This window comes from Mercenaria mercenaria, chromosome 5 (genome assembly GCF_021730395.1).
Source record: "Mercenaria mercenaria strain notata chromosome 5, MADL_Memer_1, whole genome shotgun sequence".
NCBI lineage: Eukaryota > Metazoa > Mollusca > Bivalvia > Venerida > Veneridae > Mercenaria > Mercenaria mercenaria.
In genome coordinates, this window is record NC_069365.1 from 29,102,615 (window position 1) to 29,163,562 (window position 60,948).

Here is a 60,948-nt window from a genome sequence, read left to right on the forward strand (position 1 = left end):
AACTAAAAATACTAAAAATACTGCATTTGTATTTTATACTTAATGCGAAATCACGTAAGAGTGTTTCTACTGCTGCTGTCTCTTGCATTTTAGTAAACTACGTCTTAGGCAACAAGAATAAGTGTCCGTATGATTCAGTTACAAGATACCCTTCTTTAAATTGAATAGAAGAATCAATGAGAATCTGGTTCTAAAGCGACGACAGATTTTACGGACAATTGGTGTCTCTTATTACAGGCAGTTGATTGCCAATCGTTACAAACAAACTTGTCATTCTTGGAAAGTTATTTCAATGGCAGTATTTACTTTGCAATCATGAATAGTTCGTGTCCATATTTGTAGTTTCTAGTTTTGCAAAAGTATACTAGTATCACATTTCATCTTTCTGCTTGGTTTCTAAGCATACTGGCACTATGTGATATGTCACGTTCATATAATAAAACATACAAATATAAAGAACAGAACATTATAAACTAAAGTTGAATAACCCTTCGTTTCATCATCAGACATAAACTTTATGCAAAATACTTTCAATTCTGATCTTCAGAAAATTAGTGACTGGTCCCAGCAATGGCTCGTTGAATTCAATCCAAACAAAACTGAAGTAGTATTTTTTACCTTAGGATCAGAACGCAAACCTTCGTTGATATTTAACAATGTTCAACTCGATTTTGTCGAAAGTCATAGACATTTAGGACTGACATTTAGATCAGATGGAAAATGGCATGATCATATTACTAACATCATCTCATCAGCATCGAAAGTTCTTGGATCTATGCGAGCTTTAAAGTTTAAAATAAATCGTAATTCACTAAACCAGATATATATTTCGTACTTGAGACCCATATTAGAGTATGCTTCTGTTGTATGGGATGGGTGTACTGAATATGAGAAGCAGTCTCTAGAAAAATTGCAGTATGAAGCTGCAAGAGTTGTTACGGGAATAACCCGATTTGTCTCCATTGAAAAATTAATAACAGAAATAGGCTGGGTTTCATTAAAAGACAGACGTATTATTCAAAAACTAACTACTGTATACAAAGCAAGACAAGGAAAGCTTCCAGATTATCTTGCTGATTTATTTCCTGGAACTGTATCCGAATCAAACTCATACCGACTTCGTAATAGCAATGACTACGTGACATTAGCCCGCCGCACCCAGATATATAATTCATCTTTTATTCCATCTGCTACTTCTCTATGGAATAATCTTGAAATAGATATTAAAAACTCAGACTCATTGAATATTTTCAAAACCAGATTGAAAGCGAAATACAAATCAGATACAGATCCTAAATATTTTTGTATTGGTGACCGAAAATTTTCTGTATATCACGCACGCTTACACAACGGCTGTAGTAACCTGAATGCTGATCTTTTTAACAATCATTTACGCAACAATTCTTCATGTGAATGTGGTCATCAAAACGAAGACGCTAATCATTTTTTCTTTAACTGTAGAAATTATCATACTCAGAGAACCGTCTTGTTTCACGAGACACGTTAATTCATCCGCTAAACCTACAAACAATTCTGTTTGGGAATGATCGATATACGGAAGATGAAAACACGTTCTCTTTCTACAAGTTCAAAAAATATGTAAAACAGACAGGCAGATTCTAAATGACACATTCTTATATATGAAAATATCTTAACTAATGACGACACTTTAAATGCTGGACAAGCCCCAACTCTCTCTCTCTCTCTCTCTCTCTCTCTCTCTCATCTCTCTCTCTCTCTCTCATTCCATCAATAATTAACAAATTATTTCAATATTATTAACACAACTTCGCATATTTATTTTGTTTTCTCCGCCGAGTTATATTAAGTTATTTCTATTGGGAAGGGCCGTTTACTGATGTTGTGAGAACTTGTGGCCCGACCCATTTGCTTATTTTCTTGGCTGTACATGTACATTTTTAATGTTTGTTGTTATAAATGTAAATATTAATAAGCAATAAAATATGATTAAATTAATTAACCCTTCGATTAACATTAACAAAGTAGTTCAGAAGCAAGTAAGCCTACCATGCCTACCTCGAACACATCCCCGCACAAAACAATTTTTCATAGAGATATAGAACTGTTTGGCACGACCAACTGGGTGAAATAAAAAATGTTCCTCATCTTTTGAACTGTACATGTATATGATTTACTGTCCGTGGTAAACGTTCACGTTTGGAAATGACATCCATGTAGATGGTAATTCCGTCAAATCTTAGTCAATCATGGTGACAAACAGTAAAATGGTATCATAATGGAGCTTAGCCACTGGCCTTTTATTTATATATAGTATTTTTCGTTTATAAACTAATGTGCATTCACTTGCCAATCAAGACTTTTTCTGTATATCAGTATGAGTAACTGACCGTCTGTCCGTGATTTCAATTTTAACATAACAACATTTTATATGAAGTTCCAACAAACATTATTATATTTCATTCACAATATCATCCAAGTAATCATACCATGCATAACTTCAACCAACATACACCTAAACGAGATCCATCTGTTGTAAGCAATTCTACAGACAGCAATGTCTCACACATCCCTTGGAGTAGACTACATTCATTTAGAAACTTTGGACACAACACTCTTTATTAAATTTTGTTAATGCATCTTTCAAAGTTGTCATAGTAGATTGCCAACTTAAATAAAACAATTCTTTAATTAATTTTAAAATGTAATAGGTTTATATCACATTTTTAAAGACTTCTCCTATTTTCATGAATAGTAATGAGAATATTTCAAAATGGCACTAACTACAATTTTTCAAATATTTATACGAAATTATGTCATGAAAATATATAATATTTGCTGCTGAGCCTGCCATAGGCGTACGCCGGATGGTCTCAAACAGTGCCTGGAAGCCAAGCGAATGTCTATTCTGTGAAACAGCGCTAGCGTATACCGAAAATGTGAAGAGAATTGGTCAAGTAAAATGACATGAAGTAAATAAAAAATTGTTTGTATATGTACAATGGAATTATTTTTGAACACCACATCTTATGCTTTCGTCACACTATTATGCTATTCTGATGTTCAGCCGACGAAAGATATTTCATTATAACAAAGAAACACATATCTTCATTTTATCAAAGAGTTGCATTGTAAAGTGTCTTACAGAGCCGTTAAACGGCTCGTCGTTTTGCCTAATCAATCATTTAAACTGTATCTACATGACATATCTCCGTCGGTTTAAATCAGATTCCACATAGAATTGTAGATCGTTTGAACCCATACGAGGCTAAGAAATATTAGCCTCGTTTACAAACAAATACATCATGTCGAATCGATGCATACTTAAGATAGGAAAGCGTGAGTTACAGCTGACAAAGCAATTCTACTCAATGTTCTCAAACAGTGCAAAAACAAAAAATAAGAAATAGTATGTTTTATTATAGTGCTGAAATTGTTTTCCTGGGTTCTATATATCAACAAATTACATCTGCAAATGCTATAAATAATGGCATTCATCTGTTTAAAGGATCAAGTATCAAAATTAATTAAATCACGAACTACCATTTAAAGCTTTATGTCACATGCTTCGTAACAAAGAGCACAGAGTTTTAAGGTATTGCAGGCGTTATGTCTGGCTTTAATTAAAGATCGCGTTAATATTCCACAATACGACAGGGAATCTGATAGCAATAATGTTTTAAGCACACACACACACACACACACACACACAAATGTAATGCAACTTATCAATATAAAGGTAGCTAAATCACAATGCAAACTATCAAAATCAATCCGATTACTTGTTTGCAGAAATTGAAAACAGAAGAAATCATTTCCAGCAAGGAATTACAATCCAAAAGAAATTATAGAACATATTTGTGATTCTGCACCCAAATGTGGGTGTGGGTATGTAGCTGTTCTTACTTTTTAATCTGACATATTTACAATTTCTTTACGTATAACAATCATTAAGAAGAACACGAAGGCGATTTTCAATAACGTTATCTATTCTAAACAATAAATATATGGTTAATCAGCCTGTAGTTTCAGTTAACTACTGCAATCAAACATGAGGACTGGCAATGATTGTCGTATGTGACACACCTTTCCTAGAAACCTGAAAAAGTCCTTGCTTCAGACAGCGCTACAGGGCTGCGCGCGCGCGCGCGCGCGCGTGTGTGTGTGTGTTCGTGTGTTTGTGATGTGCACGTCTGCGTGCTGTGGGTTTCGTTTTGGGGAGGCTGTGTTTTTGGTATGTGGCATTCCTTGTTTGACAAATGTCTTTGTTTTTATGTTAGTTGGGTGAAATTGTGTGTTTATCTTTGATACATGAATGTCTGCGCTGTTGTGGTTTACGTTATAGTGATTAAGGAACGTAGCATGCCCTTTGTATATTCATCCTTGTTCTACTTTCCCCTTCAACTTCCTCCCCCATCCACCCCCTCTTTTTACCTCTTACCACTTCCACCCTCTCTATCTATATTAAGTATATTTGGCATAAATTTATATGTAGTTGTTAGGTTTTTGAAGCAACCCGTCTGTAATATTTTCCATTACAGCTTCTTTTTGTTGTGGGCCTACTTTGCAAATACGCGGCTCTGAGGCTGTGTTTTGGTGCTCTGTGCATCTGAGAAATCTACCCTTACCTATTATCTTCTGAAAAGAAATATGGCAGGTATTCAATGGTAAAATAGCTAACAATTAAGTCGTTAACTGTTGGACAGGAAAGTTATATGTAAAATCCCCCTATCGCCGATCTTTTGGTCAAACGGATCAACATGTAATAATTAAAAAATCTTGGTAGGAAATGACAAGTTGCATGTAAAAGATCTTATTTGTCTTGTACTTTTATACAACAATATCAACCATTCATGTATATTTATACGTAAAACGCTGTCCCCTAACATTTTGACAGTCCCTATTTGGTCCAATGAAGCTTGGTAGCCGACTCTGACCAATGTTTTGTATACAACATGTTAAGTATAAACTTAAAAAAAACCACAGGTTACATATAGGGACAGTACTTATCCAAAAAAATGTTGAAGGGGATGAACTCTGAGATCAGTGTTAAATGAAACTGACGTAAATCAAATTATCAAGAGTGGAAGAAATGAAATTTCAATTAATCCTCTTTTCTGACAACTCATCAGGAAGATAAAATTTGAACAAAACATTTTGTTTCTTGATATACTACAAGTACACTTTTCTCAATGCTTACATAACAAGCCAAAGAAAGTTTTGATGCATGGCAATAAGAGGTACTCTGAGATTTATTTTCAAATCTATGACAGTTAAATGTGTATTTTTATGAAGCATACGTGCTCACAGGTAGTACACTGGATGTTTGCAACAGATCGTGTTCTCAAGCTAAACATTTCGTTGCCGAATTAATCTTATACATTCTTAAGTACAATGTCGAAATTGGGGCGGGATTTTCGTTTTCTTATACACGGCTACTAAACGCTAGCGCCATCACCAAATTGTGGTAATAAGGAAAAGAGCTATCGACATTTCCGTGGTGCAGCTATCGCCCGTTTCTACTTGTAAACACGTGAGTAAATCTTTTATTTTATCTAATATTTTTATTGATAGAACTTTTTTCGAAAATCGGAGAATGTAGTTCCATGTAACAACACTTTTACTACAGGTTGACTGTAATTTCATTAAAATAATATGCAAATTGTGGTGTCAGGAGCGTTTCTCCCGAATCTGACAGTGGCATATTTTCATATCGGCCAGTATTCGAACACCATTCCGATGAACAGACACTCTGTAAGATCATACCTGCGCATGCAATTGGTGTAGAAATGATTAATAATTATATAAGCACACACCACGAATAATAGAATCTCGGGTTAGAAGAAATATTCAAGGATTTTTAAAAGTGGTGGCGCTGTAACTCTAGTGATGGCGCTATACAGTAGTGGTGGCGCTGTTACGGCATTCAGTAATACGAACTGCCAGGGACATAAATAGGTAGGGAATCCCTGTAGTACATCATTCCTGGAACTGCTGACGCATCCGGAATAAAACAAACACCAATATTCTCTAACTGATAAATTTCCTGCAAGGAATTATGTTACTGAAGAAAGAAAAACACGATCATGGTTTATTTACCTTTATGAAATATTCTCTATCCGATAAAAAAAGAACAAAATACTCACAGACCCTTGGTAAATATTTTTCTTTGTTTAAAATGTTAATGTAGAATTATTTCTAACCTTTAAATATTCTACTAAATACAAATGTAAAGAAAAATAGTAGCAATACATCTATTTCAAACAAAGATTTGTGTCCAGGAAATAATTTGAAGATAGTGTAGAATTTATTTTTTGAATTAAGATTCTGAAAGTTACCTCCCGTTTTTTTGTATAGGTCGATTTAATATGATTTATTAATAGCGCTTAGATGTACAATCTGAATCCATATATACATGTAGACAATTTTGCCATCATTTAGAGGTTACTACATGTATTTTGTTGAGTAACGTACTTTGGGTATAGTGTGCGATAGGTTGATAACATCGATTATTGTAGAAATTTCCGTGGCTTGCAGACAGATATTTTAATATATTAAAATTGAATATATTAGCCACTAATTATATACAACAGCGCCACCACTACTGTATATCGCCACCACTAGAGTTATAGCGCCACCACTTTTAAAAATAGTCGTGTTTTAACTTTTTATTGTGTTTTTCGTAATTCTTTGGTGTATGGGAATACGTGTAATTCATTTCTACACCATTTGCATGCGCAGGTATGTTCTTACAATGTGTCTATTCATTGGAATGGCGTTCGAATACTGGCCGATATCAAAATATGCCATTGTCAGATTCGGGAGAAAAGCTCCTGGCACCACATTTTGGATAATATTTTAATGAAGTTACAGTCAACCTGTAGTAAAAGTATTGTTACGCGGAACTACATTCTCCGATTTTCGAAAAAAAGGTTCTATCAATAAAAATATAAGATAAAATGAAAAATTTACTGACGTGTTTACAAGTAGAAACGGGCGATAGCTGCACCACGGAAATGTCGATAGCTCTTTTTCTTATCACCACAATTTGGTGGTGGCGCTAGCGTTTAGTAGCCGTGTTATAGTTTGCCTGATAAACAGAATATTAAGATCGTGTGTTCTCTGTATAAAATTAATTGCACTCAATGAATGAAGCGACGATTTGATTAAACTCATTCAGTTATTCAAATACTGAAAATACACTCATTTGCTATTCTCTTTAGCTTGACACATTACGTATAGGTGGCCTTGAGCAAAATTGTTATGCTCTAATTCAGGACGCCTGGCTACGTTTGATAGACTTCTCATTAGAAGAGACAAGAGAGAATTAAAGAATATGAAAATGAGAAAATCACTAAATGACACGCAGTATTAAATTATTGATGTTTTTTAACTAGAATATATTTCATTTTGACTTGTTACGACAAGAGCGGTAGTGTTGTTCAGCGAGTGTGATTTTAATACGTCATTTTCAGCAATTAGGTACAACTACAACAATGGAAATGAAATACATAAAACCCATTTTGTATCAAGCAATCACTCTGTCTATGTGGGTCTTGTAACAAATAGTTGCTCATATTGTATTTTACAAGCTAACAATAGAGTTGTTCTTTCTTCAAAGGTCTGCCAAAGTTTCTAACAAATGACGTAATTAAAAAAAAAATAATAAGGGCTTTCGACTTTTGTGCGGCAGACTTTATTTGAAATGTCTTAGTATGCGACATTGAAACTAAATTAATGCCAGTTTCATGCACAAGTATCGCAGCTTTGTACATCTAACATTTGCTTTGTCTGGGATTGGGTACATGTCCAACATGACAAATATTAGACTCTTCAATTCTAAATTTCAAACTATTCCTGTACTTCTTCTACAAAACATTCTATCTTAGAAGTGCAGATTTTAAGATTTCGCCAACACAAAACACTTTGATGACGCGTAAAACGTCAGCCATGTCTTCTATGTACTAATAAACTTTGATAATGTGGCAGTTGACCTCAATACAATCGACACTGTTTATTTTCCAATACAGGTAAATCCAATATTTGCTTTACAATAGATCTATGACGGATTATCTTTTGAACACCCCTGGACTTATTGGACTCAACTGCCACATTATCAAAGTTTATTAGTAACATGCTATTGTGTATTTCTCAGTTATGAGTGTAACCTTGCGATTAATTGTTTTGAACACCTTACGCACCATGTTCGTGCCAAAAGATTTTGAAAAGATTTTAGTTTAATCCACACTACTTGAACAAAACTTATTCATTACGCTTCCAATATACATGGTAGTTGACAATTTTCCAGGTTACCTATTTTTCTGTTCCTCAGAGTGTGTCACGAACATGTTGCTGTTACTCTGACACTTGTGCCACGCGAGCGCCATCTGTGACGCTACATCTGTATGTGCAATGTGTAAAATTGAGAAATGGGCTCAATGCTACGAAAAGGAGCACGTCTGTATCCTAGGGGGAGTATGCATACAAATTAGATAATCCTGTTTTCTTCACTCTATCAAACCGTCTAGATTACAGAAGTGCCTGCTAATATTTTGCTTGGTAGCAATCTGTGTTGAAACTTCCCAAAAGGTGTTTAGGGTTAGACAATAACAATCTTTAAGTTCCGTATGTCGATTGTGTGAAGTCTCCTATGTTTGGATCCAGAATTGTTATATTTTCTTGTTCTTTGGGATCATGGAGTTTATTCAATAGCTGTATAATAGTGTTCCGCTTGACCGGTATAACATTAATATTGACCCCGTTGAAAATTGACCCTATGGGTCCTTTTAAACGTTGAGAATGGACTCCGCCAACAATTCAACATTAAATTTTGATCAAAATGGCGTTGAAAACAGATCAGTCGTTAAATTTATATCAGTCATGAAGTCATTTTTGACGGTTAGTTAAATCTAAGATAAAAGTCGGAGATCGACTGTTTGTAGAAAAGAAACACGCTGGAAAGAACCAGAAACTATCGCAGGCTTGCTAGATAGCTTCTTTAGAAATATTTTCACAAGGCCGTGCCCGGGTTCAAACTGACAACTTCCCCGAGGTAGGCGAGATCATCTATATGTTGGACAGGGAACTGTTTACGGAAGTTTTCCAAAATCTTTTCGACAGGTGGGTGGGTGTGGTCGGACTTCGACAGGCACATCGAGACTTCCACACAGGAAGTTTCTTTTCCGATCATAACAAGATATTTATAAGGGATATCTCTGTAAATTATAGTGACACTTTTCTCCAATGATAACCTGATTCCCGCCGAAGCGCGAGGACGAGTCCATTTTATGATAACTGATAAAATAACAATTCATAATGCTTGCACATTACTTGACAAGTAAATATTACTTCAGTATCTGTTTCATTTTAACTATCCATAGCTTAGTCGGGTAAATTCAGTCGGGTAAAATGCAGATAACAAATCGTTGTTTGTATTTGCATATATGTATTTATATAACATAATAGTATGTTCAATATTCGCTTTAGTGCATGCATTTTATCAAGTGAGTGAGTGAGTTGGGTTTTACGGCGAACTGACACAAAATGGCCATACACCGCCGAAAGGAAGTTACATTTGTATATTGAAAACGCCAATTGTAAAGTATACTTAAATCATTTATGTAAAAATGTATATACATATGTATTAAAATACAGCTGCAAACATAATAATATTTCAAAAGATGTGAATTCTAAGCCGAAAAGGGGGCATAATTTTGTAAAAAAGCAAAACAGAGTTATGGAACATGTGCAATGTAAGTCAGTTTATCACAGTGAATAAGTGTGTGAAGTTTCAACAATACATTCCCAACAGTGGTTACTGAGATACATGTACCAGCTTACATACAAAAACTTAACCAAATATGGACGCGAACGCCGACGCATGGGCGAGTCCAAATGTATTTGTTTATTTCTGGCCTGAAATCGGTATGTGATAATTTCAAATTAGATGGGATTTCTTTGCTGCAGTATCAGAATCCTCGTTTCCATGAATACCAACATGATTATGACTCTAACAAAACATGATAGACTTTTTTAAAGATAGTTCATGAACGCTGATAAGAATAGTTTGACTGAAAGGATTTTCCATATCTCGGTTATGAATTGACTGTAAAACCGAAAGCGAGTTAGAAAAGATAATACTTTTTTCTTTACTACATTTTGATATAAAATTTAGGGCTAAATCAATATCATTTGCCTCGGCTGAAAAAAAATGCATCATTTAGCAAACGTAAGGTGGCTGACAGCAGCACAGCTAACCTCTGATTCATCTTTTGAACCGTCTGTGTAAAATGCAAAATAGTCCTTGTAAGTAAATTTGATTTCATTTTATTTGGACTTGAATAATGCAGGGTTTGCTTCCGGCTTTCTAAAGGCAGTTTCCATATCAAAAGGAACTTTAGGGGAATTAAGGGTCCACGGTGGTGTATCTGGCATTGAATTTCTTAAATACCATCGAATTCAAATCGATGATATGATGCTAAACAATTCTCATCTGACATATCAGCTTTAGAAATTTCTGTGCTGAGTTTCGAACCCATGTTTAACATGGACAGTATGCTTTTTACCTCTGAGCTAATTTGTAATTACATCTTGGAAAAATGTTGAACTCCTTATGTTCCATTTTAATCTATTTATAGTCATGTTTGTAAAAGATAACAGGTAAGGATAGATTTCTCGGAAGCACAGAGCATTAAAACACAGCCACAAAGCCACGCATTTGCATTGTAGGCCCACAGCAAAAAGAAACTGTAATGGAAAAATATTTCAGACGGGTTGCTTCAAACATCCAACAAGTACATATTAATTTATGCTAAATATAGATGGAGGGAAGGAAATGGTAAGGGGCAATATGGGGCCGTGTGAGGGGGGGGGGGGGGGGCTAAATATAGATGGAGGGAAGGAAATGGTAAGGGGCAAAATGGGGCCGTGGATGGGGGGAGGAACCCGAAGGGGAAAGTTGAACAAGGACGAATATACAAGAGATTGCCATGTTCGTTCTTTAATAACAGTCACACTACAACGTAAACCACTATAGCGCAGACGCAGACACTCATGTACCAAAGATAAATACACAACTACGATCAACTGAATAACATAGAAAAAGAACAAGCAACACATAAAACAGTAGGGCACCGTTATAGACTCACAAGCATAAAAACGCACCCACACAAGTAGGAAAAAACAATCAAGTACCGTCTTAGGATTCCGGATGCAAAAAGTAGCGTAAATGCAAGGGAAATGAGGGGCAATATGGGGAGTGAAAAGGATGAAAAACGCTTACAACGGCGTTTGGTCCCCAGATAAAGTAATTGGTTTGCCCCAAGTGGACAGAACGAAACAAATTGGAATTTAGGGGTCATGATGGTAAACAAGTATGCAAAATATGAAAGCAATATCTCGATGGACTTTGAAAATATTTGGGGTGGTACGCAAACATTAACATTACAATAAGCATATTCTAAGTCGAAAAGGGGCCATAATTCAGTCAAAATGCTTGATAGAGTTGTCTGCTCCTGTTAACAGAATGGGTCATGATGGTAAACAAGTATGCAAAATATGAAAGCAATATCTCAATGGACTTTGAAAGTATTTGGGGTGGTACGCAAACTTTAACATTTACAAGTGTGACGCTCACGCTGACGCTAACGCCGACGGCGGGGTGAGAAGGATAGCTCCCCTATTCTTCGAAAAGTCGAGCTAAAAGGGAATGTTAGTTATGAAACTGAGTTGAGCAGAACTGTTGTTGTCCAGAGGGTAAAGCAATGGAAACGATGGACATGTGTATCCCAGATCAAGCTACTGTTTAAATGACCCTTTTATTATATACCTCTACCTTTTTGTTTTTTGTTTTGTTATTGAACGAAATGTTCAATGTTTATCGATATTAAAATGAAACTAAGTGAAGTTTTTATGTGCGCTATCTATAGAACTGTGTCAGGTAATGCATATTAATGAAAGTAGTCGGGCAGCATACAATACGGAAGGTACAATACGGAATTTTAAAGGTACAATACGGAACTTTTTTCTGCCTGTTCATATTTCATTGAGAAATACAATAGGGTAATTATAACAGTAGATTGATCTGGGATGCAGTATTCGGCTCGAGTGGATTTTGCCAGATCGGATCTCACGACTCGCGCAAGCGTAGAGTGTGATCCGACCTTGCAAAATGCACGAAAGCCGAATACAAAGTCCCAGATCTAGCTACTGTTATAATGACCCTTTTATTATATACCTTTACCATTTTGATTTTTGTTTTGTTCTTAAATGAAATCTTCAATGTTTATCGATATTAAATGGAACTTAGTGAACTTTTATGTACGCTATTTATAGAAATGTGTCGGGTCATGCATATTTATGAAAATAGTCCGGCAGCATACAATACGGAATTTTTGTCTGTCTGTTCATATTTGATTGTGAAATACAAGCCGATTTTTTACAGAATTTATATAGGTATATAATAAAATCAGATATTTTTACAGAATTTATTTATGTATATAATAAAACAGCATAAGAGACAGCAAAACTGCCACTTCAACCCTTACCCTGATAAATTCCTATAATGGACTGGTTCATCATTCAATTTGGGCAATACCATTTATCATTCAAAGGGGTGTTCACTGAAAATTTTCTGACAATAGCGAAAAGTGTAGATCACTGAAAATTAAAAAAATACCATAAGGACTCTTTTTGCTTGATGTATATTGTATATGTTGTCACAAAAAGGAAGGAATGAAATATGTTTAAATCAAACAATGTTATTGACATGTACATGTCATTTACCATCTTAGCTGAGAGTCATTCCTACATGTTTATGATGATAACGAAATTAAGGGGAGTATGTTTTCAGAGGTAAGAGAGGGTAGTCTTGTATAAGATTCCGGTAATGAAAAAAGAAACAACAACAAAACATAGCTTCAGTTTTTAACGAGTTAAACTTAAGAAGCCCCCATGAGAAATTTCTATGTCGGTAGTAGATACTGCAAGGGAACTATTACACGCAAATAATCGATAATAAATGAAGAGAAATAATTCGGCAATATAATTTAAGAATTAAAAAGAATAAAAGACCAAGCACTGACCTTGGGGTACACAATCATTTACACTTTTTGTATTAGAATAGGATTGTCAGACAAAAATTCTTTGAGGACGGTCTTTTAAGTAGCTAAATATTAAACGTGGATAATACCAAAAATGCCATTTATTGTCCAAGTTTGAATGATAAACCCTTATGCCAAACCCTGTCAAATATGTTTGTGTGACCTCTACCAAGATTGTTCAAATTATTTTGATTTGTCAAAAAAACATGTCCACCAGAGGGCGTGGTCACTTTTCTCTATATGTATTAGTGGAAACTTTAAAAATCTTTTGTTTGAAACTGCAAGCCTGATTTTAATATAATTCTACACAAATTCTTGTGTGACCCTCTACCAAGATTGTCAAATTATTCCGATTCATCAAAAACAAGGCTGCCAGGGGGCGTGATCACTTTTCTTCTCTGAATCAGTAATAGCTAGAGCATTGATATTTGACAAGTGATATCAGATTTGTAATGTCTACCATAATTGTTACCACTCGTGTAGATGATGATGATGATGATGATGATGATGATGATGATAAAGATATATTTCAAGTCTTTATCTTATATTGTACTAAAGTAACATCAAGAAAGCAAAGATTGCCAGAAAATTTTAAGTATGAAAGGGGCATTATTCTGTCAAAATTTAACAAGAGGGCCAAGATGGTCCTAGGTCGCTCACCGGAGAAACACACCATAACAGTGATTTGACCTAATGATGTAACGGAAAACAAGAGCTGTCACTAATGGTGACAAATGCCCCGCAGAGCCTTGACCTTTGACCTGGTGAGCTTGACCTTTGACCTGGTGACCCCAAAGTCAGTAGGGGTCGTGTACTCAATAAGTACTATCAGCATGTGAAGTTTGAAGGTCCTGGGTGCAGTGGTTCGCGAGTAAAGTGCCTTCGTGCAAAAAGTTAACGTTGTGACGAACGAACGAACGAACTAACGGACGGACAGTTGAAAACTAATATGCCTCCCTTCGATGGCATAAAAATATTCTGACCAGTTTTCATTAAAATTGGAGCAAAAATCTTAAGTATAAACAAGTATTTTTTTATTTGAATAAAGTTTGTAGAAGTCTCCTAGGCAAGGTTACATATCAAATATCTAAGATCTAGGCCTCTGGTTTATTTTTAGCAAATTTATGAAGATTTCCCCATGTACAATCAAGTAACCCCTGGGGCTGGGTCAATTTGACCCTGGAGGGTCAAGATTTGAAAAAAAAATTGTAGAGGTCCACTAGGCAATGCTACATGTCAAATATGTAAGCTCTAGACCTTCTGGTTTATTTTTAGAAAATTTTGAAGATTTTTCTATGTACAATCAAGTAACGCCATGGGGCGGGGTCAATTTGACCCCGGGGGTCATGATTTGAACAAAATTTGTAGACGTCTTGTAGGCAATGCTACATGTCAAATATCTAAGACCTTGGCCTTCTGGTTTATTTTTAGAAAATTTTTGAAGATTTCCATATGTAAAATCAAGTGACCCCTGGGGTGGGGTCAATTTTGACCCCGGGTGTCATGATTTGAACAAATTTTGTAGAGGTCCATTAGGCAATGCTACATGTTAAATTTCCAAGATCTAGGCCTTCGTTTATTTTTAGAAAAAATTTGAAGATTTTCCTATGTAAAATCAAGTGACCCCTGGGGCGTGGTCAGTTTTGACCCCGGGTGTCATGATTTGAACAAATGTTTTAGAGGTCAACTAGGCAATGCTACATGTCAAAATCTAAGCTCTAGGCCTTCTGGTTTATTTATAGAAATCTATGTAAAATCAAGTGACCCCTGGGTCATAAATTGAACAACTTTAGTAGAGGTCCACTAGGCAATGCTACATGTCAAATATCTAAGCTCTAGGGCTTCTGGTTTTTGAGAAGAAGATTTTTTAAGATTTTCTTATGTAAAATCATATGACCCCTCAGGCAGGGTCAATTTTGACCCTGGGGACATGATTTGAACAAATTTGGTAGAGGTCTACTAGGCAATGCTTCACACGAAATATCTAAGCTCTGGGGCTTCTGGTTTTTGAGAAGAAAATTTTTAAAGTTTTTCCTTTCGGTTGCCATGGCATCCAGAGTTCTGCATGGAATTCAATTCTTTGAATAATTTTTGTAGAGCTTTACCCAAGGAACATTCCTGTGAAGTTTGGATGAAATTGGCTTAGCGGTTTATGAGGAGATGTCGTTTAAAGTAAAAGTTTACGGACGCCGGACAGTGAGTGATCACAATAGCTCACCATGAGCCTTTGGCTCAGGTGAGCTAAAAACGGGAAAAAGGGTCATGGAACCTTCACAGTGCTTATCAGCTCATAAAGTGAACAAGTGTGTGAAGTTTAAATCATTTCCCATAAGTGGATACTGAAATACCAGCTTACATACAAAGACTTAACCAAGAAAGTCTAAAAAGGGGCATAATTTAAAAAAAATGCAAAGTAGAGTTATGGGACCTACTCAGTGCATGTCAGATCATGACAATGAACAAGTGTGTGAAGTTTCAATCTATTCCCATTAGTGGTTACTGATCAGATACCAGCTTACCTACAAAACCTTAACCAAGAATTTCTAAGTCGAAAAAGGGTCATAATTTTGTAAAAAGCAAAATTGAGTTATGGAACCTGTGCAATGTAGGTCAGTTTAAAATTTATCACAGTGAAGAAGTGTGTGAAGTCTCAATCCATTCCCACAAGTGGTTACTGAGATACCAGCTTACGTACAAAACCTTTACCAAAGCGGGACGCCGACGCCGACGCATGTGTGAGTCCAATAGCTCTATTGTACTATTTAATTGACCTGTCAAAACATGTTCCCGGCTTTCATGAAAATCTTACATAGGCTCCAACAGAATATAATGAAAGCCGGGTCCAATTGTTTTGACAGGTCAAATAAATTGTACCATTACTATTCTTTGAAAAGTCAAGCTAAAAACAAAGGTTACCAAAAAACTTTAACCTTAAAAATAACTGAAGTATAATACCAATGTGATCTTGACCTTTGGTATAACTGGCCCAGTCCCTGCACATACTTTGTACACTGGACAATGTTTATGTGAACTTACAGTAAAATATAAGCAATAGCAACAAAGATATGACAAAAAAACAAAGGTTGCCGAGAAACTTTCTTTAAAATAACCGAAGTAGAACACCTTGGTGACCTTGACTTTGGGTATAATGGGTCCAGCCCCTGCATATACTTTGTATGCTGGACAATGTTTATGTGAAGTTACAGTAAGATATAAGCAATAGTAATAAAGATATGACAGAAGAACAAAGGTTGCTGAAAAACTAACCAAGAAAGCTCACGCCGATGCCGGGACGAGTAGAATAGCCTCCCCTATTCTCCAAATAGTGGAGCTAAAAAGTGAGTAGTTATTTAACCCTTAGCCTACTAAATTTCTAAAGTGGACTGGTCCATCATTCAATTTGGGCAATACCATTTATTATTACTAGGGGTGTTTACTGAAAATTTACTGACTGAATAGCGAACAGTGCAGACCATGATCAGACTGCACGGATGTGCAGGCTGATCTTGGTCTGCACTGGTCGCAAAGGCAGAATAACTTGCTGCTAGCAGGCTAAAGGTTAATATGTTCTCTATAGGACATGATATTATGTAATGTATCTTATGCATTATAATGTAGATTATAAAAGATAAACACGTAATCTATACATGTAACTTTTAATTTCAAATTAGGAAAATGTAGTTTTTATGCTTTAAAGATATGTAATGAACCTAAAGATTTTAATAAATTGTGTGTAAACCATCATATTTAGATTTTCTTAAGAAATGATATATGAATGAGATCCTGATCATGTATTCTTAAGAAATGATATATGAATGAGATCCTGATCATGTATTCTTAAAAATAGTTGGAAAAACATTACCTGCGTATTGTTTTTAAAGTAAATTCGCTGAACAAGTAATTATTTTTTCTAATTCTGAATAAATTGTTAATGTTTTTCCTTGTTTTTGTGTGTGTCAATGAAGGTGATAGATGTCTAAATATTTTAAACAAATGAGAAAAGCTGTAACCAGTAATATTTGACTTTATATAAATGGTTTTGGACTGGGTTTTTTCGTAGACATTATACAATTATTGCCTTTTAGTGAGGTCGATTTGTGGATTTATTGACCTGATAAAAGCAATATCGGCCGAGGGTGCAGCCCGAGGTCGATATCGCTTTTATCAGGTTGATAAATCCACATATCGACCGAACTTAAAAGGCAACAATTATTTTTTTCTTATTTTTTAATCCAGCCTAATTATAAGTATAAAAATTAAAAAACAAATATATGCAGCCTTTGAAATTTTTCATAGTAAATTGTGTATGATGTCGCATTGTCTTGACGTCAAAACATTGTTGTTTATATACGACGTCACATTTATTCGTACCTACGCGATATCGCACGTGATGGTTTTCGGTGCGGTCAATATGTACTTTAGGCCCCGTCCAACTGTTACAGTTAATATGATAATTTATCACAGATCATGCGACCGTGTTTAAACCAATCACAATCAACAAAAAAATCAATTTAATAATAATAATTATCTTTAAACAATTTAAGAAACATATTGCATAAAGCTTAAGATACGTTATGCTAGTGACAGTCATGTTATATAAAATTTACTTTCAAAATATGCATTGCAATAAACCGATGAACTTTTAGAAATTGAAAGCAGAAAGTTTTAAAAATTCCATCAATCAGATCTGTCGAATATGAAATATTTTACTTTTATTACAAAATTTCTGACAGAATTGGTCATTATGCCATTTCTTATAGAACTTTTTGAAAAACAGGAAAAACAAAGTTTGGACCTTGGGTAAATGTGTATCATTCAATAGAACATATCTTACACAGTACCTTCTGGGTGTTTATTTCTTATATTCTTAAGTACAAAATCTAGAGCCTGTTCTGGTCCACTAGTGACTTCAGATGTTGACTGTTGAAAACATTGTTCCATCAAATATAAACGCTCAAAAACCATTTGAAGATTGGTGTTTTTTAACGTGATTTTGAATGTGATGATATAAAAGAAAACTTAGTTCTGAATACACCACCATGGCCCCCTAATTCTCCAACAGTTCTTTTTGATATGAAAACCGCCTGAAACAAACCCTGAAATATAAGTCCAAATATAACGAAATCAAGTAGACTTACAAAGATCATTTTCCAATTTATACAGATGGTTCAAAAGATGATTCAAAGGTTGGATGTGCCGCTGTTAGCCATCTGCATCAATCAAAATTACGTTTGCCAAATAACGCTACAATTTTTTCAGCCGAGGCAAAAGCTATTTATTTGGCCCTTAATTTTATTTCAGAATATAATGAAGAAAAGTTTATCATCTTTTCCGACTCACTTTCTGTATTACAATCAATACTCAACCGTAATACTGGAAATCCTCTCATTCAAAATATTCTTCTCAGGGTTCATGAACTATCTTTTAAAAAGTCCATCATATTCAGTTGGATTTCTAGCCATGTTGGTATTTATGGAAATGAAGATGCTGATACCGCAGCAAAGAAATCACTTTCATTAAATCAATCTAAATTCAAATTACCATATACAGATTTTAGGTCAAATATCAACAAATACATTTCAACTAAATGGCAGTCTTCATGGAACAATGCTTCGTTCAATAAACTCCGTGAGATTAAACCTACTTTAGGTGAATGGCCCCAAGGAAATAGATTTGTTCGCAGGGAGGAGGTTGTTCTTTCTCGTTGCCGAATAGGTCATACTCGGTTGACTCATTCATATCTTCTTAACAATGAAGATCAGCCTGAATGTGTACCATGTCAATCACCGCTTACTGTTTAACATGTTTTAACCGACTGTGTAGACTTCACATCCACAGCGCAATTTATACTATAATGTTGAATCGTTAAAAGAATTGTTTGAGCAAATTCCTGCCGACAAAATTTTACAATTTTTGAAACAAATCGGCTTATATCATAAAATCTGAACCTTATTTGATTTTTATTCACAACTTTTACACTTTTTTATGTTTGCAAATGATTTTTACACTATATATGTATATACATTTTTACTTTTATAGTTTTATATATGCTTTACAATTAACGTTATCCATTTAACTTTTTCTCGGCGATATATGACCTTTTTGTGTCGAGTCGCCGTAAAACCCAGCTCATTCATTCATTCATTTGATTTGATTTCATGATATTTGGACTTGAATATTTTAGATGTTTCAGTCTTTCTAAATGCAGTTTTCAAATCGAAAAGAACTGTAGGGGTATGAAGGGTCCATGATGGTGTATCTGGAATTCAATTTTCTTTAATACTATCGAATTCAAAGTCAGTTTCTTTCATAGAAGATTTTATGCGAAATCCAAACGGTTTGATTTGTTTTGGTTTTTCCTCGCATGAATCCGAGTACTTTGGTTTAAAAATAATTTCATGAGAAGGATTGGATTTGTTGGCAGCCACTCTTAAAGCATATTGCAATAAAAATTTTTCTCGGTGTGTGTAAAGAGATGGTTCGTTTGCTTCAGCATATAAACTTTCAACTGGCGATGTTTGGAATGCTTTAAGAGCAATACGAAGACATTGATTATGTGTGGTATCTAACATTTGTAAGTACGATTTTCTTTAGGTGCACCATAGCACTCTGGGGAGCTGATGCATATTTGTTTTCATGTGTGTATCACCTTTTCGTGGTGTGGGTGTCAATACACATCTTTAGCCTCTAATTCGGTGTAGACGTTTTGGCGGTCGTATTGGCCCGATACGATCAATCGGCTAGTCATGCCAAGCCCTAGGAAATCTCACATATACGTTTACATATTTTCTATTGTTTATTTCAAACTGCATTTTAATGTTTTCATTTTCATATTTTCACAAACATAATTTTGAAACAAAATACGTTACAAAAAATCTAATTTTACTCTGCTCTACTGTCACATTTTACTGCATTCAGCAAACTTCATATTACGTTCACACAAAGTTATTTAACAATATATTTTCATATATACTTCAATCTATGTTTCCTAGAAGGCGGTGGCTTAGGACCAATCGGGTGGGTAGAGTAACGATCTCTTGAATCCCACGATTGCTTTTCTGCAATACAGCTGGTGATATAAACAAGATTGTAAAATACCTGGCCGATTATATCACTACAGTATCACTAACATGCATGAGCTGGATATTCGCTCTGTTTACATGTTCCCTTGTTGGACTCCGCGGCGGGTGGGGGCTGCGAGTGACGAATACCAATCATTTAACATGGATAACCAAAACAAAAATAAAAGACCGCATACCGGAACAGACTCCGACGGCACGGATAGTGAGAATTATTCTCACCGACCTTTGAATTCAAACATTCCATTTCCTCGATTCCTTCTCATTCAGTCAACAGTCGAAAACTTTAGGATGACAAGCATGTCACCTTTTGTAACAGAGAAAACTCTGGAAAGTATAGCTGGTGTACCAAAATCTGTCAAAAAGCTACGTACTGGGGATCTTCTCGTTGAAGTTGATAAAGCGGCACATGCTCAAAATCTACTTGGTACAACATTATTTTTCAATTGCATTGCACACCGTACTCTAAACTCCTCCAGACGGGTCGTTCGTTGTCCTGATCTTGCGGGGATATCGGAGACGGAAATTGTGCAAGGTCTTGCGGATCAACATGTTACTGCAGCTAGACGGGTCAAAATAAAACGAGATGGAAAAGAAATTTTTAACAAACACTATAATACTTACTTTCGGCATTCCATTTCTTTCGGTTTTGGTAAGAGTAGGCTATCTTACGGTTGTGTTACGTTTGTGTTGTTTATGGTTCAGCCAGGAAATCGTATTTACAAATGTTGGATACTATCCATAATCAAGGTTTTCTTATTGCTCTTGGCGCATTTAGAACATCGCCTGTTGAAAGTTTGTATGTTGAAGCAAACGAACCCTCTCTTTACACGTGACGTGAAAAACTGTCATTGCAATATGCTCTGAGGGTGGCTGCCAACAAATCCAATCCTGCCCATAATCATATTTAGACGAAAGTACCACGATTCGTATGACAGAAAACCAAAACAAATTCAACCTTTTTGATTTCTCATCAACAATTCTATGAAGGAAACTGATTTTAAATTTGATGATATAAAAGAAAACTTAGTTCTGAATACACCACCCTGGACTCTTAATTCTCCAACAGTCCTTTTTCATATGAAAACCGCCATGAAAAAGTCTGAAACAAACCCTGAAATATTCAAGTCAAAATATAACGAAATCAAGTCGACTTACAAAGATCATTTTCCAATTTATACAGATGGTTCTAAAGATGATTCAAAAGTTGGATGTGCCCCCGTTAGCCATCTGCATCAATCAAAATTACATTTGCCAAATAACGCTACAATTTTTTTTTCAGCCGAGGCAAAAGCTATTGATTTTGGCCCTCAATTTTATTTCAGAATATAGAGAAGAAAAAGTTTATCATCTTTTCCTCTCATTCAAAATATTCTTCTCAGGGTTCATGAGCTATCTTTTAAGAAGTCCATCATATTCTGTTGGATTCCTAGTTATGTTGGTATTTATGGAAATGGGGATGCTGATACCGCAGCAGAAAAAATCACTCTCATTAAATCAATCTAAATTGAAATTACCATATACTGATTTTAGGTCAAATATCAACAAATACAGTTTAACTAAATGGCAGTCTTCATGGAACAATGCTTCGTTTAATAAACGTCGTGAAATTAAACCTACTTTAGGTGAATGGCACCAAGGAAATAAATCTGTCCGGAGGGAGGAAGATGTTCTTTCTCGTTGTCGAATAGGCCATACTCGGTTGACTCATTCGTATCTTCTAAACAATGAAGATCAACCTGAATGTGTACCATGTCAAACACCGCTTACTATTAAACATTTTTTAATCAACAAAGTTGACTTCGATCTATAACGCAATTCATACGAGAATGTTGAATCGTTAAAGGAGTTGTTTGAACAAATTTCTGCCGACAAATTTTGCAATTTTTGAAACAAATAGGCATATGTCATAAAATCTGAAACTTATTTGATTTTTATTCACCTTTTTTTTTTACATATTTTATGTTTGCAACTGTCTTTTTACACTATATATGTATATACCTTTTTACTTATATAGTTTTATATATGCTTTACAATTAACGTAATTCATTTAGCTTTTTCTCGGCGATATATGACCTTTTTGTGTCGATTCGCCGTAAAACCCAACTCATTCATTCCCCACGATGATACATATGTCTTGCGCAGAGCCGGACCCCTAGCTCAAAGTCACAGTAGGAGGTTAAAGTTCAACAGCGTTTGTTTTTTTCTGTCCGGTCCACATCTCTGACATTCTTGAAGGGATTTTAATATTACTTGGCACAAATCTTCCCCATGACTTTTAATTGTTATATATACATGTAATTCATTTTCATCTTTCTGATTTTCAGCACATTTGTGCCTGAAGATGTGCCAGTCAGTCAAGTTGTGCCTGAAGATGTGTCAGTCAGTCAAGCCCATTCAGTTGAAAAAGATGTACTGGTTAATTCAGGTAATCTGCTTATTATCAAACTGGAGATCCCTAATTGTACAAATACGATTTTTTCAGTAACTGTTGGGCAGTTGGTTGTAATATCTCAAGGTCTTTTCATTACTTTAACTTACACCACTAGCCAAAACCGTTGGGGATGCATTCTGGTACTTTGATGTAACCTTTGTTTTGTCTGCACCTGCCCGTCCAGATGTGTGAGCACAAAATCGTGTCAGGCCTATACGATAATTTTGCAGCCAAAAGAATTCCACTATTACAAGATGCTATCTTGCACAAAAGTGCTTAAATTTCAATGTCACCCTTGTGAAGAATGTTTCATTTGGACTCAACTTTATAGAACAAATAACATTGTTTTAACTCACCCCGAGAACAAAGTACTCTTGGTTAGCAATTGTGATCGCTCATCATCCGGCGTCCATCCGTTTGGCGTCAGTCCTTCCACTTTTTCCTTTAAGCACATCTCCTCTGAAACCATTTGGTCAAAGTTGAGGAAACTTGGCCTGTTTATTCATTTGGTGGTCCTCTAGGACAAATGTCAAGGTCACAGTGACCCGGAACAGCTGAACTGTTTTCGAATGATAACTCAAGAACGCTTGAGCCTAAGAACATGAAAGTTAATAGTGAGATATTTCATGACCTGAATATGACCCCTTTTAATTTCGAGGTGAGAAGGTCAAAGGTCAATGTCAGAAAGACCTGAAACACTATAACTGTTTCCGGATTATAATTAAAGAATGCCTGGACCTAGGTTCATAAAAGTTAATAGAGAGGTTGGTCATAACCAGTGGATGACCCCTTTTGATTTTTAGATCAGTAGGTTGAAGGTCAAGGTCACAGTGACCCTGAAAAGTTGAACCGTTTCCGTACGATAACGTGAGAAGGATTGGGCCTAGGATCACGAAACTTGAAAGGAAGGTTGGTCATATCTCCAAATAATCTCTATTGATTTTCAGATTGTAGGTCAAAGGTCAAGGTCACAATGACCTGGAGCAGTTAAACCGTTTCCGGCGGTAACTTAAGAACCCTTAGGCCTGGGATCATAAAACTTGATAGGGAGATTGGTCATGATAAGCAAATGATCCCTACTTATTTTGAGGACAGTAGGTGAAAATTGAAGGTTACAGTGACCTGGAACAATTAAACATTTTCTAAATGATAATTGCTCTTGGGCCTAGGATCATGAGAGTTGACAGGGAGATTGACCATGACCAGCAGATAACCCCTATTGATTTTTAGGTCACTAGGCCAAAGGTCAAGGTCACATTAACACAGAACATTTAAACCATTTCCTGATGATATCTTGAGAACGCTTGGGCCTAGGATCATTAAACTTAATAGGGTAGGGAAGTTGATCTATGACCAGCAGATGACCCTTTTAATTTTGAGATCAGTATGTCAAAGGTCAAGATCACATTGACCCTGAACAGTAGAACTTTTGTGTATAGTGACCAAATAATTTTGTTCCTGGTGCAATTACTAAATGCATTAAGGGGGCATTTGGTGTTCTACGATCTCTTGTTTAAATGGTTTTGCTTGGTTGCACATAGGGGCTTCCAGGGCTAAAAATGAAAAATGTTTAAATGACATTTCCATATAAACTGCTGATAATGATTCATCAGAGAAAAAAACATGGCTGCCAGGGGGGAATTGTCACTTTTACCTACATGTATATAATTGAAGATGTATGAAACTGATTGCCGGATATTTTACCTACATGTATATAATTGAAGATGTATGAAACTGGTTGCCGTATGTTTAAATAATTTCACGCCCTATGTGGTTCTAAGACGATCTGTGTATGAAAGGAATTGGAATGACTGCCTTACCCTTGCATGGTCGTAAGAGGCGACTAATAAGGTCTTAACACATGGTTTTGCAGTAACTCTGTGATTCCAGCAGGTATGCTAATTTTGATTCCATACCTCATGTTTTTATTTCGATGTAAACTAGATGTGGAACCAAAATTTGTAGTCCTATTTGGCGCCATATAACCTGTACTGTGTTGGTGCGCCGTTAAACCCAAATAAAAAACATAAATGATCTTTGTGTAACTCTCCGCCAAATTGTTCAAATTATTACGGTTCGTTAAAAACATGTCCAACCGTTGGGTGTTGTCTTTCTTTCCTGGAAACTTTCAATGTTTATTGTATGGCACTCCGGGCCCAATTTGAAAATAATTTTACACTAATTCATAAATTGTGCACATCTTTATTTTTTATTTCTTTTTTTCAAGTAGATGGGTCTCCAAAAACAAGCGTGAAACCTCTGGGGTACAGCAAGAGAAAAAGAGATAAACATGAAGCAGACTTGTACAGATCGGAGAGAAGGCGGGTGGAAAAAAAAATTGAAAAACTGGATCTTGAAATTTGTCTTATCAAGCAAAAAACTCAACATGAAGATGAACTACATGTGCTTCATAAAAACCTACTTGAAAAAAACTTAACAGCCTGTTTGACTTTAATGATGAATGAGCGATGTGCTGAAATTTAATTACAAAATGTTTACATCATTTATAGGAAGCAATGTGTCATGGTGCCTCCAGTTATTAGCTAGGCTGAGCATTGCTCAGGTGAGTTTTTGTGATCGTTCGATGTCTGGCGTCCGGCGTCTGTCTGTCTGTCAACATTTAGTTTGTGTATGCAATAGAGGCTGTATTTTTCAGTTGATCTTCATGAAAGTTGGTCAGAATGATTGCCTTGATAAAGTTTAGATCCAGCTTGAATATGGACCATCTTAAGTGAAAATTTATTTTTTGTTGGGTTTAACGACGCACCGACACAATTATAGGTCATATAGCGACTTTCCAGCTTTGATGGTGGAGGAAGACCCCAGGTGCCCCTCCGTGCATTATTCCATCACGAGCGGGCACCTTGGTAGAACCACCGACCTTCCGTAAGCCAGCTGGATGGCTTCTTCACATGAAGAATTCAACGCCCCGAGTGAGGCTCGAACCCACATCGGTGATGGGTAAGTGATTTGAAGTCATCGACCTTAACCACTCGGCCACGGAGGCCCCTAGGTAAAAAAAAACTAGGTCACTAGGTCAAATCAAACAAAAACCTTTCTTATGCGATAGAGGCTGTATTTTTCAACTGATCTTCATAAAATTTTGTCAGAATGATTGCCTTGATAAAATATATGCCGAGTTTGAATATGGGGCCAAAAAACTAGGTCACATTGACAATTCAAGTTGAGTTCTTGTGATCGCTCGATTTCTGGCGTCCGGCGTCTGTCTGTCAACATTTAGTTTGTGTATGCAATAGAGGCTGTATTTTTCAGTTGATCTTCATGAATTTTGGTCCGAATGATAACCTTGATAAAATCTAGGTCAAGTTTGAACAAGGGTCATCTGAGGTGAAGAACAAGGTCACTATGTCAAATCAAAGAAAAACATTGTGTATGCGATAGAAGCTGTATTTTTCAATTGATTTTCATGAAGTTTAGTCAGAATGATTGCTTTGATAAAATCTAGGGCCAGCTTGAATACGGACTATCTCAGATGAAAAACTAGGTCACTAGATCAAATCAAACAAAAATCTTTCTTATGCGATAGAGGCTGTATTTTTCAATTGATCTTCATAAAGTTTTGTCAGAATGATTACCTTGATGGAATCTAGGTCGAGTCTGAATATAGGTTTAATGAGGTAAAAAACTAGGTCACTTTGTCAAATCAAAGACAAACCTTGTGTATCCGATAGAATTTGTATTTTTAAATTGATCTTCATGACATTTGGTTAGAATGATCGCCTTGATGAAATCTAGGTCAAGTTTGAACATGGGTCATCTGAGGTGAAGAACTAGGTCACTATGTCAAATCAAAGAAAAACCTTGTGTATGCGATAGAAGCTGTATTTTTTAAATTGATCTTCATTCAATTTGGTCAGAATGATTGCCTTGATGAAATCTAGGTCCAGCTTGAATATGGACCATCTTAGTTGTAAAACGAGGTCACTACGTCAAATCAAACAAAAACCTTTCTTCTGCGATAGAGGCTGTATTTTTCAATTGATCTTCATAAAATTTTGTCAGAATGATTGACTTGATGAATCTAGGTCGAAAATCTAGGTCGAGTTTGAATATGGGTCATCTGGGGTCAAAAATTAGGTCACTAGGTCAAATCACAGAAAAACCTTTTTATGCGATAAAGACTTATTTTTTATTGATTTTCATCATAAATTTTGTCAGAATGATTGCCTTGATGAAATCTAGGTCAAGTTTGAATATGGGTTATCTGAGGTAAAAAACTATGTCACAAGGTCATATGTAAGAAAATACTTGTTAAAACTCAAGAGATCACATTTTTGGCCCAATCTTAATCACAATTGGCCAGATTATTTGTTTCCATGAAATCACTAGGTCAAACATGTTTACACTGTTATGGTATGTTTCTGAGGTAAGAGACCTAGGGCCATCTTGGCTCCCTGGTTAAGTTGTATTTTTACATACCAGTACCTAGTAAAGACTTAAAGAATTTTAGCTCACATGAGCCTTAAAGGCTCAAGGTGAGCTTTTGTGACCTCTCAATGTCCGTCGTCCGTCATGCGCCGTGTGTCAACAATTTGTAAAAAAAAATTCTTCTTCAGAACCACTCGGCAGATTTAGACCAAACTTAACAGGTATGTACCTTGGGGGGTCCCCTTTGAAAATTGCCCAAAGAATTTAATTCCATGCAGAACTCCCGTTGCCATGCCAACCTAAGAGGAAACTTTGAAAATATTCTTTTCAGAAACTATTCGCCGGATGTCAAAAATATTTTGTAGATATGTTCTCTAGATGACCCTCTACCAAAATTGCCTAAGCCATTTTGTTTCGGTAAAAAACATGGCCGCAAGGAGGCGGGGCTTATTTTCCCTATCTGACTCATTATGTTCCTTATGACTTATTGTTTGCACTAATATTTCAGATATGGCTGTGTTTCTACTCAACCCACCATCAGGGCATTCTTATTTTTGTCCCAACCCTAACACTTTTTCATATATAAGTTCACTTCAATGTTCTTGCACAAGTCCTACTTTTTCACATCGTATAAGCTGAAAATTTCAGGAAACGATATGTTGTAGTTTTATATTTCCCCTCCATATCTATTTTTCATTTATGAGCAAGTAACTGAACACAGTGACTGTCTTAATTTTATTAATTCAAGAAAGTTGATTTTATCTTACATATCTTAACTGGGAAAAGCATATTATAAACTCAATGACCATTTTACCTGTACAATCTGTTTTCTGGTTGCATGGTAAGGCAGTTATATCCTTGAAAAGACATGGAAATGGAAATGTAATCGTACTCAACTTTTAGGAAGTGTGGTAACTTGTTGTAATTATGTGTGTATGAAGAATATTATATAGTTATGAATTATATCCCTTTTAAAAAAATAAGATAATTTTTAACCCAGTAAAGTTGCATGTCTTACAAGCTTGCAGAAAGCAGTGAATGCTGGAGAAAAATCTACAGAACTTTTATCTATTTGAGTGTTGGAAAGGATGGGATGTACTAATACAATAAAAAGAAAGAGTGAAATTAATAGAAAGAAATATGAATAGAAATTACAATAGTGAAGGTTATTTTTGGACAGCGTATTCAGCCACAGCATTAGTTTATATGCTACTTGACTTGCTAATCTCCCATTAATTAATATCAGATTATTTCACTGGCTGTAGGTACAGATTGGAATATCCAGCCACGATGGTAACTGTTCAAGGCGGTAACGAGGCTCTGCCGACTTATCGCGTAAACAGTTACCCGAGAGCTGGATATTCCCATCTGTACCTACAGTCAGTGATAGAATTTTTTTCTTGCGTACCATAATAAACAAATAATAGTAAAAAATGAAATCAAACACCTCAAACACTTAGACGACCCGCCCGCTTAGCTCAGTAGGTAGAGCGTCGGTCTACGGATCGCGGGGTCGTGAGTTCGATCCTCGGGCTGGGCGTATGTTCTCCGTGACTGTTTGATAAACGACAATGTGTCTGAAATCATTAGTCCTCCACCTCTGCTTCTTGTGGGGAAGTTGGCAGTTACTTGCAGAGAACAGGTCTGTACTGGTACAGAATCCAGGAACACTGGTTAGGTTAACTGCCCGCCGTTACATGACTGAAATACTGTTGAAAAACGGCGTTAAACCCAAAACAAACAAACAAAATCAAACACTAAGACCAACCTATTTAAACAAGGTGCGAGAAACCAACGTCCGTAAACAGGAAAGACGTCAAAACGTTTCAAAGACAAATAACAATGTTAGTTCCGGTTTGTTTTTGTCACTTGCAGTATAAAGTCACGTATTTTTAATAAACTTACGTTTTTTTTAATCGAGAACTACATTTATAAGGAACAAAGAGGAACTATAGGTATAAGTTTATAAAATACATGTAAACTATAAATTTTTAGATAAATCTGCTACATGTATGTAGTTCGTAATACGTCAGTCATCTTACACCTCGGGAAAAATACCGGAATTCGCCGTCTGGCTTTTCGTGCTCGAAGACTTTTTAGCTCACCTGAGCACGAAGTGCTCAAAGGTGAGCTTTTGGGATCGCCCTGTGTCCGTCGTCTGTCCGTCCGTCGTCAACAATTTGACTATTAACACTCTAGAGGTCACATTTTTGGCCCAATCTTAATGAAACTTGGTCAGAATGTTACCCTCAATAAAATCTTGGACGAGTTCGATATTGGGTCATCTTGAGTCAAAAACTAGGTCACCAGGTCAAATCAAAGGAAAAGCTTGTTAACACTCTTAGAGGTCACAATTTTGGCCCAATCTTAATGAAACTTGGTCAGATTGTTACCCTCAATAAAATCTTGGACGTGTTTGATATTGGGTCATCTGGGGTCAAAAACTAGGTCAACCAGATAAAGTCAAAGGAAAAGCTTTTTAACACTCTAGAGGCCACATTTATGACTGTATCTTTGTGAAACTTAGTCAGAATGTTACACTTGATGATCTTTAGGTCAAGTTCGAATCTGGGTCATGTCGAGTCAGACACTAGGTCACGGGGTCAAATCAAAGGAAAAGCTAGTTAACACTTTAGAGGCCACATTTATGACCATAATCTTAATGAAACTTGGCCAGAATGTTAATCTTGATGATCTTTAGGTCAATAGGTCAGGTGAGCGATACAGGGCCTTCATGGCCCTCTTGTTTCATTATTTAACACTGCACCGCTTGATATTTGACTCAATTCCAAATAAACCGTTGTAATCAGATTTGAAAGTTTGAATATGAACACGAAGCTTGTAAGTAAGTCTAGCACTATATCGTAATAGGTGAATTAAAAACATATGAGCCGTGCCATGATGAAACCAACATAGTGGGTTTGCGACCAGCATGGATTCAGACCAGCCTGCGCATCCGCGCAGTCTGGTCAGGATCCATGCTGTTCGCTTACCATTTCTCTAATTGCAATAGGCTTTGAAAGCGAACAGCAAGGATCCTGCCCAGACTGCGCGGATGCGCAGGCTGGTCTGGATCCATGCTGGTCGCAAACCCACTATGTTGGTTTTCTCATGGCACGGCTCAATTTTGTTGTTCCAGATTTCTCTTATAGGTTTGTAAAATAAGGTCAACCAGCAGCTTATATTTCTTGTTCTTAATAATGTGTTACCAATAGTGTTAAAAACGTTGGTCAATTTAAACCTATTCTTAAGTAATTCTACAAAGGAGTTCCACGGGTTCCATTTTAAAGCAATTCTACTAAACATTGTTAAAGTCTGCTTGCGGAAGCGAGGACATATATATGTCCAAATGGCTGTTCGGTGTATGTTCGTGCGTCAGTGCATGCATACGTGCGTCCATGCGGATTTGTTTGTCTGGACCATAACTTCTACATGCAGGGAGTTTGTGTATTTGGTATGAATGTTTACCTGAGTAAGATGGAGTATCATGCGCAAACCTCAGGTTCCAATCCCAAAGGTCAAGGTCACAGTTGGAGATCAAAGATCATGTCAGATCTTGTCCGTCCCATAACTTTGACATGCATTGAGGAATCTTGTTTATACTTGGCATGAATGTTTAACTCAATGAGATGGAGTGTCAAGTGCAAACCCCAGGTTCCTATCTCAAAAGTCAAGGTCACAGGAGCTAAATGTCATTTTACAGCTTATCCAGGCCAGGTATGGAGCAATCTTTTTTCCTTGTCGTAAATGTTAGCCTCTATGAGACGGAGTGTCGTGCGCAATAATTGGGTTCCTATCTCAGAGGTCAAGGTCACACTTGGGGGTTAAAAGTAATTTTAGACAGCTGCCGGGCTCGACATGTTGCCCGTGGACATCTAGTTATAAATAGTATTTCCATTTGATACATGTATGTAAGTAAATTGTATGTTTTGCTAAAGTCACTGCTTTGCCTCATCACGGTCTTTCAAAAACGAAGTAGCCATGATCTCATGCAGACACGACAAAGTAGTATAGTAAAATTCATGTGAATGTAATTTTCCAGATTGTGTATGTTTAAAAAAGAAAAACCAACAAATAAATAAACAGAGGGAATTAAGATTCTTTTATAATATAGCACTTATTAGAAAATCTCCAGTCCATTTTGATACTATTGTTTCTACAAAAATCCGTCATGAATCTCATTGTGGATATAATATTCAAGTTTTATTAGGTTGCCTGTAAGTAAAAAGGGTAATTAAAATAGTTTGGTCATTCCATGAAAATGCTAGTATCAGTAATATGATACATTTACATTCTCATCCATCAGATGTTCGTCAAAATCCCGAGTTCAAATAGAGATATGTGAGAATGTACACTTTCTGCATAATAAATAAATTAGAATAAAAGAAACTAATTGCTGTTTTAGTGTATGCAGAACCTAGAAACTAACATAATAAAAACTGTAATTCAATCATCTAAGATATTTTAAATTCTACCATATTTTACAAATTAATAATAGTTGTGTTGCCATGACAACAGAATTTCCAAAAATATCTGCATACCATTAGAATACAGAGGTTTATATATAAAAGATTCATTCATGGTGAAACAAAAACATATTGTTTTATTCAGTAAATTGTCTCTCAAAATTCAAACCTATGATGTCAAAGAAGTGCTATGTATAATTTGTCATATATATGACATGAAATAAACACTCCATGCACGTCATCATTTTGCTTTCATGACGTTATTAGCGTCACGTCTCTAAAAGCGATCACTTACTTAAAACATTGTAACTCTTGAAATAGTGAAAAGTTACAAAAAACAACTATTTGAAGGTTAATAAAATATTTTGTTATTTCGATTTTTGTCACTTATACAGATTTTGTCATGGAAAGTATGGTAAATAGATTTCAACATAAACATGCTAATTACAAGACCTTTCATTTGTAATGATGTGACATTGCTGTTCATAGAAATCCCTGGTTTTTGTTATCTTCGAATAATTAATAAATCTAAATAGAGGAAATTTGACAATAGGTAACTTTATACAGCATGCGATGGAGTGTATTCTTGAATGAATTCCACATAAGGTATGTTTAGTTAGCCTTTAGCCAGCTAAATTTCTAAAATGGACAGGCCCATCATTCAGTTTGGGAAATACCATTAATTATTAGACGAGGTATTCATATAAAAGTTACTGACTGGATAGAGAACAGTGCAGACAGATTGATGTGCAGGCTATTCTTGAATTATTCTATATATTCTATTCAGAATCACTTGCCACCAGCAGGCTAAAGGTTAGAGACATTATTTGGTTGTTACTATTAATGATGTATATGATGAGAAATATTTGAGCCGTGCCACGGGAAAACCAACATAGTGGGTATGCGACCAGCATGGATCCAGACCAGCCTGCGCATCCGCGCAGTCTGGTCAGGATCCATGCTGTTCGCTAATAGTTTCTCCAATTCCAATAGGCTTTAAAAGCGAACAGCATGGAGCCTGACCAGACTGCGCGGATGCGCAGGCTGGTCTGGATCCATGCTGGTCGCATACCCACTATGTTGGTTTTCTCATGGCACGGCTCATTTCATAAAGATTACGTATGGTATTGAATTAACAATAACAGCATTTAAGCAAAAGGCTTATAAAAATAATTAGCTATATAATTTCAGATTCATTATGTTTTGTTTTGGCAATAAAACTACAGTAACATATATTGTTAAGGTTTCCTTTGAAATAAAATTTGTTTATATTCTTAATAGACAACATTATATAACGTGAATGTTCAAATCAATATTTTGCACATACAAAGCCTTTCTCCCTACCTCTTTTTAAAGCAAGTTTGACCTCGGAGGAGGACATATTCTATTTAAATGTGTTAAACAAGGGTGTCCCCGAAGCTCTTTTCAAGCAAACCCTTATCAACCGGTGCAGCAGCTTGATCAAATGATGTCACGCTTGTGTCAGAATGTTGGTGCTCAGATTGCGGTATGTTTGAAGAGAAATTGTTGTCATAGAAACCGCTTCCTCCAGTGATCGTTCGGCTGAAGTTGTTTTTATTTAATTTGGAAGACTTCTGATTATAGCTTCTAGACATTTCCTGCGAGGGTGTTGATGTCCTTTGGTCATTTAAAGCAGTAGCAACAGGAACAGCTGTACCAGGACCAGCGCTTAGGCGTGAACCAGATTTCAACTTTGAAGCGATTTCACTCGGCAATTTATTTCCACGTGCCTGTGCAACACCTTTAGCAAGTAATGGACCATTCTCGTGCAGGTAAAGGGGAGGCCAGACAAGGTAATCGAAATAGACACCGGTCTGTGTATATGGTTTGAATACTGCAGTATCAAATTTCTCTGTCCTATTTTGATTCTTGTGATATCCGATTACTATCGGAGGATCTTGTACTGACATCAGCCAACAAAGCTCCACACATTCCCGCAAAAAGGGCTGTACATTTTCATGTTGTGCTAAACGATACGCAGCTGCGTCCATCGACTGAAGGTTTTCAATATAAATCTGAAACATGAAAGTAAACCTGGTTAATTCTTCGTTGTAAGAATGATAATACATTTTCAGTGGCTTGTGAAATCATAAATGAAAATCTTCACCAGATTTTACCAAACAATCAAATTAGGGTAGGTAGGCCGGTATTTTTTTTTTATTTGATTTTTCTTTTAAATTTCAACATCACTGGCTATGTCTAAAGCATAAAAATGCAGTTTTGCATTTTTTTTCAAGTGTCAAAAACTGATAAAAAAATTCTCCAAGGCCATAAAAACGTTTAGGGTCTGGCAAAAAAACTGAGGGTAGATCGGGATACCAGAAACATACATTTTTTACGCCTTACTACCGAAGGATCAGTTATCTACGGTGGTATGTTTAGGACATATGTTATTTTTTTTAAGATTAAATTATCTCGTGCGCACGACATCTTATCTTGAGCGATCAACATCTTATCTCGTGCGCACGACATCTTATCTCGAGCGATCAACATATTATCTTGTGCGCACAACATCTTATCTCGAGCGATCAAGATATTATCTTGAGCGATCACCATATTATCTTGAGCGATCAACATTTTATCTCGTGCGCACGACATCTTATCTCGAGCGATCAACATATCATCTTGAGCGATCAACATATTATCTTGAGCAATCAACATCTTATCTCGTGCGCACGACATCTTATCTCGAGCGATCAACATATTATCTTGTGCGCACAACATCTTATCTCGAGCGATCAACATCTTATCTCGAGCGATCAACATCTTATCTCGAGCGATCAACATCTTATCTTGAGCGATCAGCATATTATCTTGAGCGATCGACATCTTATCTTGTGCGCACGACATCTTATCTCGAGCGATCAACATATGAGCCGCGCCATGAGAAAACCAACATAGTGGCTTTGCGACCAGCATGGATCCAGACCAGCCTGCGCATCCGCGCAGTCTGGTCAGGCTCCATGCTGTTCGCTAACAGTTTCTCCAATTCCAATAGGCTTTAAAAGCGAACAGCATGGAGCCTGACCAGACTGTGTGGATGCGCAGGCTGGTCTGGATCCATGCTGGTCGCACACCCACTATGTTGGTTTTCTCATGGCGCGGCTCATATCATCTTGAGCGATCAACATATTATCTTGAGCGATCAACATCTTATCTCGAGCGATCAACATATTATCTTGAGCGATCAACATATTATCTTGAGCGATCAACATCTTATCTCGATCGATCAATCAACATATTATCTCGAGCGATCAACATATTATCTTGAGCCATCAACATCTTATCTTGTGCGATCAACATCTTATCTCGAGCGCACGACATCTTATTTATATATATTAAGGCCCTTTGTGTGTGCATTTAGGTCATCAGTAAAACATACGGACAAGTTGTTAATTAGGGTCCCGCCTATTCCGCTGTTATTTAAACTTCCCATAAGTACATGTACAAGTTTATCACATCAATTGGGAAAGCAATGCATATAATTGGTCATCCTATCTTCAAAATAAAATGAACATAACCAATGATGCATACTGCATGTTATAACAGCAACAAATTTCAGTTCGACTGATAAATTCGCGCAAAAAAGTTGCATGTATGAATTAAGGGAAAACAAGGAAAATCGTTTAATATATGGGCGAAGTATGGAAGCCCTGGAGGGACAATTGATTTCCGTACTTCCCACTTCTGACTTCTAACTTTTGCACATCTCACTTCCAACTTCTTGACTTCCTACTTCCTACTTCTAACTTCCGCCTTTCTGACTTCTAACTTCCACACTTCTGACTTCCAACTTCCTGACTTGCGACTTCTGATTTCCAACTTCCACACTTCTTACTTCCGACTTCTTGACTTCTTACTTCCTTCTTCTAACTTCCGCACTTCTGACTTCTAACTTCCGCACTTCTAACTTCCAGACTTTCGACTTCTGATTTCCAACTTCCACACTTCTTACTTCCGACTTTTTGACTTCTTACTTCCCTCTTCTAACTTCCGCACTTCCTACTTCTAACTTCCTGCCTTTCGACTTCTGATTTCCAACTTCCACACTTCTTACTTCCGACTTCCTGACTTCTTACTTCCCTCTTCTAACTATCGCACTTCTGATTTCTAACTTCCACACTTTTGACTTCTAACTTCCTGACTTCCGACTTCCAACTTCCGCACTTCTGACTGCCAACTTTCCTTTTTTTTGGAAGTCGGAAGTAAGAAGTGTGGAAGTTGGAAGTCGGAAGTATGAAGTCAGGAAGCTGGAAGTCAGAAGTGCGGAAGTTAGAAGTCAAAAGTGCGAAAGTTAGAAGAAGGAAGTAAGAAGTAAAAAGTCAGAAGTAAGAAGTGTGGAAGTTGGAAATCAGAAGTCGAAAGTCGGGAAGTTGGAAGTGAGAAGTGCGGAAGTTAGAAGTCAGAAGTGTGGAAGTTAGAAGTAGGAAGTCAAGAAGTTGGAAGTGAGAAGTGCAAAAGTTAGAAGTCAGAAGTGGGAAGTACGGGAATCAATTGTCCCTCCAGGGCATCCATAGCGAAGCCTACATACTATTTTTTTTTGTCAAGGACTTAAATTTATTTATTTGCATCATCACTGATTTTTTGCTGCCTGTTTTATCAGTTTCCGTATTTAAATGTCTAACCCTGCAAACATGTGAAACGGTTATAAGTATAATCTAAATAAAAACAAAAACGGTGGCAGCCGTATGTTTTACTAATGATCTGAATTCACACAAAGGTCCTTAATAGATATTGATAAGATGACCGAGAAAAGATGTTGATCGCTCAAGATAATATGTTGATCGCTCAAGATAATATGTTGATCACTCGAGAAAAGATGCTGATCGCTCAAGATAAGATGTCGTGCGCACGAAATAAGATGTTGATCGCTCAAAATAATATGTTGATCGCTCAAGATAAGATGTCGTGCGCACGAGATAAGATGTTGATCGCTCAAGATAAGATGTTGATCGCTCGAGATAATATGTTGATCGCTCGAGATAAGATGCTGATCGCTCGAGATAAGATGTTGATCGCTCAAGACAAGATGTCGTGCGCACGAAATAAGATGTTGATCGCTCAAGATAATATGTTGATCGCTCAAGATAAGATGTCGTGCGCACGAGATAAGATGTTGATCGCTCAAGATAATATGTTGATCGCTCAAGATAAGATGTTGATCGCTCAAGATAAGTTGTCGTGCGTACGAAATAAGATGTTGATCGCTCAAGATAATATGTTGATCGCTCGAGATAAGATGTTGATCGCTCAAGATAATATGTTGATCGCTCAAGATAATATGTTGATCGCTCAAGATAAGATGTCGTGCGCACGAGATAAGATGTTGATCGCTCAAGATAAGATGTCATGCGCACGAAATAAGATGTTGATCGCTCAAGATAATATGGTGATCGCTCGAGATAAGATGTTGATCGCTCAAGATAAGATGTCGTGCGCACGAGATAAGATGTTGATCGCTCCAGATAATTTAATCCTAAAAAAATAATTGCATGTCCTAAACATACCACCGTAGTTATCACTTATAATGGGGTAAAATATAGAGGTAGCTGACAAGTATATCTCGAGAAAATGTTTGATAGTAATCATTTCAACGTTGTATGCATACTATTATGACAGTGCATGATGGTCTAGAATTTAAATCATGTCAAAGTCAGTGTTTCTTTAACTGGTATTTTGCACAGTACATGTACATAACAATTACTTGTTGCAAAAGACGATATCGCGCTCGGTCAAGTGTAACAATATGAAATGAAAGAAAAAGAATACTTATTAGTTAACCTCTAGTACTCTTTCTGTTGCCTCTTCTGCAGTAACCTTTCTGAAGTCCTTCAACAGTTTACTGAAGTATTGTGACGGTTGTTTCTTCTACAAAGGTAAAAGATAAACTTGCTTAAGTTACGGGTACTCTTACTTGTTACAGTCGTTCGCCTGTAAGCATTTTTTCAGCACTCTGCCACTGAGACCGCATAATTATGTATGGAAGATCGGTGCGTTATGCTAATTGCTAAATTCCAAGTAGTTAGTGTAAAATACTATTTGCCAGATGCTTATACTCAAGTTTCAAGTTTATTATTAAATTTTCAGTAAGTACATAACATAAACATGAGATTCACATTCTAATAATAATAATAATAAAGACACATGATCAGTAGAGGATAACTCTTATTAAAAAAAGTGAAGGAATCAACGATTAAGTTGTGTTTATAATCTATACAGTAATTTATTACATCTGATCAAATTTAGTATTTAAGATACAGTATTTGGTTATGATTTTAATGCATCGTAATCTATACTCATATAGTGTCAAATAATGACTATCAAACGCCATTTGTCAAATGAAAATTGCTAATTGTCAAGTGCGAAAACAATATATGTCAAATGCTTAAATAAATCAGTGGAAGAATGTATCCTTTAAGCTTTGAAAATCTTTCTTTCTAAACGTTTTAAAGTACACAGAAAATGTTTGGCAATAATCATTAGCTGTCTGACATATAGCATTTAGTATGTGGCATAATACATTTAGTAGTTGGCATTTAGCATTAAGTAATTGGCATTTAATGTTTTTCATTTGTCACTTGGCAATTAACGTTCCATACGGTAGAACTCAAAGCGGATATTTACTGGACAAATAAAAAGGTACAGTCTAGCTAAAGATCATAAAACTACAAAGACTTGAGATCGCTGTTTAAATTTCAAGAAGAACGGTCTTTCCGCAAGTACATGCTTTACAAACAAATTTTTGGAAGTTTGGAAGGACGTAAAGGCTAATCAAATTTATGTTCATGATAAAATCTACTTAAATTAAACTTCATATAATTGATCTAGCTAAGGTTTTCCACATACCTTATTATATGACATCAAGACGGCTGTTCTGATCTCGGCTGTGTGGGTTTCTGCTAAATTGCTACAGAAACTATTCACATCCTGTTAAAGAAACTATGAAGTATATTATACACGCAGAGTAATCAAAGGGCAATATCTTATTAAAAATCATTCCAATGGATAATGGAGAAAGAATGCGCACTTCTTGAGGGTGAAGCATCCTAAATTCAAACCAGTAGTTGCTGAGAAATACTCCGGACAAGAACTGTACTATAGTACACTATTGTTGAATAATCAAAGGGCTATAACTCTGTAAAAATCATTCGACCGAAACACGAAGATAATATGGACAACTCCTCTTGATAGTGAAGCACCCTATGAAGTTTCGCTAAATTCAAACAGTGGTTGCTGAGAAATACTCCGGAATAAAATTTTGGAATGGACGGACGGACGAAGCGGCGGCTAGAAGAAGAACTTGTCTTTCGTTCTAATCCGTTCTATCAACAGTTCTTGTAATGTTAGTATATAAATATAATTATGAATATTGTTGGGAATAAATAATTTTAAACCAAGCAGCGACTCGAGAAGCATACAACAATTGCGGGTCTGAAGTGGTTATTAGCTAAAAACAGAGAGCGATTCATGGCTTTGAAAGAAGTCCAAATTTGGTTTATACCCGTACCGACGCAAGAAAAATACCATTCGATTCATAATGAGTTCTTATTTTATTTTTTACAACCAACTGCATAAAAATCAAATGCCTTTACTGTTGTACTGTGTCTCTTAATTACAGTATAGGTTTGGACTAAAAAAGTTCATTTCACGAAAAATACATGACGTAAACGCATTAGATCTAGATAAACTAAGACTGGACTGTAGATTGTTTTGCCTCAATGAAACGTCGTGACGTTATTTCTGTTTACGAACTTTAAGATCAATTATGATAGAATCTATGTAATAATGCAGCAATCAATAGGGTAAACATTGACTTGTTACTACTCGTTGATACTTAGGTAACAAAACCGGTTTTTTAGACCGCCATGGATAAGTGACGTCATTTTTGACGTCAATTTACCTCGTGTCGTCGAGAAGAAAAGATTCGTTAACGTCGATATTTTATTTGATTAACTGATTCAAGCAATCGAGTAATCGTTATTGTGTTTAGGTATATAACGAGAGCTCATTAAATGACAATGTCGATTAGCTCCCCTAAACCTTATATTGGCACTCTCGCTACGCCCTCATGTAATATGGGTTTAATCGTGCTAATAACCTTTTTAAGTCCGCCATTGCCGTTCAGTAAGTGTTTAATATTACACAAGGGCGTAGTCCGAGTGCCAACATGGGTTTAGGAATGAAAAGAAAATAAACCGACATTTACATATTTTGGCTTTAACTGCATTGTGTAATGTGCATTCGTCCGATGATTAAAATTACTACATCGGTGGCTAAGACATAAAATACCTGCAGTAGTTTCAAAAGCATATTGATTCCTGTGATTTCGTCGCTACCACCAACAACTTCAAATGCATCTGTCCATTCGTTGTCATAAAGTTCTGAGTATTTCTCAGCAAGTTTAGTAGGCCTATTTTTATCGCTTAGATCCGCTATATCAGGGTTGTTGTCCGAAAGTTTGTTCCCCATCATGCGACTCAAACTGCAAAATAAATTCTTATATTCACTTTCTTTAAAATAATTGCTTTTGAATGTATTTTACTACGCTTTTATGCACTTGGATTATATATTTAATTCTTTTCACGTTCAATAATCTATAAACTCATGAGGATTTGTATCCCGCTTCCAGGAAATATATTTAAACCGCGTCGAAATGACATTACCTAACATTTTTTTTCTCAGTCCAGTAAAGTAAGAAGCAAGAAAGGGTTTCCACATTTTCATAATTCAGGAAATTTCTGTCGTTTTTTTTCCCTACAAATACTTACCAAAGGAGTCGATGAAAACGGGAACTTCCCTGTGATGTACGTAATGATTTTACAGTCGAACCTGTATTAAACAGTCAGCCAAGGAGGAGACACAGACCGGCTGCTGAAGGCAGATGACTGCTTAAGACACGTTGAAATTAGAACAAAAACTTACTACTTAGGGCAAATGGCTGCTCAGTGCAAGTGACCACTAAGACAGGTTTAATAACTGTGTAGGTTCTGTACTTACTAGCTTTGAAAGACGGTAGAGCACTTATGTATATCAGGTAACCAAGTTTTCATTTACCGTTTCTTAGATTCTGTAACTTCAGCTTCAAGCTTTATCTTGTCCTTTTGTAGCGTGTCTTTGATCTTTTGGCATTCGTCTCTTTGTATTTTCAAACCTTTCATCTCTTCTAAAATAAGAGCTTTCCTTTTCCGCTCTTCCTCAAGGCTGTTCTTATAGATATCCATATTTGCTTTAATTCGTGTCAGTTCTTTTTCTAAAGTGTTCATATTGGATTGCAAATCAGTGTATTCAGAGTACAACTTGTTGTAAGCAGATTCATTTCTTTGCAATAAATTTGTTTTTTCTTCCAACTGTGTTTTTAATGATGTATTTTCAGCAAGTAAGTTTGTAGGTGTAGTAGCATTATTTCCGAAGTTTTGCATCTCCGTTTGCTGTGCTCGTATTGAATCTTTCTCCCTTAGCAGCTCCTGTAGCTTTGCCTGTTCCTCTTTTAACAAAGTATCTTTTTCGTTTAACTGATCCTTAAGTACCATATTCTCATGGAGTATACCGATACCTGATGTAGTTTGATTTTCATAAGTTTGTGCTTTCGATTTTTGTGCCTTAAGCCAATCATTCTCATCCAATAACTGCTGAATTTTTTGTTCTTTAAGCTTTTGTTCCTCCCTGAACGATTCTAGTAGAGGCCCTAGATTTTCAACTGCATCTGTAAGTTGGTTAAATTTGTCAACTTTTGGTCGTTGTTTGTCATCTACGTCACGGTTTATTCCTCGGCGATTTTCAGATACTTGTGTGGGCTGCTGCAGATTACTCCCAGACGTTTCGGCCAACTCGTCTGAATCTCGTGGATATGCCCATCGGCCAGAGTTGCCATGGGATACCTGACTGAAAAAAAAAAAAAAAAAAACATTACTGATTCAACAAATTTATCTACCATTTGAGACTCTTAGAGCTAATTGTGATAAAATATGTGCAATGTTTTATATCGAAAATCTGAAATAAAATGTAATCAGAGGTGATTCTAGTGAATTCTATCTCTGTTTACAAGCAATACTTCTTCATTATAGGTGGGAGGTTACTCTAGCAGATTGTTTTTATCTATAGACAATGCAATAAATGCCCTTTGCTCAAAACATGATCACTAAAATCTCATTTTTTTTTTTAAATTATTAGTAAACGTAGATAAAAAGTAAAAAAAAACAGAGTTTCGTATTTCATTGTTTTGTTCAACTCGTTTAATATATTCAATATGAAAAGATATTCATGTAATATCCTCAATTTATGAATGAGAACTGATAGTAGTGTATGACATTTTGTTTGAGACAACAAAATAACGGTAGCGTTGTGCCGTCATGACGCAATGCACGTGACATTGCGCGGGTAAAATGGGTAGATTTAATTAAAACCATTCTAAATACATAGAATAAAAACAAAATGTGTTGTTACAGATAGATATATAGACCTATATATGTTACACCCGTGATTAGTCGTGACATCAAAATTTACATTTTCGCTCGTGGAGAAAATATTATATTATGGTGTCCACTCTCGATCTTCAATTGAAAAAACACACCTATGAATATATTTAAGAAATAATTTATAACAAACGGGTGTTTTATCACTATTTGTTATACGTCGGGCGTAATAATATCCGAAGGTGCAGCCCGAGTGAAATTATTTGTACTACGTTTTACCGCCTGAGTGTATAAATAGTGTTAAAACACGGTTTTGCTATAAATTATTTCTATTCTAATATGCCCTTAATCTAAAACAGTAGATAGAATTTAGAAACGCTCTTTCTTTGTTGCTACAATTTTAACGTCATCGCACGTTAACGTGACGTCATTCTAGCGTAAGAGTGTTTAACAGAGGCAGGCATATTAGAATAAGCAATATCGCATGCATGGATTTCTGAATCCGTGTATGTTTGACGATCTAATTAGACTGTTGCATTATGTAGAACTGTATTATGCAGAATTATGATGTATAAAGTTTATTGAGTGACATGAACGTACTACTCCCGCACGATAATTCAAACGACAGTATGTTTATATTACTGTTTGATTCCGTTCTTATGCATCGTTGAACTCAAATATTTGTCAATGATAGAAATTAAGAACATTTCTTTTTACATACTGTGTTGCTTTACACAAATATTTTCTGGATGAATAAAAATCATGATTTTCAAGCATATGTTATCGTTTGAATTATCGTGCGGGATTTATACACATTGGAGAACTGAGTCACCTCTGATTTATCTATTTGGTATTCGAACGACGTTTTTTTTCTTCTTCATTTCTTACATTTGCGTATAAATGTGTGTTTAAACACCTACAATTGTGAAATAAGTTTCTGTTTAGTTCTGTTCAGTGTTCTGTTATATTCTGTATTATAACTGATATGGATGAATAACAATTATTTGTCAGTGAACCGATTGCTGATGTTCACTCAGTATATGATAACGTATTTATAGTTTATATAGAACTGCCCAGCTGCTGAAATGTTATTCCCAAAACTACAAGACGAATGACTGAATAATATTCAATGATCATAGTAATTTTCACTTACCTGTCACACGACATTTTCTACTTTACAAGTTTACAACTAGATCTACCTTGACTTGTTTTAGACCAGGAAGTACAATTATTCTAAAAATAAACATTCAGCCGAAACGATCTGCCTTTTCCTTGAAAAACAGTTAAAATTAAGATAAACCGCAAGCTGATAGGATTGGGGGTTTTGTTCACATAATATCTTACATTCTTACATTATTTTTTTTTATATAGTGACACGTTCAATGGCGCTTTATAAATAGCAATTTGTATACATTGTAGCTTCTTAAACTTCATTTATTGAATAAAATAATAAAACATTTGAATAGTAAACACCAGTGTCGTTTTTAAATGCAACAGGGTATTAACATCAAGGTTTACATAACAGAACATACAGTAAAACCTGTCTATATTGGCCACGTAGGAGGGAGGGGAGGTCAAACCCCCCGATCTATTTGCAAGTTCGTTTTTATTTACATTAAAGTAATGTGCACACGTTTAAATGGAAAATGAAACCAAAACTTGTGGTGATCATTTCCACAGGTATGACAGTACGTGGCTATCCCGGCCATTTATCTACTAGATTACAAGATCTACTAGATAACATCTTGTATCTTGTGATAATTTAACACCAGCAAGTGTGTGTGTATGTGTGTGTGTGGGGGGGGGGGGGGGGGGGGGGGGGAGGGATGCAGTGTCCGCTAAAATCTATCAATCATCCGGTTTTTATCGTTCTCTAATCATTATTAATACCAGGGGTACGATATTCAAATAGGTATTTGAAATGTTCTGCCTGTTTGGCTCGCACATTTTTGAATTTGAAAGCTTAACAAGCAATCTTTTTCTTGCTCGCTCCGTCACAAGACGACCTACTGCTCATTATTCAGGGGAATGAATATCCCTATTTTAATAAAAGTTAAAAGCAAGAAAGATTTATCTCTCTTCACTTACATGTCTTCGTTAGAACATGTGTAATATAATACAGACCGACAATGATATATAGAGGATATTTGTTTGTTTTAGTGTAAGATCGAAATATATTTCACCGAGTGAACACTATAATGCAACATTTTCACGAGTGGTGCAGCTACGAGTGAAAATGTAAACTATGGTGTTCACGAGTGAAATATTATGCGAAATTTGTACTGTTATGATAAGTCTAAATTTCAGATTTTAGTCTTTGATAGACACGAATCCATCTATATTCATAAAATGATAAAATATAAGTACATTAATTAAGATAAAGTGCAGCTTTAAAGAACCAAAACTTTTGTCCGAAGAATAATTAAAAATACAATGAGAGAAATACCTCTGTCCTATTTAATCTATATTTCGTTTTAAAATTTGCTTGCAGAGTTTCAGAATGTTTCACATTTTATTCATTGCAAATTTTATGCATTCATGCTCATTTTAAGCATTGCTGACAGAGCAAATGGGTTGTTTAGACAAATTAAGTGTGACGTACAGACAATCATCTAACAAGCGCGTCTACGAGTTTCAGATGCAAAACAGAAGACGCTCAGTGAAATGTAAGTTCACAATTCTGCAACCACTACGATATATGTGGACGGGTGGGCGTATAGCTCAGTGGTTTGCACACTGGCCTTCCAATCCTGAGGTCGGTGGTTCGATCCCCGGCAGCTACTCGGGAATTTCTAGAAGCGTTTTTCAGTGTTTCCCACCCAACTAGAGGTGTACTGGTCAGGAACTCAGACAATTCTTGCGTGTATCAGTGTTATACTGTCTATTCGTAACGAGCTAGGCTAAGTTAGCCGGACATATGGCAAGCCAATTGTCCAATAATTACGTGGACCCCGGTTCACGGTCGAAAAACTAGGATTAACGATCGATAAACTAAGTTTTTTTTCAAATACTAACCTATATTTTCGAGTGAAAACATCAGATACCGGGCGTAAACCATAGTTTACGCTCGTGAACCCAGGTTTACGTTCGATAAACTAGGTTTCTCGATTGAAATCATCTACTATGAACTTCAGTCGTTATCCTATGTTTACGACCAAAAACTTGGGTTTACGAACGTGAACCTACGTTTACGAGCGTGAACTATGGTTTACGACGTTATCCTATGTTTTCGCTCGAAAATATAGGTTAGTATTCAAAAAACCTAGTTTTACGTTCGAAAAACCTAGTTTATCGATCGTTAATCGTAGTTTTTCGACCGTAAACTAGGGTTCACATAATTATTGGACAACTGGCTTGCAATATTGTTACAAATCGATAAACACGGTTTTACAAAGTTAAACTGTAGTTCACGGCCGTAAACCTAGGTTCACGCTCGTAAATATAGGTTCACGACCGTAAACATAGGTTTACGGCCGAAATTGATAGTTGATTTCATAATCCTAGTATATCAATCGTAAACCATGGTTTACATTCGATAAACTAGGTTTCTCTATTGAACTATGAATTTCGGTCGTTATCCTATGTTTACGACCATAAACTTGGGTTTACGAACGTGAACCTACGTTTACGAGCGTGAACTATGGTTTACGACGTTATCCTATGTTTTCACTCGAAAATATAGGTTAGTATTGAAAAACCTGGTTTATTGAACGTAAACCTATGTTCACGCCCGTAAACCTAAGTTCACGTTCGTAAACATAGGTTCACGCTCGAAAATACAGGTTCAGGTCCGTAAACTATGGTTCACGGTCGTAAACATAGGTTCACATCCGTAAACATAGGTTCATGGCCGTAAACCCATGTTCACGTCCGAAATTCATTGTTGATTCTATAATCCTAATATATTGACCGTAAACCATGGTTTACGTTTGATAAACTATGTTTCTCGATTGAACTATGAGTTTCGGTCGTTATCCTATGTTTACGATCGTAATCTTATGTTTACGCTCGTAAATCCCGGTTCACGCTCGTAAACCATAGTTTACGAACGTGAACCTATGTTTACGACCGTGAACTGGGGTTTACAATCGTGAACCTACATTAACGAGCGTGAACTATGGTTCACGGCGTTATCCTATGTTTTCGCTCGAAAATATAGGTTAGTATTCGAAAAACCTAGTTTTACGTTCGAAAAACCTAGTTTATCGATCGTTAATCCTAGTTTTTCGACCGTAAACTAGGGTTCACGTAATTATTGGACAACTGGCTTGCCATACGGACAAGCCTGTATCTGATTTCTGATCTCTCTGTCATGAGGGTTTTTTCTCACTCTGTCCCTCTGGTCAGATCGCTCTGTGTCTGTACTAGTAGTGGATGAATTTGAACTATGTAAAGCGCCTTTGAACGTGAAATTTATCACAAAAAGGGCGCTATATAAATCTGGTATAAAATATATGTACTATGATGAATTATGTCGTGAGCAGTTGTCTTGTTTGTGGCGAACACACTACAACAGAAACTCTCGACATGTTTCAAACAAAATGACGACAAATAAAATATAAGTCGCCAAATCTACATTTTTTAGTTCGACATTAGCTGTTTATTGAAATCTTTATTTCTCTCTGTCTGGTCAGCTCGACAGAAATCTTACAAAAACGTACGTAGAATCTTTAACATTTATGTGACCATAACGTTTTAACTTTTGACCTTTTAGCGTGGCCTTGACTTTTGAACTGTGTTTTGTTACAGTGAATGTTTGTGTCAAATTAGTTTGAAACCTGTCTTTTCATAATCGCGTTTAGATAAGGAAATTATCCATTATGTTTAAGGAAGACAATAATGTTTTTGTAAAGGCTCTCGTATAAATACTAATTGAAACAGGAACCCAAATTAATGGCAAAAAATAAATATACTGAACAAAAGAGCAAACTCACCGTTTATTTGGCCGATATATTAAAAATACTGAAAGTACTTTCCGTTTGAAATCTAAAGCACACTCGCAGCACTAAGTTGTTGATAGGATGTCAAAATTGTACAAAATCAACCTTTCTCATTTTACGAGTAACTGAAAGTAGGGTCGTATTTTTGTATGTTGAAGTATTGAATAAAATCTCAAATTTCAAGTTTTTAAATTTTGACGACTTATAGAAAAATACATTTCTATTCATTATATAGTCAGTATTTAATGTAATTCCTGAGTCTCTTAAAAGTAGGTGTTTCTCAAAATAAGCATCTACATGGCTAAAATTTGGCCACCGCGGCGAGAACGTACTTCATTATGTTGGCGTTTTTATTACTTGAAAAACTGGTCAATTTATTGATGGTGTATCGACATCGCCTAATCTCCGAATAAAACTTAAACGAACATGATTTTCATAAGTCGTTTATCTATTATGGATAATTGATGAATAGATCTATCTTCGTGGATTAAATTTCGGAATGCACAGATGTTTGCAGTGTATATGGATATAGGAAGCGGGTCATGACCTGATTTACTGATTTAGTTCTTACTTTTAATCTGACATATTATTAAATTTTATTGAGACGAAAATGGCCATAGTTAAAAAAAAAAGAAAGAAAGAAACATTTGAGTAACGGATTTCTGGCAAGACATACATGTATTATAAATTTCGAGACTAATTAGAATTGAAGTTATGTTTTAACTTAATAAGGTGTAAAATTGATATACGATAAACAGAAAAAAAAAAGAATATGCTTATTTTTTCAAAAACCCCTAAGAAAGTAAAGTAAAGAAAGCGTGACACATAAAGTTTGCTGTATTTAAAAAGAATGTCAATGCAAATATAATGGAGCTGCGGCGGCCTTATGGATAAGGCACTTGCCCCACAATCAGGAGGTCGAAGGTTCGAGTCCTGTCAGAGGAGGGTATTGTTACTGATGAGAAGCCAGTTGATGGGTCGCCAGCTATTTAAGTAATGGTTACCGATTACCTGGCTGACTGGTCCCTGTCATTAAAATAGGAACCGGAAAGTAATGCTGTTTAACGTATGTAGGTGTCTCATATGCCAAACTGGCTGGTCCTTTCAGTAAGGGTGACACAATGATAAAGAAACACTTTACTTACTTTAAATGATGGGGTGAGGAACCTGTGATATCGCAAATGTATAAAGGGTGTGGTTAACCTAGGTTTACATCATAAATGATGAAATGCAATCATCTCATCATGAAAATGTTACCAGGATATCAAGCACAGACTACTACAAAAAAATTTTTTTTTTTGTTTTATTTTGTAAAACTTAATTTTTACAAGCAGCATAATCTTAAATAGAGTGCGAAAATAGATAAAGAAATAACGTCCGTATATATGTCCATATATATTACATGTGACTGTATTGGTATATTAACTGCCTGTCATAGCTGTCACCTGTATTAAACAGCCAGTTGCATTGAACATCCAGTCAGCTTACTTCCCTAATGGACTTTTAGTTCTTAGTTCAGCTTGTCTAAAGCAGCTAATCGCCGAAAGCAACCAGTTTCTATCGCACCGTTAGCTGGCTGGTTACTACAGGTCCGTCTGTAGTTAAATTAGAATTTTTCAAAGTGACATATAATTACATTCTGTTTAAACTGCTGTACAAAACGGTGCAAAAATATTGTGACCAGAAATGTTAAGCTGGAGTGTTCTTGACTTTCATTCCCAGCAACTTTAGCTAATACACTCACATTTATGTGTCAACGAATGCGTTGTGCTGTTAAAGCTATATGGAACTGGGTATTTGAGGTACAGTGTATCAACGCAAACTCGTTGGACCGTTACAGGTTTCAATTTAGTCATGAGGTTTCTGTCATTTAGGCAGTTAGTACAATTCAACCACACATTTTCAAACAAATCTACTGCAACAAATTGCACTGAATAATTATTTTGTTGCAAATACAAACGGTAAAATCAAATTGTTTTGTTATCTAACTATGTACATAAAATGTATATCCTATGTTTACATGTACATAAATATGACCAGCACTAAGCCGAATTACGGTTATCTCGAAATGGAACGACGCTCGGCCCTCCAGTTATCGTGATTCAACTTTTTATAATTATGTAAACTCTTATTAAAAAGATTAGCTGACCGGTTAGAAAAAAAAAATGCGCTGATTAAAGTGCATGTACTGGTAATAGATACTTAAACTGCTTTAATGGAGTTGTAGTACTCTACACATTTGTTGTATTCTCCTTCTTCAATCGCGGCTTTTATCTCGGGACTGCCAATACCGTATGTGCTTTCAAGGTTGAGAAAAAAACGCCATAAAGGAGGTGGACGCGCTCTCGGCTGCTGACGTTGATTTTGAGTTATGCCCATGTTTTTATTCATCATTCCTGCTGAAGGTGTCCTGCGTTCTGTCGTTGTATGACCAAAATGTTTCGACTTATCTGCTGAATCATTCGGACCATTCACAACTGATTGTTGATAATTTTGCCTTTGAACATTTTGCTCAGTACCATGGAAATTCGAAGAAATATCAATGGTTTCTTGGACATAATTTCCTTTTAACCTGTCTCTTTCGGGGAAGCGGCGGCCAATAGTCTGTTCTGAAGGTGCAGTCGCATTACGTCCAGAAGTGCAATAAACTGTTGAAGAACTTTGCTGAGCTGCTGTAGTTCTCCGTGTACGAGACTCACTTTGCTGCCGACCACATGCCTGAGCGATGCCTTTGCTAAGCAGTGAACCATTTGTCTTCAGAAGAAGGGCAGGCCATACAATATAGTTGACATATGGACCTGTCTGAGTGTAATATTTGTACTTATTAGTATCAAATACATCCATCTGGTTTGGGATTTCCCCAAAGACGAGAGGAGGATCTTGTAAATTCATCAGCCAGCAAAGCTCTACGCACCCCCTGAAAAACGCCTGGACATTATCATCCTTCAACAAAGTAGCATACGTCTTTAAACGGGCACCATTTAGGCATCTCTGAAATAATAAAAAACATAATCTTAAACAAATAACCGTTTATTAAAGTTGATGTAATTCTTGGGGGTTCGCTACACTCGGTATATCTGTGAGCTATGGTGGCTGATTTCTGCCAACTTCGTCTTTTCGCTTTGTCGCCCTCGACAAAGCGAAAAGGTGAGATTTTTGGTATTGGCGCATTGTCGCATTTTTGTTTTGTCGCGGGCGCCTGAGCGAAAAGGTGGGAAGCGAAATACCACAACACGAAAAGGCGAAATAGCGAGCTTTTTTAACGCATCCTCGGGACAAAGCGAAAAGGCGACAACCCGCCAATACCAGAAATCTCACCTCTTTGCTTTGTCGCCTTCCTGTGGCGTATCCACTATATAAATTATATCTCATAACAATGGTGTGCGCATGTGCTACAGGAAGGCGACAAGGCGAAAAAGTGAGATTTTTTGCAAGCTGCCGCCTTTTCGCTTTGTCGCCTTTCAGTAAATCTCCTTAAACATATTTAAAGCAGAATTGAAAGAATTGTTTAAAGCCTCCCATTGTGCCAAAGAGAAAATGCAGTTTATCATGTTCGATTAAGAATTAAATGTAGCATTCTTATCAACGATCTTTACAATAATCACTTACGAACTGACGCCTTTTATATGCGGAGACGGAAAAGAAAATGCAGAACATTGTTTATTTGTAAAAAAATCTCTGAGGAATGACTTCGATTATTTCAAATAACAAGACAATTTTATCCTTTTAATACAAACATATTATACTTTTTGGAAAAGAAGAATAAACAGAGGAAGAAAACGGTATAATATCTTTTAGCAGTGCAAGCTTTTCTTCAATAATCAAATCGGTTTAAGTAGTACAATGAATTCTATAACCTTATATATCTTTCTTTTTATAAGCCGCGCCGTGAGAAAACCAACATAGTGGCTTTGCGACCACCATAGATCCATACCAGCCTGCGTATCCGCGCAGTCTGGTCAGGATCCATGTTGTCCGCTTTGAAAGCGTACTGCAGTTAAAGAAACCGTTAGCGAACACCATGTATCCTGACCAACATCGGATTGCGGATGCGCAGGCTGGTCTGGATCTATGCTGGTCGCAAAAACCACTATGTTGGTCAAAAACCACTATGTTGGTTTTCTCATGATGCAGCTCATATACATTTTGTCATGAATGAAATTGCCTATGTACGTTCTTATTTGCTTGAACAAAGTATGACTAAATATATAAATTTATATAAGTTTTATATAAGTTCTTGTAAATGTTCTTATATGTATTTAAACTTTATATCAAGTATGGTTTTCCTTTGGAACTATCGGGACGAATAGGCAGCTTCAAGAAACAATATACATGTAGTAGCTGTATTTTTTGATACTCTTTTTTTCCTTCATGTTATTGTAATTATTTTTGTTTGTTTATTGTTGTTTCTTTTCAAGTAACTTGCTCACATTAATTCTGTTAAGCAGAGTATAACATTCATTCTATGAGAAGGACTGTATGCTGATGTTGAAATAATTCGTTGCCTGACCTTTGTTTTTTCTTCTTTTTTTTGTTATGTGTTAAAATGTCTGTACTATTGTGTGTAACTTTGAAACAGAAAGCAAAATATGATTAAATAACAATGGTGTGCGCATGCGTTACAGGAAGGCGACAAAGCGAAAAGGCGAGCTTTTTCCTTTGGCGCGTCGTCGCTTTTTTCGCGTTGTCACACGCGAAATAGCGAGATTTTTTACGCGCCGTTTATTTCGCCTTGTCGCTCTTGTCGCGTTGAGGGTTTTCGCTTGTCGAGTTCTGAACCTTGCCTTTTCGCTCTGGCGCCCGCGAAAAAGCGAAAAGACAACAACGCGCCGAAACCAGAAATCTCGCTTATTTTTGTCCTGACGCTCGTGACAAAGCGACAACGCACCAGTCGCGGGCCACAAAGGGAAGTTGGCAGAAAATAGCCACCATATGAGCTTCCACTACGGTCAACCTTGAAATGAAAGACAACATAAATTTCATTTATTTTGCTAAAAATGTCAAAGAAATAATTACAGGGTAAAGTGAAAAAACAATGTTCTAACTTACAAAAATGGCATTGCTATTTATACTTCCTTTTTCATAACCGTTGAACAATAAACAAGCTTCGTATAACTTTTATCTTTGTATGGAGAAACTGTTTAAACATCAGTTTAACCAATATGTATACACACTGCTACGTAACCATCAGTTATTTCGGTATTGGGGAGTTAAAAATACGTCCACGTCACCTATTGTGGCGTTTTTAAACGTCAAAATTAAAACCATTTTACTGATTCACCTGAAAAGTGCAACGACCGAAACTGATCCGAGTTGTACTTTTGTTGCAAATATTTGAAAAAGCAAGTGCAGAACTGTAATTTAAAAGATGCTGCCTTTGATTATCAATATTCTGCGAAATCTCGTCAGTATTTTTGAGGTCATAAATTCTCAACTGATCATCAAGCCAGAACTAGCTGGTAATGTTATGCATTTCCTTTCAGTAATGAAGCATTACACGACGTGTTTTGAAATCCTAGGGACAGTGTTGGAAATGAACTAAAAACACAGATGAAGATAAGCAGAAAGTTCGTTAGTTAAAAGGCAAACGGCCATAACTTAGTTAATATTTAGATATCGTGTGTACATAGCATGTCGACCTCATATGTTATACATTCACCTTTAATTAAGAGGTACGGGTAACTCACATGGCAAGTTTTTGGGCACGCTTGTTAAATTTTCTAGACTGATGGCAGAGTTACTGAGCGGACACGGAAATCAGAATGGACTGTTGGAATGACGGGACGGAAAAGATCGGGAAAGACCAATCGTTGTCCGCGGAACAAGTCTAAGGACAGTTGGGATTGTCGGATAACACAAAGTCTTATGCTTGCTTGGTAAACAAGCAATGACTGAAAGTCTTGCATATAAGATAAATCATAAATCATTGATATTTTTAGCCGATGGTTTATGAATATCAAATAAAGTAAAAATGTCATGATTTTTAGACTACAAATTACCTCGACTACTTCTGGGAGGGATGATTCTACCGTAAATCTGCAGAAGTCTTTAAGTTGTTTATAAATGTGTTCTGGCAGCTCACCCTTTAATTGAAGAAAAGAAAAAATAAATCGAGCGTTTAATTGTTATATTGATACATGTCAACATTTTCATTCGCCGATGACAGTGAAACGTGTCTCTTGTAAAATTGCAGTTGCTAAGTCTAGAAGTTCTTGAAATAGACAAACCACGGATTACATTGGCCAGAATAAAGAATACTGTTTAGGTATTTAGTCAATGAAATTTTGGAAATAATATGGCATCGAGATGTTAGGGCTTAAAGTATCAGTTGACGCGTTTAAAGTACCAGTTGACGCGCTTAAAGTACCAGTTGACGCGCTTAAAGTACCAGTTGACGCGCTTAAAGTACCAGTTGACGTGCTTAATGTACCAGTTGACGTGCTTAAAGTACCAGTTGACGTGCTTAATGTACCAGTTGACGCGCTTAAAGTACCAGTTGACGTGCTTAATGTACCAGTTGACGTGCTTAATGTACCAGTTGACGCGCTTAAAGTACCAGTTGACGCGCTTAAAGTACCAGTTGACGCGCTTAATGTACCAGTTGACGCGCTTAATGTACCAGTTGACGCGCTTAATGTACCAGTTGACGCGCTTAAAGTACCAGTTGACGTGCTTAATGTACCAGTTGACGCGCTTAAAGTACCAGTTGACGCGCTTAAAGTACCAGTTGACGTGCTTAAAGTACCAGTTGACGTGCTTAATGTACCAGTTGACGTGCTTAATGTACCAGTTGACGCGCTTAAAGTACCAGTTGACGCGCTTAAAGTACCAGTTGACGTGCTTAATGTACCAGTTGACGCGCTTAATGTACCAGTTGACGTGCTTAATGTACCAGTTGACGCGCTTAATGTACCAGCTGACGTGCTTAAAGTACCAGTTGACCAGTACCAGTTAATCAAAAACTAAAAATGTTATTTAATGCCAATAACTATGGAAGCACATGAGTCAAGTTTAATTAAGGGATTTCTTTATCAAAATTGTGTATTACATTGTTCGCAATAAAGAACAATTGCTAAAAAGACAAACAAAAAAATACCGACTGAAGACATTGTTACACGAAAAAATGTGAAACAAACAATTAATTTTTTCTGGGAGAACAAATGAACCAACTTACTGTACGTTTTAGTTGAACCGCTTCGCTTAGTTTTTGCTGTTGTTCTTTAGATATCGAATCACATTGCGTCTTAATATCCTGAGATAATAACAAAGCTATTAAATATGTCAACAACTTTTGCTCTTTAAACATGTACATTTGTTTTATATGAAAAACACGGTATATATATCTGAACTTTCTGATATATCGCAACCCCACCCTCCTAATTGGCACTGTCACCATTCTTTGCTATTCCTGCATATTTTCGGTATTTGTTATCTCATATATTTTTCACCAGTTTCATTATGGCAAAGAGTTGTGCCAATGATGAATATCTTTTAAAGGATTTGTGATAGCTAACGGACATATGGTTAAGACGGACAGACCAAAATCATACATTGAGGAAACAAAAGCAATCATAAATTTCATAAATCGTAACTTCTCTTGTGAAAGCCTATATATAACTGATGAAATGTATAAGTATCGAAAATAAACAATAATAGAACCTATAATTATACTTCAACCTGTAACACTTGCACCAGTATTTCGATTGTCTTTTTCTCATTACGGAAGTGTTCCTGTATCACTTCAAATGCATTTGTCCATTCGTTATCATAGAGTTCCTGATTCTTCTCAGCAAGTTTTGTTGGTCTGTTTTTATCACTAAGATCTGCTATGTCAGGGTTGTTATTTGCAAGCTTATTTCCCATCAGACGGCTCAGTCTAAAATTCATAAAATATTCGGTTAACAAACTTTAAGGATGATTCAGATATGCTGCATTTTTCTTGTGGAAGAAAGCTGAAAAGAAGTCTGTCGTTTTATGACAGGAAGGTGTTTATGCAGCTTATTGATTTATGATAAATGGTAAATCTTACATTTCAAAATAAAATAAAAAAAAAAACACGCTAAATTGTACAGAGATATTTTTACCGTGTTTTAGATTCAGACAGATTAGCTTCGCTCTTTTTCTTCTCTTCCCTTGCCTTTTCATATAGTTGCTGTACATCAGACAACTGTTTCTTTAGCGACTCACATTCGATCACCACTTTGTCCATGTTCATTTTATATTCATTCAGTGCTTGATCAAGTGCTTGTGTTTTAGCAAGTTCTTCCTCATGTTTCTGACCGATATCTAGATATGCGTTTTTGTATTTATCTATAGCGTCATTGGCCGTTTTGATTTCTTGTTCAAGCTTCTTGATCTTCTCTTTTTCCCTTGCATTTACTTGCACCTCTTGACAACGCTTCTGCAGTTCCTGATAATCTTGTTTTAACTTTTCTAATTCTTCTCTTAGTTTAATGTTTTCATCAAATACCTGAAATGAGATACGGTCATCAAACGGATACGGGTTGTAAAATATCAGAGACGTGTCCATTACAATAGGCTTATATGGATCAAATTTTAGATAACTAAAACTTGCCTTTACCTTCCGTCCAGAAAATTAAATAACTGAAATCTGTCAAACCGAATGTATTTGTTGTTGCATGTATATACTAATTATAAGATCTACATCAATAAAAAACGCTTCTGAAATAAGTGCATCCAATTAAAGTAACGAGAATTACCCTGGCCGACAAAGACTGTTTAATTGTCTTCAGTTCATGTTTTGAGTGTTCAACAAGTGACTGAAGGCTCTCTAAATTTGACAATATTTCTGTCGTGTTTTCCAAAGTCAGCATTTCTCGGTCTTTATGAAGAGTGTCATCTACATCCGTGTATTGCTCCGTTGCGAAGGACTGACTGCCTAATCTAGGACTTTCATGGTTTTCTTGAGCACGAATGCCAGGTTTATCCACCATGTATTGATGCTGTTGAGAAAGTCTCTGCTGGCTACCATAGTTGTCCCAAGCATATCTTCTATCGCCGTATTGCCGGCCAGTACATTGAGAACCAGCTTGCTGAGCTTCAAAACCTTGCATATGTATGCGGATGCTAGAAAACATAATATACTGCATTGTTAGTACTTATAAGCCGCTACGAGTTGTTCAAACAGTAGAAACTGTATGTGTTTGTACACTGTACACAAGGCGAGAGGTATTCAACTTATAACTGAACATTATAAAATTTGAATTTCTGAGAGGCGTGTATTAGATTTTCATAATTTATGTATTACGCAGTTTTCTTCTTTAAAATATCATGCTTTGTTTAAAAAAAATGTATACGCGGAAATAAGTATTAAGCTAGCGGGTACAGTGCTTTTGAAGACTTTAAACTTTATTTAGAAATAAAAAGAAGTGGTACCTGACCCCAAATATATTAGTTTCGCTTCTAATACAAACTATTCGAAATAAATTTGGGTTACAGTGTAATAAAAACAGTGCTGTGTAATGTCGGAAACCTACGGAAAAAATAACATGCGCTGCAAATCTGTATTTTGTTCAAATACAAGTTTAAATCCATAGGTGATATTTGTTGGCATTCATACTGCTTTCCTAATAAATTTGAATGGATCAATTTAGTCGGAAAACTATTTTGTTTTGACGTTCTATTCACATATTATGCATTACTTGATGGGGTACTAATGTCTATAGTAAATTGTATATACTTTCCATTCTTTTACCACCGGAACTAGATCAGAAATATATATCGTTAAAGATAACATTATGTATGCCGTTATTTGGCGCTGAAAATCCATTACACATCGAGAGTCGACAAGAAGATCGTTTGATGCACACAGTGGCAACTTTAAATATTCCTTCCTGATGATCTGGCGCCAGTAGCTTATCTACGTCTATACGAACATGATACATGGCAAAACAATGCTTAACTTGGGAATACTATAAGATTCTTTCACTGGTTGTAGGTGCAGATGGGAATTTCCGGCCTCGAGGGTAACTGTTTAGGCGGTAATGAGGTTCCTATCGAGTTACCGCCTAAACAGTTACCCGAGAGCCGGATATTCCCATCTGCACCTACAACCAGTGACAGAATCTTTTTCTTACATACCGATATCAAGATATAATGATAAAAATAAAATCAGTCGTACGGCTTTATTTTTAGAACTATTTCTTATAGCAGCGTATTTAAACAAAGCGCGGGAAATCAACGTCCGTAAGCAGGAAAGACGTCATGACGATTCAAAGACAAATAACAATGTTTAGTCCCGGTTTTGTTTTATCAGTTCCTGCGTAACGTTATGAATTTTTGATAAAATAACGTGTTTTGAATCGAGAAATATACTATCAGGAACAAAGAGGAACTGTCAAGGTATTGGATTTTTATTCCGTTTTTCGAAATAAAATATAAATAACTACATAAATCTTCTGCAAATATGTAGTTCGCAATACGTCATGTAAAGCACGAGAGTCATCTTACACCCCGGGGTGAAGATGGATTTTTCCAGCACCGGTAAAAATACCGGAAATCCCCGTCTGGTATGCAAGAAACGAGAATCTGTGTCTTAGGTAAGTCGGTTGCAAACGTCTACAGTAGTTTAACGGACACAATGGTTGTTAGTTCTGAATAAATGTCAGTAAATAATTATGACGATTTCGCTCAATACTAACAAACTTCAGATTTCAGAAAAATTCTAGCTACAAACCTACACTTTGTTTTTCAACGTGTCAAATAAAAACAAGTGGCCCAAATGGGTCTTATTTTTTCACCTGAGGAGCACTTATACTTTTTGACCTTATCTCTGACCAAGTTTGGTGAACATCAATTAAGCAGTTCATTAGAAGTACTAATATAAAGCTTAATTCTACAGACCAAGTTTAGTGAAGATCTTTCAAGAGATTCATGAAAAGAAGTTGTTAAACGTTTTTCATCTGTTTTCAGCTGTACATACTATATACAGACTATATATAAGTTATATATACCTTGAAATAATTTGTTTATATTTTTATACGCCAGTTATGAAAAAACGGGACGAATAATGGAATGGTATTATCCGTCCATCTGTCCGTCTTTCAACATTGTAATTGGTGTAGCTTTCAAATCTGATATTTCGACTAAGCACCACTGTGGAAGGATCCTGTATGTTTTTTGTTTTCAGTCGATCAAAGGTCAAGGACATATTGACCTGGAGACTAAAAACGAATTTTCACCACATCGAGACAATGTGCAGAGTGCAAGTTTTGGATGGCTGGTTTCAAGGTCAAAGTCACAGTTAAAGGTCAAAGTTCACATTCATGATATGCACGAATCAGTTAAGAACAAATGATTAAAAGAACCTAGATAAAATTGCAGATTACTTTGAGGAAAATAATGAGAAGAAGGAAGAAGAAGAATGCAGTGGTGCCTGTTGGCTGCATAGTAAGATCTAAAATGATTCAACGCATCAGTGTCATTTACAGACAAATAATTGTCCCTAGGTAGGACCAAAAGTCTTATGTGGGTTTCGCACAAAAAAAAAGAAATTAAAAGAAAAAACGCCAGTTAAACACGAAGAAAGTACATGTTTGCGATATAATCAGAATGCAATTTAACAGCTGTTCCATTTAAAAACTTTTATAGACTGACATTTATATGTTGTTAATTGTACATATATTGTAGGAAAACTGTGTTTCAGTTACGATGCTACATGTAAATATATATTTTTCTATTTTTATTTCTTATATTTTTTTATGTTTCTAAATCAGTTTATTTCTATATTTCTAATTGTCAATCTTTATATTCGATTGAAAACTTCAAGAAGACATCTCGGTAGAACAATCAAACAACAAAAATGTCGTGTATACAACATCAAACAACAAAATGTTGCTTGTACAAATATTTTGCATTGGAGGTTTAGAAGTAGTCAAAGTATAATCTATGTATAGAACAATAACTCGTGTACAGGATATTTTCATGCACGGCTAGACTTTATGTATTGAAATTTTAACAGATAAACATGTAAGACCAAAAGCCGAGTGAAGATAAATTATATGACCACCAACTGGGCGTTATCGTTTGAAAATTCGTATATAATAAACGCACTTACGACTGCAAAATGTGTCCTCTGTTATGTAAAAAAGTAAACAAAAGACGCCATTTTGAACTGCAATCAGCATTTTCTCGCCTAAAAGCAGCAAAATGCAAAATACGTGCCTTCCCCCCCCCCCCACCCCCTGCATTTTGTAACTTTCTGCCTAGCAAAGGCCATTTTTATATCAGAAATAAGCTTTATTGATGCTTGTCTGTAAAAAGAATGCCCGCGGGTAATTTTAAGCTGCGCTACATGCTTCCAAAGTTGTGTCGAAATTGCTGGGTAAAATAAAAGTGAACGTAGGTACTTCTACCCTTTTCATCACGTGTCTCAGTCACGTGGTGCGAAAAAAGGACCTGTTTTACAGCTGTAAAACGTCTGTAAAAGACCTGTATTTTGAAATTACAACTGTAAAAGACCTGTAAGTGGAAAACTGATCAGAAATACAGTTAAAATTTTCAGGTGTAAAATATGAAGGTCTCAATTTACAGCTGTAAAAATTTTACTATTGAAAGTTACAGCTGTAAAATGGTCATGTCTCAAAATTACAGCTGTAACATTTTTGGAGGGAAACATGAGTATTGTCTGCCATCTTTAATGCATTTTGGCGGGATATAACTGAAATTCTCACAGACATCACATCTTGTAAAATTTTGGAATTTAAAGCGGTATAGAGTAAGTACAGATGTTTAATCATCTATTATAGTTGTAAAAGGACATGTATAAGTACACACATTAACTATTTACTCTTTACTGGAAGCCGATAAGTTTAAAAGAAATAATTACAAGATTGTCATATGTTTTCATGACTGACAAAGAAAGTTTTATAAACGAGATCTCCATATGTTCTACTTTGTATCCTACTCTTGAATTTTGCTGTTGCTATACTGTAATCATACCACATATACTTTACGTACTAGATCATTTATTTTGCCATTTTCATAGTAATTGCTACCTTATCTAGAGAATTGAAATTCATCCGAAAACTTTCTGCACCTCTACTTTCGTCTCTTAAAATAATGTCCTCTTTTTCAATACCTATAATATTTCTACAACTGTATTTTGGGGCATTTTTACAGCTGTAACATTTTTCATTTTTACAGCTGTAACTTTTTTTACAGGTGTAGCTCATTTGCATATTTCGAACTGTTTTACAGTCGTTTGTCAGCTGTAAATTGAAATCTACAGCTGTAAAATCAATATTGTTATATAAAATCTACAGGTGTAAATTTGGAATAAACAGGACTGTTATTTTGAACAAGTAGTTTCATTGCACATTTTTTGGTATTTTTTGATTGCCTAAAGGCAGACCTTCAAGTCCAGGGTAGTCTCGAAAGAAGTAAAAGGCTAGAAAGGCTGATAACATATGTTAAACATTGTTATTTTACATAGAAAACAGTAGCAGAAGTATTTAATACATTTTAACCTATATTACTTAGTCTATTAATTTAAAATAATTTTCATTCATTTTCCCGCGCCTTCGACGCCTTGGTAGGCCGCGGACAAAATATGTTAACAATGTTATATTAGTAGCTGTTACAAATTTCCGACAAAAACCAAGGGCTGAACGGAAAATTGTCATAATTAGCTTAATTTATAGAACAAGTTACGACAGTTGTCCGCTGAACCCTCTATATCTGTACAAGAACTAAATTAACACATACCCGCCCGGTGACCGATTCGCCATCTGAACTATCTCCTCTAAATGAAGGAAAATCAAAAGTTAAGCGACCTGTTTAAACCAAACTTAAATATGTTCAATAGAGTTTACCCAAAGGAATGAGGAAGTAAAATTTTGAAATAAATTCTTTAACCGATAGGTACTTTTGCTTTTACAAGAAGTGCAAGTTGAACGAAAATACCGTGTGACAGTTTTATTATTGGCTTAGTTTTATTGCTTATTTTTTTTTTAAAAAAGACCTAGACCACTTTCATTGAGAATTTCCTGGTTTTAGTTTTATTCATTAAGAGAATGGCTACATGCGCGTAATTGCTAAATAGCTTATATCCACGGGAGCATTTTCAGAGGGTGCTGGTTTTCTAAAAGGATTATTTTTCTTATTATGT

The 60,948-nt window shown here is 36.0% G+C and overlaps 1 protein-coding gene across 1 annotated transcript; it reads right to left on the bottom strand.

The window, feature by feature from the left end:
- Window positions 1–31,564: 31,564 nt before the first annotated feature.
- Window positions 31,565–60,679, bottom strand: LOC123558245 (uncharacterized). The gene is made up of 14 exons (XM_053544501.1): window positions 60,546–60,679; window positions 55,541–55,907; window positions 54,905–55,290; window positions 54,498–54,696; window positions 53,995–54,072; window positions 52,820–52,903; window positions 49,029–49,811; window positions 42,769–42,796; window positions 41,972–42,038; window positions 40,523–41,350; window positions 39,758–39,950; window positions 38,315–38,395; window positions 37,250–37,336; window positions 31,565–33,483 (listed from the first exon to the last, which is right to left on the bottom strand). The coding sequence occupies exons 1-14, from the start codon at window positions 60,566–60,568 to the stop codon at window positions 32,845–32,847; spliced, it is 3,843 nt and encodes a 1,280-aa protein (XP_053400476.1). The 5' UTR covers window positions 60,569–60,679; the 3' UTR covers window positions 31,565–32,844.
- Window positions 60,680–60,948: the final 269 nt, after the last annotated feature.

What these genes read in the sequence shown, in the direction of transcription:
- LOC123558245 (XM_053544501.1), bottom strand. Translation starts at nt 60,568, where the DNA reads ATGGCGAATCGGTCACCGGGCGG. An exon ending in AACAGTCTTTGTCGGCCAGG is followed by an intron (nt 55,291 to 55,540) that starts GTAATTCTCGTT and finishes ATCTCATTTCAG; the next exon opens with GTATTTGATGAAAACATTAA. An exon ending in TACTGGTGCAAGTGTTACAG is followed by an intron (nt 54,073 to 54,497) that starts GTTGAAGTATAA and finishes TTATTATCTCAG; the next exon opens with GATATTAAGACGCAATGTGA.